The sequence below is a fragment of the Gossypium hirsutum genome, chromosome A13 (assembly GCF_007990345.1).
Source record: "Gossypium hirsutum isolate 1008001.06 chromosome A13, Gossypium_hirsutum_v2.1, whole genome shotgun sequence".
Taxonomy (NCBI): Eukaryota; Viridiplantae; Streptophyta; class Magnoliopsida; order Malvales; family Malvaceae; genus Gossypium; species Gossypium hirsutum.
Window position 1 is genome coordinate 5863964 of NC_053436.1, and position 72089 is coordinate 5936052.

Consider the following 72089-nt stretch of genomic DNA (forward strand, 5'->3'; position numbering starts at 1 on the left):
AGTATGCAAATTAGATTGAATACCTCCAATAAGTGTTTTTATTAGATTTTCAAATCTTTTATCTAATAAAACTGCTATTATAGGTATATCATTACCTTTTCTAAATAAAGCTCTAATTTTTATCATAATTATTCCTAAATGTATATATTTAACTTGAGGACATTTCTTTCTAATTCTTTTAATTTTATCTTTAGTAAATAATAGAATTTCTGTTAATCCTCCTCTAGTATCTTTAGCGACTGTATTGCCACTAATTTTTTCTATCTGTCTTTGACTCCATATCTTGAATTTAGAAATTTTATATATTTCTTCTTTAGAAATATGATTTTTATTCTATCATTTCATCAGAAAAATCTTTTTTTTCTCCAATTAAATTTCCTAATTTTATATCCTGTTGTTCAAATTTAGAAATTTTTTCTAATAATATGATAAAGATAAAAGGAAAATTAATTCTATATGAATAAATAGTCATTTGTAATAAAAAAAAACCTTTAGCTAAAAACATAAATATATTATCATGAAGAAAATATTAATTAGATCAAAAACAAAGGAAATAATAAATTACCTAAACTAAATAATATTTATGACTATTAATAAATTATTATTATCATAAATTAATAATAATAGAAATATTTTATCTTTGTATCATGGCAAGCATCATTTTGTAAATAAAACTATGTTTTTATTAATGCAATTTTTGTCCCTTTAACTTAACAACTGGGTTCATTCTGGTACTTGAACTTAGAAATTCATTTTGATCCTTGAACTTAGAAAAATATAAAAAGTTTAAGTTCAGGGACCAAAATTGATGTAGTTGCTAAATATAAGTACTAAAGTGAATATAGTTGCCAAGTTTAAGACAAAAAAATTATATTAACCCTTGTTATTATGATGTGGGTGTGTGTTTCAAATAAAAATGAAGTATCATGTTTGTAGAATTAGGAAGGAATTGCTTTGTATATCAACCAGCTCAATGCATTTTGAGTAAATTAATGACCCGCATGTTGTATCCCATAGTTATCCAAATTTTAGCAATGCTTTTGTGAACTAAACATGAGAATCAATTAGGCTTGCATTGGCATTTTTTTTATTTCAACCTTGTTCATCCTCTTCTTGTACATCCACTTCCATATTTTCAATTTATTTTGTATATTAATAGTATGGCATTAGGAGAGAAGTTTATTTTCTATTTTTAACATGGTATTTATTTCTGGCCTTCTGCCAATTGGACTTGGACTTGGACTTGGTTCATCATCATCATTCTATTTTCATTGTTTATGAATGTTGGTACTGAACACTTAGACCTATGGTGATAAGTCAGCTTTACCAATGAATCATACTAGTTAAAGAGCTTTAAGTTTTCAACACATAAAGTCTTGCAATGATCCAAGTTACCAACTTGCTTGTCTAGATTTCTTCTTCAAGCTTTATTTTCCGGGGTCCCCTCAATTGTGAACTTCAAGTCATGGAAGCCATTTTAAAGTCCCATCTTCCGTAATTAATCTCAATTAAGCTAGAGATCAATAGCTCTAAGAATTCATCTAGACATTGCAATTCAAGTTCCTATTTGTCAAAATATGTTTCATTGTATTCCTGCACTGAGTCAGACCAAAGCTTGTCTTTGATGTTATTCCTAAGAAAAAATAAAGTCCAATGAAATCATGCCAAAAAATCGAACTATGCAGGACTGACCAACCTTTCAATTTGACTCTAACCTTAAAATCTAATCCAATCAATTTCACCTCGAGTATGATTATCTAATTTATTATAAAAAGTCAATAGATCTGAACTCTAAAATGAGCCAAATATGAAATACATTAAATTTTAAATTAAGACTGAAATAATTAAACCTTAAAATAAACCCTGATCTTAAATTATATAAAAAATAATTTTGATGACTAAAACCTAGAATTTTGAATATTTTAACTTAAAATAATCTAATTTAAAACCAACTTGAGTTGTCTAATTAACAAATTCAGAATCTATTTTAATATTTGGAACTCATTCTTATCCAAGATTGCGGCCATTTTTAGTAAAAGTGAGGAACATGGTGGAATGGAGAGGCAATGTTGGAAAGGTGAGGGTGCAGACAAAGGAATTCTCTTTTTTGAAGTTTATAATCACTTGGAAAGTGGGATAAGTGATGCCCAACCCCCCCTAATTAAACAAAGCATCACTTATATGGGTTGTTCTTCCTTTTACACCAATTTATTTTATGGAGTATGTTCTAAGTCACATGGCTACAAAAGTTTCAACTAGCATCATCTCATAATTTATTCCCTTCATTTTATTACTATTTCTACTTACAATTATAACAACAATTTCAATAAGAATCACTCGATATAAGCACTAAATTGAATAGCTAATTAATTAACTGTGACTATAATAAATTTAGAGAAGAACTCACACATTTACATAAAATGAAACTCAAATCTAGGACCTCAACATTCATGCCATATCCACAATCTAACAATGGGGTTCTTTCTATTATTTATGTATTTATAATATTTGTTGTTATTACTTGGCCCTCTACATGTACTACACTCTACACCACTTATTAAACACACATATCAATTGATATATAAAAATAAAAGCATGCAAAGAATAGCATATATGTGATAACTGTATGTATCTACATTGCAGTTCTACATTCAATTTATACCCAACTATAGGTCCTTAAAAGGGGAAAAGAGTAAAGATTCATTATAATCATTTTAAGGGTTAAATGCATAAAAATACTCCAATTTTTATCGGCTTAGATTTTATATGTATTATATTTAAAACATATGTATACTTATCGTGTAATCAGTTTGGATCATATGTGTCATATAAAAAATATATTCCTCATAAATTTTAATAGCATTATTTATATTTTATTCTTTTAAAAAATGTCACATCCAAGCTATTTACGTAGTAAAGAAGGATGTGAATGTTTTGAAATTTGAAGGATCAATTTAGAATCAAAACTATAGTTTTGGTACACTTAATGCAATTAACCCTTTGAGTATAAATTGAAGAATCAAAAGAGAATTAAGTAAAAGAAAATTATATACAATCGAACAAAACACAAAGAGGGCATTTGATGTAAGCCTTGCAACCAAATGGAGGACCAATGAGAATGAAAAAATAAAAATTGAAAATTATATGATTGAAACTGCAAACACATGGTGGATCAAAAATCATTTTTTTACCATATAATATAATAATAAAATAAATAAAGGTTCTTTCCATTTGAAGGAAAACTATGGCGAGAAAAGAGAAAATGAAAATGGAAATGGGTAACTTTTTTTAAACTTTTTCCATCTTATAAAAATTAATAAAATCGTCGAAAATTTGTTGTGTAAGATAATATTTGATGCATTATCAGCGTATGAATTTCATTTATTAGCAGTAAATAATAATATAAAATATCATTGTTGAATAGAACAAAAATCGATGGAGGACTTAGAAATAAATACAAACAATTTTATTTAAACATAATTAACTCAAAAATGATTGCACATAAATATTAATACCATAAACACGAAAGTTATTAATATTTATTTACAAGTATTTCACACATTTATAATTAATTATGCAATATTATGTTATTATTCATTGACAGTGCATGGTACATCAAATATTATTCCTATCATTATACATATCTATACTATTATTTTAAAGGGTTGATTGAGTTGTAGCTTATTAATTGGATCTCAACTCAGTTGAGAAATTACAAAAAAAAAAAATCTTTATATAAAATATCAAATTTTATTATGAGGATATTTTTATTAATTTATATTTAAGTAAATTTCTAAAAAATGTAAAAAATGCATTTAAAATTAAAATATTTTAATTTTTAATATCTTAACTTTACAATTTTAACCGAAGCCTCTTTTATTTTTATATTATTTTTATAAATATATAATTTTTTCACTCACATCATGGGTGTATCATAATTTAATATATATCTACCTATTCTAATTTGAATAAGAAAATTATAATAAAACAAAAATATTTGCATAATTGTACTTAGTTTTAGTTAAGGCTTTTTTTCCCCTAAAGTTAATATTTGGCTAAAATAGGTTCTAAGTCCCTACTACCTTTTTTTTTTACATTTGGAATTTTTTTAATTTCAAAGAGTTTAGTCTCTTCGCTCATTATATTTCAAAATTCAGGTCAATTATTAATCATATTAAAGTTTTTTTTTCTTAAATCCATTGGTGTAGTATTTTTAAATTAAAAACAAAAAATCTCACTTAATAGCCATGCAAAAAAAAAATAGCGTTGTAACGATATTGAAATTAACCAAAAAAGCTTAACAATATTAACAATGACCATGTTTAAATCCGGAAATCAGGAAGACTAAAACTTGAAACATAATTTACCCTACTATTTCAAGCTAAAACTTGTGCTGCTGAGAATTCAAGGCTGTATGGGTAGCTGTTGAAATTGGAGGTTTGTACAAATATGCGTTGAAATCAAGGGAAATGGAGAATTTAAGAGGGATTGAAAATAGACATTCCATCTTTTTAAATTTTATTTAATGGGTTTTAACTTTGCTTCCAATAATCACAAGGCATTTTTCTCGTCTTTTGACTTTAATTTTTTTCAATTTAATTACTATAAATAAGATAATTGTGTAAATTAGTCATTATTATTAAAATTTTTGTTTCTTTTAACATATTGTTGATGTGACACATTAGCCAATTAAACGACTGATATGTGACAATTTTTTATTTACTTTTGACTAAAGTTTAAGAAAACCTCTCTATAATGTTTAGGGGAAAAATTGGACTAATTATAGGAAGATTCCTAAACTTTAGTCAAAAATCAAAAAAAATATTATGTGTCAGTCACTCAATGTGCTAATGTGCCACATTAGCAATCCGTTAAAAGAAAACAAAAATTTTAACGGCAATGACTAATTCACACAATTATCTTATTTATAATAACTAAATTGAGAAAAAAAATTAGAATGATCAAAATAGAATAAACCCTATTTTAGAGTGATCATGGATGTAATTTATCCTAACAGTAATGATTATATATATTTAAAAACTTGAAGTTTGTTTGCAACAATTTTCCATTTTATACCAGCAACTTCTTTTTCTCTGTTGCTTGGAAGCTCTTTTCATGTCTCTCCACTCTCAAAGGTACTCTGACTTTGGTAAATTTTGTTTGCTGTTTGTTTCTCGAGAAAGTTTATATATATATAATATTCAGTTTAGTATTAAATTTCATCTCTTTATTCTACAAAAATAGAAAAGCTAATAATTTATCAATTTTTTTGTCATTCGACTTTACAAAACTTAAAAGAAGTTTTTTCAATTATTGGTAAATACATAAATTACTTGTCTGATGCTTATTTTTGAGATAGTTGATACTTGATATATATATATATTTAGATCCAATATTGAAATTAATCTTTTAACTTTATGAAAATTTTGAAATTAATCTTTCTACTTTACTTGGTCAGAATTGAGTTCCCATACTTTAAAAAAACTAAAAAATTATACTTTAAAAAACTAAAAAATTAATCTAATAATTAGTTAATACATGAACTTGAATCGTTGATTTTTTGTTAATTTATTGTATATAAATTACTGAATTAATGATTTTTAATAGTTTATTGCATTAAACCGTTGATTGTCAGATCTGTAATTTAATGAAAAGGTCTAACAGCGTTATCCAATTAGACAAAATTCTCGACTTTCATAAAATAAGAAGATCAAATTCTATCAAATTGAAATAAATGGACTAATTTTACACTTTTCGTAAAGTAAAAAAAAAAGAATTAAACCCTTTTTCTATCAAACTTAAATCTCAATCTAATCACCATAAACATTTGGATCATGTTGTGGCTAATAATTGGTTTAAGGTTTATGAAAGTTTTGATTAACGTAATATAGATCTACAGATTGTGATTATAGCAAAAGATCTTGAACTTAGTTGTATTCCTATTTTTATTTTGAATTATTTTTGAGAAAAAAAGTTAACGACGAAATAATATATTGATGATGACCCAAAAATAGACTTTAGCTTTGAACATGATCTTTTTATATTGAGTTGCGACTTGACCAACAAGATATGATATATAAATAGTTTTACGATGTAATTGAAGTTACAGTTAAAAAAAAGTAATTTAAAGTTATTATTTCAAAAAGGATTTGTTTAAGAATTGGAGGAATATCTTTTACTCGTAAAGATTAATTTTTGGCATTAACATTATTGTTATTATAGGAGGATGTGGATTTAAGTGTGTTGAAGCGTATTATCCAATTATTTATGTGTTGGAAACAGATTATAAGTAATTTTATGTCAATTTAGTCAAAAACATTATTCAATTAAAATATAACATGTAATGCTTATTATTTTTAAACCATATAAGCAAAGTTAAAGATTCAAAAATATTAATCATCCACTTATTTTATATTATCTCCATAAAATTAAATAAATAGAAATTATTTGTTGAATTATATCACTTTTCGGACTGGTCTTCGAGCTGAATGACCCAACTCATAAACAAGTCTAGTGACAGCTCATACAACAGTTTACGTAAATATGCTTTCTAATTTCTATAAATATTTTTAAATATTTGTTGAATTTTTTTTGAATTTTTATGAGGTTATGTGAACAATGGAGAGCCATGATGATGACCCCACAAAAAATAAAAAAAAATAAATATTACTTATAAATTTTCAAATTTGTTTTTATACAATTGATGTATTAATTCACAAAAAATTTAAAAATGACCTCACATAAATTTAAAAATAACCCACCAAAGTTTTTGAAAAAGAATTATTTTGTAAAATAAATTATTTATATAAAAATAAATGAATCTCTTTCCATTAATTGAAATCTTAAAATTTCAAATTATTTGTTGAATGGGTTTATAATTATTAATTTTATATGAGATTCTTAATATCGTGAGTGGATAATAATTTTTAGAAGATGATTAATACAAACCCGAAGAAATTTACCCGAAAAAATTTAATTAACTTTTATGTACTTAAGGCATAGATATACTTAGCTTAAATGTTTAGTAGAAATGAAAATTATTGTGAAATAGATGAATAACAAGAATAACAATGTATTAGTTGTTATGACTTTTATAAATAATTAATTTTTTTTAAAAATCCTATAATTATCTCGACAGTTGAATTATTACACGAATTGTCATATCTCTACTTTTATCTAAAAACAAATTATCAAAAGAGACAAATTTGGAAGAGAGGTTGGCCTATTTAGAAATTGGATTAGGCTAAACTACAAATTTCCTAAAAAAATTGGAAATTGCTTTTGGGTAGAATTGTTGACATTTGATATAAGATTGAGGATTCATTTGTAAATGATTTCCCATTTTCATTTATACCAAAATGTTCCATTATAGGGAAGATTAAAGTCTAAGAAAATTGGTAATTTCATTAATTAACCTAACATCTTACAGAAAGATTAATAAAAACCGAAAGCCAAAACAGCCCCAGCTGAATCTCGCTTTCTCTCTCTCTTCTATTCTCCCAAATCTCACTTTACTTCTCTTCTCTGAAAACCCAGAAAGACCTGTGGGTTTCACTGTTGTTGAAACTGGAGGATCCTTCAAAAACCCTTTATGGGTTCACCTCCATTCTTCTCAAAATCGCCTAAAAATACTCTTTTTCCCAGGTTTTCAGCCATGGAAATGGAGACTCATTAACGAAAGTTTCATTCAAGGCAATGTGGAAAAGAACGTAGATTCCTTTGCAGTCTCCGACGATGGTGGCTGCATTGTCTCGTCCACCAACTCCTTCAAAGCCCACTGTTGAAGAACCACAGCAAGAAACAAATAGTACCCATCAAAAGCCTCCTCTCAAAGACAATGGCTCCGGTGTTCCGAGAAAGCCCAGAGGACGACAAGTTTCTTCAAGGTATTTGTCTTCTTCTCCTTCATCGTCTTCTTCCACTTCTTCCACTTCTTCGGCGGCCAAACCAACGGCGAGATTTCCTTCTCCTCTTATATCTCGTTCCACTAATACTATGTCGACGGGGAACAAAGCAGCTGCGAGATTCCATTCCCCGCTTGTTTCTCGTTCAACGAATGCTAGTACGACGTCGTCTTCGCTTCCTAAACGGTCTCAATCCGTCGACCGGAGGCGGCCGGGAAGTCAATTGCCGCCAGGAAATAACAATGCTAATGGCTCCACGGAATTGTCAGCTGCTACCAAGATGTTGATTACTTCAACGCGAAGTTTGTCGGTTTCGTTTCAAGGCGAGTCCTATTCGCTTCCGATCAGTAAGGCTAAGGCTCAAGTGGGTTCTACTCTGATGAGGAAAGCAACACCCGAAAGGCGTAGAGCTACTCCGGTGAGAGATCACGGGGAGAACTCGAAGCCTGCTGATCGGCAACTCTGGCCGGGCAGAACCCGGCAAGGGAATTCGGGTCCAGGTTCGGGTTCAAATCCGTTGTCTAGGAGCTTTGATTATAGTGGTGAAAGGAAGGATTTTGGATCTGGGGCAGCGCTGGCTAAGTCATTGCAACAATCAATGATGCTTGATGAGAGTAGCAGAAGGGTTTCTTTTGATGGTGGTAGTAGATTGAGTTTAGATTTGGGTAGCTCCGAGTTGTTAAAAGAAGCTAATAAGCTAAACGCAGATTCCAATTCTTTAATTGAGGCTTCTAATGAACTCACTGCATCTGATACAGATAGTATATCATCTGGGAGCACCAATTCTGGAACTGGAAGAAGTGGGAATTTGAAAGGGAAGAATGGACCCCGTAATATTGTTGTGTCTGCAAGGTTTTGGCAGGAAACTAATAGCAGGTTAAGGCGGTTGCAGGACCCGGGTTCACCTTTGTCTTCGAGCCCAGGGTCTAGAATTGGTTCACCAGCTAAGTTTAGTCAACCAAGAAGGGTTTCTTGTGACGGTGCAATGGCTTCTCCTATTAGGTATAGTATAAGACCTGCTTCTCCTAGTAAGCTTTGGACATCTTCGGCTTCGACTCCGACTCTGTCGAGGGGACTAAGTCCTGGTCGGGTTAGAAATGCAGTTGGTGGTAAAGAGATGATTGGTAATGCTGTTAATACCCCTTCGATTCTTAGCTTTTCTGTTGATATTCGGAGAGGGAAGAAGGGAGAGGATCGAATTGTTGATGCTCATACATTGAGGCTTTTTTATAACGGTTACTTGCAATGGAGATTTGCAAATGCAAGGGCGGATGCAGCTTTCATTGTACAAAAACTGAGTGCTGAGGTATGGTTATCCTGCCTTCTCATTGCTATTAATACGTTCAATGTTCTTGTATGCTTATGTGTATTTGATGAATTCTTCAACTTATTTCACGAGTTTTAGTTTGGCAAACAAGCTGAACCCAACTAGTTTATGGTAAAGGTTGCCTATAATGCAAGTGGCAGCTTAGTTCTTGCAATATGGTACTCCTTGGAGAGTATCATGTAGTCTTCTCCAATATGGTATCACATGATTTGTTTACGTGCTACTGCTACATAAATTACCTGTAGTTCCTAAGAAAAGCATGTCCATGTCCAGTTGTCCTTTTTATATTTGCTAAGAGATTAGATTTAATGACAGAAGGATCTTGAGGCAATATATTGTCATACTTCTGAATAGTAAATTCCTTGATGTGATCGATGATTGGTGAGTTGGCTCCATGCTGAAGGTAAGAGTTAGTACTCTAGGCAGCTTTGGCACAGTACTTATCGGCTCAAGATGATGCAAAATCATTGAGAAATACATACCTATGAATGTTATATATACACATACATATGTGTATGCATATACTGTTGTAAATTTGCTTAGTGGAATGTGTTGTCGACTTATTGGAAGAAGGCAAATTAAAGATATGCCTGGCGAGGAATTATTTAAATGTTTTTGGGTTCAATTAGTGTCTGTCATAAAGTGGACATGGTGCTCTTAATCTGTTCTTGGCAAGCGATAAGTGAATGACGCTGGCTGTATTTTCAGTTAAAAGGGCCTATTTAAAGATTTACTGGTAGAATAGAACTAGTGCCCTGCTTTTTAAATTCTTCAGGATGTCATCACTTCTCTGGTAACAGCCCTATATAATAAACTGGAATTTTACTAACCGTTTGCTGTAATGATCAGTTTGATATTAAAAAGAAAACAATAATCATGAGTTGATGTTTAACATGATGGTTGATAATAAATCTGGTTTGTTCACCTCTAATGTTCCTTCACTTGTATCAGAAAAATCTGTGGAATGCGTGGGTAACAACATCGGAACTGCGGCATTCTGTGACCCTGAAGAGAATAAAGTTGCTACTGCTGAGGCAAAAGTTGAAATTAACTTCCATCTTGAAAAGACAAGTAAGATTCAAAACTTCAAGTTTCTCGAAGTAGTAAACTTAATCCTTGCAGACTCTTTCATAGACAAAACTGTTTTCAACTATCTGATTATAGCTTTACCTTCATATTATCATATCATACACGTGTTTCATGTCTGTATCCATGCTTTCATTAAAAGAAAAAATGACTACATTATTAGGAATTAATATGATGAGAATGAAATCATCAATCTAGGATCTGGTCTTATAATGAGGAATTCTTTAGTTTCTTGCAATGGTCAACGGGGCTGCCTGGCCCTTAATATTTAATAATCCACTTAGATACCTGCTTTGAAGTAGTCAGAATTCACTTTATGAGTAGGTGCTCAAATAATTGGTACTAGTTAAGACACATAAAACACAGAAAAATGGAAAACTAGATGTACTATTCTTGTTGACTGTAGAGAATTGGTCAGTGTTGAGTTTTTTCAAATTTCATGCGCTTTCTGGAGTTAAGAGGAAGTCAGAAAGAAAATGAGTGAATAAGAACGCAAGGAAAGTTAGAGAAGAAAAATTGTGTACTTTATATTTCATTCCGAAAGGAAAAAGGCTGTTGGTGATTCTATAATTCGAACCTCAGTTCTTACTGCATACTTGTTAGAACAGACCTGTCCTTTCTATTCTCAGTTACAAGATGCTGGCTTTTATAGCATGAATTCTCTACATGACTAAACTTTTTTGTAATTGGTGAGTGTAGATAGCTCATTTAGAAGCATGGTCCCTCCTCGAGAGAGACCACTCTAGCTCTTTGCTAGGAGCAACTGAAGCTTTAAAGGCTAGTACTCTTCGACTTCCAATTGTTGGAAAAGCAACAGTAAGTTTCTTTCTTATTCTTTTCTTTTCCCCTATTTTCCATATACAATGTGTTGATGATTCAATTCGTGACTATATCATAGTTTAAAATGTTGTTCGTTTTCTCTTCCCTTTCTCTGTTCTCTCATAATAGGCAGATATCCAAAATCTGAAGGATGCAATCAGTTCAGCAGTTGAGATGATGCAGGCAATGGCATCTTCAATATGCTCACTGTCATCAAAGGTAAAATTCATTAATTCAATCTCATGGGCATTAGTCTTCCAAAATAAAAATCATCGAGTTGTTTTATATGGTAATTATTTGTAATAGTTCAGTTCTTTACAGGCTGGTTGTATCTTGTGGTGGCTTGATTGCGGCTCATCAATAAAAGGGCAAATCTACCTGATTATCTAAATCTTATTTGTCCCTTGCAGGTGGAGGAAATGAATTCTTTGGTAGCAGAACTTGCGAGCTTGGCTGCAAAGGAAACTGTTTTGCTTGAACATTGTAAGGATTTTTTGTCTGCATTAGCAGCCATTGAGGTAAATACGGTGTTCTGTTTTATGTTCCAAGCTTTTCTCAGCTTTCATCTGCTCATGTGGCTCATTAGAAGTCTTTTCAACAGGTTAAGGACTGTAGCTTGAGGTCACATATAATACAACTAAAGTGTGTACCTGCGACCAACAACCTGACCACACGTGTGTAGAACTGATCTTATTTGACAACTCACCCTAAACGCTAACATTACGCCCAAGCTTATGTTTCTTACAGTAGGCAGAGGCGGCACCGACAAAATCACAGCAGACTGAATATATCTAGGTTGGCTTCTCTCATTTTAGCAGTTCTAGAACCAGTTGTTGTCTTTCATGATCAAGTGGCTTATCCTCTCAACTGATTTCTCATTTCTGTATACAAGAACCCCATGATTTTTTGGTTTTTTTCCCCACTTTTTAGGTAAAAGAAAGCATTGTATATATATGTAAGTTCATCTGATAACCTATTATTATGTATTTCTTGATCTACACTGATTAATCATCTAAGAATGATATTGTTGATGCCTGTTAAATCATATACTGTCCTTTTCCATCGTCTCCAAAGTCATTGAACTGCATGCACATTGATGTGGTGTTGCATGATTCGAGTGCACAAAAACGAATCATGTTTCCTATCTGAATTGATTAAGCCTTGTTGAGGAAACAGCTATATACCCTATTCAAGAACTGTGAAGGGGGCAATTTCTGTCTAGCGGATGGAGCAAATACCATATTAGTGTTTCAGTCATGCTGGTATTTGTTTTGTTTTCCTACTTAGGCTATCTCAATCTAGGATCAGGGCGTGCCACTAGTTTCATAGAGGGCTGATAGTTTTACTTGCATAGTATCCATCAAGTGATATATTGCTGATGAGACTCAAATGTTGGTGCTTGTTCAATCAATTGGATCAACCTAACCCTTGGTTGACAGGGTTTACCATTTTCATTTCATTTTACTTGAGAAATATGCCAATCAGCCTGGCATTTACCATGTCATTTTCCTTATGAATGTCAAAGGGATACTAATCAATGACCATTGGTTTTAACTTTTTCTATGCCAAAATGAGGTGAAAGAGACACCTAGTATGGCACAAAGTAAAAGAACAAGGTTAGGCCTTAAGTTGATGTTGACCACACAAATAATGCCTTAGAGGGTGAGGGATCCACCATTGTTTTTTGAGTAATGAATATATAGAAAGAAAAGAGAAACTAGGTTTAGGAAGGTGGCTTAATTGAGCAGCAATATTTCAGCAAAGTTACATGGGGTTGAGTTTTTTATGGTGGAGCAAATATTAGTATTATGATCTTTAGCTACAACTTTTGAGGCCATATCAAAATCAAACCTTTAAAATGGGTCGATTAAGGATAAAGCCATTTCAGACATGCTCAAATAAAGATTTTGACACACTTTATTAGCTGTTTTTTTTTTCTTTAAAATTCAGTGAACTCACATATAATAATGTCCCATTATTTGATTTAATAAAGTATTAAATTGTATGGGTTTCTAGAAGGAATAAATCTCATAATTATATATGAATTTTGATTTAATATGTAATTATTTTACATGAATTTTGATTTTGTATAATTTTGTAAAATCAGTTTATGTTTATATGTTGCACAAGAAATAATTTTATTTATTCAATATAAAAATAAATAGATGTATTTATTTTTTTAAACGTGTATGATTGAATTAAAATTAAGTTTCACGTATACATTCTAACCGCAATCAAAGTTCATGTGTAAAATTACATCAAATTAAAATTTATATATACAATTGCACATTAAACTAAAGTTTATGTATTCATCTCTTTCTAGTGTTTGATATACCTAATTTGATATCAGAGGTTTCTAAGTAGAATGTAGGTTGTTCTTCTCTTTCTTCCAATTGAGAAAGCGAATCTTTCTTTTATCTGCCTTGTGCTTCCACCAAAAATTTCGGACAGCTTTAGAATTACAAACATTTATAGGGCCGTGTGGATTTGATTACTGTTAATCTCCCACCTGGTTAGAGGAATCTCCCTCTTCAATTCTGAATCTGCCTTGGATTTTGTCAAAAACAGATGGGAAAAATTTCTTTTACGACAAGAAATAAAGACTTAGGTCCATTCATCGATTCATTTTTTATTCACATTTATGTCAATTTAGGGGCAACATTCCTTTCACATTTTAACCAAGCAACTTTATTTATGCCCATTTTAATACACAATAAATTCATGAAACGATATTGCATTAATAATAAACACTTAGTCCTTAGTAAACTCCAGTGGAATGGGACTCATATACTTACGATTCTAAATGATCACATCACACATATTGCATCAATTGTGCATCCAACTAAACACACCAAACGTTTAATGACCCAATATGCACTAAAGTGCTATGGCGTAAGGCATCACATTGATGTTCCAAAGCGCACACACACTAATCCTTATAGCATGCCAATTGTATCCTAATTGTTCTACTAAACTTACTAGATCAATTTACTTATTTAATCAATTAAACATTTCAAAATTCATATAACACACCGATATCACATGATGATTCTCATGCACATATACACGTCACATACACATATTCACAGATTTTCATTTTTAAACTCTTATCGTTCTTCAATTATCAAATTCACTCTTTAAGAGCTCATAAAAAACCATTCATTAACAATTTATACACTTTTCACTTATTCACTTATCACTTAGGTGAGTTATATCACTAGTTGACATTCATACATATATATATATATAAATATGTTCAATATCCATTTCTCAACAAGGTATATATTTTAGTCATTACTTCACAATTTCTCTAGCAACATTTTACATATATTATCACTATACCTCATTCTCAATGTTCAATACAACATTTAAATTTGCATCTTATGATTCAATTTCCACAATTTATCACATCTTCACTTCACTGTATTGCATGACTAAATTTTTGCTAATTTATGACAATTAATCACATTTTATTATTATTTAAGAACACTTTTTTTTACTCAATATACTACGACATTAAAATTTTCATAACACTTTAATAGTTCTTTTTTATGTAATTAAAGTCAAAGCTTATTCCTAGCAGAATTTTCTTACTATTAATGACAAATTTCAAGCCATGGTTTTTCACATGATAATACACATAATCACTTCAACCCTTCATTTTACTAATTATTCAAACTCGTAATTATGTTATTTAACAGAAAGAAAATTCAAGTATACTTACCTAGGTAATCATTAACAAAAAACAAGGCTTCTCTCTAATCCTTCATTTTCACTTTCTCCATGCTTGGAATCCTTCTCTCCTCTTCTTTCTCTTTTTCTCCACCCAACACAAAAATATACACAAGTTATCAAAGCATGCTCATCACATTTTAAACACAACCTTAAATAAAGAAGGTGAAAATTCTGAAAAACATGTTTCTTACCCTTATCGAAACTTTCTCTCTCTAGTCAAAGTTTTCTCTTTCTAAACCATAAAACCCTAGACTTTAATGAAGAAGATGATGGCAGGAATGGGTTGATTTAAAGAGGAGATGAGAAGAATGAAAAAGAAGTTTTTTTTTCTCCTACAAGAGAGGGAGGGGCGGCAAACTAAGGTAGGGGTGTTGAAATTTTAGTTAAAATCGAATTAATCGATTGAATCGATCTAATTCAGTTAATTAATTGGTTAACCAATAGTTCAGTCGAAGGTCGGTTTAATATTTTTTAAAATTTCGATTAACGGTTAATTCGATTAAAATTTGAGTAATTAATCAAATTAACTGAACTTAATAAATAATATTATATATTACATGTATTAGACTATTACTAATTCTATTAACTCGGTTAATTTAAAAAATTCGGTCAAATAAACATTATTAATTTATTTTTTAATATGTTTTAGACTTATTTTAACCAAAAAAACCCAAAACATATAAATTTTGATTAATTCGATTAACGATCAAATTAACCGAAATATTTCAATTTGGTTAATTTTTTTAAAAAAAATCGGTTCGAGTAACGATTAAAAAATTCAATTAATTCAATTAATATTAGTTCAATTCAGTTAACCATTTGATCACTATGAAAAATCTCATCTTTCTGTTCTCATTTATCCCATTTTAAAATGAGTCGTCAAAAGTTAAAAGTCAAAAGTCAAATAATTTTTATACTCATCCAAAGGCCACAATCAAACCCAATAATTTAATATCTCATTATTATAATATTTTAAACACAATTTCATGAAAAATGATTAAAATATTTTTTTATGAAAAAATTGCACTTTAACCCTTTTATCACTTTTACATTTTTCTTATTTCCATTCACGACACTTAACAAATCAAGTTGTCCATAATTCATACTTATCATTCATAATTATTAATTATTCATGTAAAAAATTACATTTACGTCAGTTTTCAGTAAAATGGAACAATTACAAATTAGGCCCTATACTCTTCACTTTCATTCCAGTTAGTCCAATCGAGACTTCCTTTAACACTAATGTATATTTCATATAATCTTTAGTGCTGCTGATAATTCTAGGGTATATGGGTAGCTGTTGAAATGGGAGGTTTATACAAATATGCGTTGAAAACAAGGGAAATGGAGATTTTAAGAGACATTGAAAATAGACCTTCCATCTTTTTTATTTTATTTTAATTAAATGGGTTTTAACTTTGCTTCCAATAATCACAACCCATTTTTCTTGTCTTTTGACTTTAATTTTTCTTAATAACAATAATAATATATTTATATATAAATTTGGAGTTCTTTTTTTTTTTTGCAATAAATTTTCATTTGATACCATCAACTTCTTTGTTGCTTGGAAGCCTTTTTCATGTCCCTCCTCTTTCTAAGGTACTCTGTATTTGATAATTCTTATTTGCTGTTTGTTTCTCGAGAAAGTTTATATATATATATATATATATTGTTTGATATTGAATTTCATATCTTTTTACTCTATAAAAGAAGTTAAACCTCATACTTTAATTTGTCAATATTTTAACATTCCCACTTTAAAACTTTAAAATAGTGACTTTTATTTGTTTCATATTACATTTTAGTCATTTATGTTTGAAATGTTACGTTTTTAGTCACTTATGTTATTGTGTTGTAATATTTAGACACTTTAAATAATAATTTCAAACGAAAATTTTAGATTAAATTATACAATTAGTCATTATTTTTGTTGAGCAATTTAATCTTTTCTTTTATTTTTTTCTTTATTTTTCATTTTAATCTTTTCATTTATTTTTTCTTTATTTTTCATTCTCTTCTACTACTCCCTCTATTTTTCTCCCTTCTCCATTTCTTTTAACATAGTTTTTCTATGTTTTCCATTTGTTAAAACTAATCCCTATACTTTTATTTTTTTGAACAATTTAATTTTTTCTTTTTATTTCTTTATTTGTTAAAGCTAAATATCCTTGATTACATAGAAAAACTACGTTAAAATAAATGGAGAAGGGAGAAAAACATAGGAAGAAGCAAAAGAGAATAGAAAATAAAATAAAAATTAAAAGAACATAAAAGAAAAGAATTAAATTGCTCAAAACAAGAAAAATATAGGGACCAATTGTATAATTTAATCTAAAATTTTTATTTGAAATGATGATTTAATGTGTCACGTACCATTTCAAATATAAATGACTAAAATGTAACCTGAAGCAAACAAAAGTAACTATTTTAATAGTTTATCCTTAATCTAATTATCGATAAAATATGAATTTAAATTGCTGATTTTCATTATTTGTTTTTATATAAATTGTCGAATTGAAAATGTTTAATTCATTACATATAGATTGTTGAACTATTAATTTTTAGATAAATGATTTAATGATAAGATTTAACAAGATTACCGAATTGAACAAACATCTTACCTTTTATAAGGAATGATGATCAGAATATAATAAATTGAAATAGAATGACATAGAATTATGAAATTTGATATTGAAACCCTTTTTCCTTCCCTACAAAATATGGAACTTAGATCTCAATCTAATCTCAATAAACATTTGAACCTCATCATTGGTTTAGGGTTTGTGAAAGTTTAATTTAACGTAAAATAGATCGAGAGATTGTGATTGTAGCAAAAGATCTTAATCTTAGTTGTAAAGATTTTATTCTCATTTTATTTTGAGATTTTTGTGATAACTTTTTTAATTTAAATATATAAATGTTAATATAAAATATATTTTTAAAAAATATATATATTTTATTTTTCAAGATATAGCGAGCCCGGTAAATAATCTTTTGCATTCTATTGGTTAGTAGATGAATCAAAAATTAGGAATGAGTTAAAAAAAATTTGATTTGAAAAGATGATGTATACTTGTACTTGAAGTTGTAGGATAATTTAAAAAACAAACAAACTTGTATCCTTTTGCAGGACATTGTGCATTAGTACTTGTGTATTAGGTCAAAGAGTAAACTAGTCTTTCATTTAAAAATTTATTTACTTTTTTTTTGTTAAGTGCTGACGTTGCTTATAGAGCATTTAGACAGTGACACTTGGTGTGTTATGTATACCTCATGTTGATATGGAGGGATTAATTCAAGCAAAATGGATGGAATTTTAGACGTGAAGGGATTAATTCAAGCAACTAGATAGTAATACGCCATCACTTAATAATAGAAATTGAAGCGATTTTTAATAGAATAATCAACTTGCTCTTTGATATAATATACATGCCTAATTTGTATATTTTTTAGTAAAGAAGGCAAAATGCAATTTAACTTTCAATACAAATGTCTCCATAATGCTTTTATCGTCCTTCATCCTTTATCTAATGTCAATAATTTTAACCAATAACTAGGAGGCACATGCTACGGGAATTGATTGCATCTTATCTGTTCTACACAAAAAATGGATAAATCATTCTCTATACATTAAATCAAAGAATAAATTAATCATTTTATTATATATGTAATTATCTAGTTATTCGTTATACCAATTTTTAACTGCAAAAATAGAATTCTAGAGGGACTACTTTGCTGAAGAAAACAAAATATAAAATCTAACTCCATGATGAGTTAATCAAATGAGAAGACATTTGTGAATGAATTTGCATATCATTTACACCATAATGTACCATTATAGAGAAGATTAAAGTCTAAGAAAATTGGTAATTTAATTAATTAACCTAACGTCTTACAAAAGATTCATAAAAGCCCAAAGCCAAAAATAGCCCCGGCTGAATCTCTCTCTCTCTCTTTCTTCTCTGCTATTCTCCCAAATCTCACCACACCCACCCTTCTCTTCTCTGAAAACCCGGAAATAGCCTCTGTGTGTTTCACAACTTTAACTATTGTTGAAGTAAAAATGGAGAATCCTTCAAAAACCCTTTATGGGTTCACTGCCATTCTCCTCAAAATTGCCTAAAAATCCTCTTTTCCCCCAGGTTTTCAGCCATGGAAATGGTGACTCATTAACGGAAGTTTCTTTCAAGGCAATGTGGAAAACAACGTAGATTCCTTTGCAGTCTCTGATGATGGTGGCTGCATTGTCTCGTCCACCAACTCCTTCGCGCCCCACTGTTGAACCACAGCAAGAAACAAATAGTACCCATCAAAAGCCCCCTCTCAAAGACAATGGCTCCACTGTTACGAGAAAGCCCAGAGGACGACAAGTTTCTTCAAGGTATTTGTCTCCTTCTCCTTCATCGTCTTCTTCCACTTCTACTTCATCGGCGGTCAAACCAATGGCGAGATTTCCTTCGCCTCTTATATCTCGTTCCACTAATACTATGTCGACCGGGAACAAAGCAGCTGCGAGATTCCATTCCCCCCTTGTTTCTCGTTCAACGAATGCTAGTACGACGTCGTCTTCGCTTCCTAAACGGTCTCAATCCGTCGACCGGAGGCGGCCGGGGAGTCAATTGCCGCCAGGAAATAACAATGCTAATGGCTCCACGGAATTGTCAGCTGCTACCAAGATGTTGATTACTTCAACGCGAAGTTTGTCGGTTTCGTTTCAAGGCGAGTCCTATTCGCTTCCGATCAGTAAGGCTAAGGCTCAAGTGGGTTCTACTCTGATAAGGAAAGCAACACCCGAAAGGCGTAGAGCTGCGGTGAGAGATCACGGGGAGAACTCGAAACCTACGGATCAGCAACTCTGGCCGGCCAGAAACCGGAAAGGGAATTCCGGTCCGGGTTCGGGTTCAAACCTGTTGTCTAGGAGCTTTGATTATAGTGGTGAAAGGAAGGATTTTGGATCGGGGGCAGTGCTGGCTAAGTCACTGCAACAATCAATGATGCTTGATGAGAGTAGCAGAAGGGTTTCTTTTGATGGTAGTAGATTGAGTTTGGATTTGGGTAGCTCCGAGTTGTTAAAAGAAGCTAGTAAGCTAAACCCAGATTCCAATTCTTTAATTGAGGCTTCTAATGAACTCAATGCATCTGATACAGATAGTATGTCATCTGGGAGCACCAATTCTGGAACTGGAAGAAGTGGGAATTTGAAAGGGAAGAATGGACCCCGTAATATTGTTGTGTCTGCAAGGTTTTGGCAGGAAACTAATAGCCGGTTAAGGCGGTTGCAGGACCCATGTTCACCTTTGTCTTCGAGTCCGGGTTCTAGAATTGGTTCACCAGCTAAGTTTAGTCAACCAAAAAGGGTTTCTTGTGATGGTGCAGTGGCTTCTCCTATTAGGGGTAGTATAAGACCTGCTTCTCCTAGTAAGCTTTGGACATCTTCGGCTTCATCTCCTACTCCATCGAGGGGACTAAGTCCTGGTCGGGTTAGAAATGCAGTTGGTGGTAAAGAGATGATTGGTAATGCTGTTAATACCCCTTCAATTCTTAGCTTTTCCGTTGATATTCGGAGAGGAAAGAAGGGAGAGGATCTAATTTTCGATGCTCATACATTGAGGCTTTTTTATAACGGTTACTTGCAATGGAGATTTGCAAATGCAAGGGCAGATGCAACTTTCATAGTGCAAAATCTGAGCGCTGAGGTATGGTTATCCTCCCTTTCCTTCGCATTGCTCTTAATATGTTCAAAGTTCATGTATGCTTATGTGTATTTGATGAATTCTAAAACTTATTTCACCAGTATTAGTTTGGAAAACAAGCTGAACCCAACTAGTTTATGGTAAAGGTTGCCAATAATGCAAGTGGCTGCACAGTCCTCGCATTATGGTACCCTTTGGAGAGTATCGTGTAGTCTTCTCCAATATGTCATCACATAATTTGTTTATGTGCTACATGAATTACCCTTAGTTCCTGAGAAAAGCATGCCAGTTGTCCTTTTTATATTTGCTAAGAGATTAGATTTAGTGACAGAAGGATCTTAAGGCAATATATTGTCATACTTTTGAATAGTAAAATCCTTGATGTGATCGATGATTGGTGAGTTGGCTCCATGCTGAAGGTAAGAGTTAGTACTCTAGGCAGCTTTGGCACAGTACTTATTGGCTCAAGATGATGCAAAATCATTGAGAAATACATACTTACGAATATTATTGAGCAGCTTCTTTTCCCATATACCATTCTTTTACTAGAGTATTAAGTGATAAACTATAATTGCTTAAACTTCCCTGAGTAACATTTTGAATTCTCGTTGTTACTGAGAGGCTGAAGATGTAGACATTTTATCACATTGGGTAAGATAAGGTTGCTCTTTGGGAAGTTTCCATCGTCCATAATGGACATTGCATAGTCATTAGGTTGGATTCCAATAGCTAATTTTACTCTGGCCTTATTGTCATTGTGTCGCTTCCCCAATGGTCCTTGTTTCTGTAAGTTTAGAGGCAAAGAAAGGTTAATTATCTAAAAGAACTGAAAACCTATTCTGAGTATTTCAGTTGTTATATGGGGTCAACATGAAGTGAGTGTTTAGTAGTAAATGATCATAAAACTGTATGAATTTGATATGTGATGTCAAAGTAGATGAATTGTGGCTGATCTTGTGTGTCCATTTAGTCTAAATTCTGATCTTATAAAGAGATTTTCAAGCTCTTTCCATCTCTCTCTCTCTCTCTATATATATATATATATTCCATCTATATATGTATATACTGTTGTAAATTTGCTTAGTGGAATGTGTAGTGGACTTATTGGGAAAAGGCAAAATTACAGTTATGCCTGGTGAGGAATTATTTGGATGTTTTTGGGTTCCATTAGTGTCTGTTGTAAATTGGACATGGTGCTCTTAATCTGTTCTTGGCAAGAGATAAGTGAATGATGCTGCCTTTATATCTGTTAAAAAGGCCTATTCAAAGATTAACTGGTAGAATAGAACTAGAGCCCCGCTTCTAATATTCTTCAGGATGTCATCACTTCTCTGGTAACAGCGATCAATGTTGGGTCAAAATTGGTCTGCTGGGTTGCTTTATGATAAACCGAAATTTTATGAACTGATTGGTGTGATTATCAGTTTGATCTAAAAAAGAAAATAATAATCGTGAGTTGAGGTTTAACTTGATAGTCGAAGTCTGGTTCTAATGTTCCTTCTTTTGTATCAGAAAAATCTGTGGAATGCATGGGTAACAACATCAGAACTACGGCATTCTGTGACCCTCAAGAGAGTAAAGTTACTGCTGCTGAAGCAAAAGTTGAAATTGACTTCCATCCTGAAAAGACAAGTAAGATTCAAAACTTCAAGTTTCTCAAAGTATTGAACCAAATCCGTGTAACTCATTCATACAACTGTTTTCAACTATCTGATTATGGTTTTAGCTTTGTATTTATCAATTCATAGCCATGCTTTCATAGACAACATTGTTAGGAATTAATATGATGAGAATGAAATCATCAAACTCGTTCATAGACAACTGTTTTCAACTATCTGATTATGGTTTTAGCTTCGTATTTATTAAATCATATCCATGCTTTCATAGACAACATTGTTAGGAATTAGTATGATGAGAATGAAACCATCAAACCAGGACCTGGTCTTATAATGAGGAATTCTTTAGTTTCTAGCAATGGTAACGGGGCTGCCTGGCTTTTAATATTTAATAATCCGCTTAGATACCTGCTTGGAAGTAGTCAGAATCCACTTGCATCATTAAAATGAGTAGGTGCTTAAAAATTGGTACTAATTAAGACATAAAACACCGAAAAATGGAAAACTAGATGTACTGTTCTTGTCTGCTGTGAAGAATGGTTAGTGTTTGATTTATTTGCAAATTCCGTGCACCTTCTGGAGTTAGAAGGAAGTCAGAAAGAAAATGAGCAAATAAGAACCCAAGGAAAGTCGAGAAGAGAAAACTTTTGTACTGTTGTATTTCATTCCTGAAAGAAAAAAGGCGGTTGGTGATTTGATACTTTGAAATTTACTTCTTACTGCATGCTAGTTAGAACAGACCTATCCTTTACATTCTCAGTTACAAGATGCTGGCTTTTATAGCATGAGCACGCTTCATGACTAAATTTTTTTAATAATTGGTGAGTGTAGATAGCTCATTTAGAAGCATGGGCCCTCTTGGAGAGAGACCACTCTAGCTCTTTGCTAGGAGCAACTGAAGCTTTGAAGGCTAGTACTCTTCGACTTCCAATTGTTGGAAAAGCAACAGTAAGTTTCTTCATTTCTCTTTTCCCCTATTTTCCATATACGATGTGTCAATGATTCGATTAATGAGTATTAATGTAGTTTAAAATAGTTTGTTTCTCTTCCCTTTCTCTGTTCTCTCATAATAGGCAGACATCCAAAATCTGAAGGATGCTATCAGTTCAGCAGTTGAGATGATGCAGGCAATGGCATCTTCAATATGCTCGCTGTCATCTAAGGTGAAATTCATTAATTCAATCTTGTGGGATTAGTCTTCCAAAATAAAGACCATTGAGTTGTTTTTTATGTGGTAATTATTTGTAATAGTTGAGTTCTTTACAAACCAGTTGTATCTTGTGAAGACTTCGTAATAACTCTATAGCGAGCTTTTCATTGACATCAGATAAAAAAAATAAGCTCTATAGCAAGCTTTTCATTGACATTAGATAAACTGATTATAGCTGCCGAGAACGGAAACTGCAGTTAAAAGATAAGGCTCTTCATTCACATTGGGTAGGTTCTCTGAAATGAGAGATTATAGGACTCAACCATAAGTGAGAGTCTCGAGGTTAGATAGGCAATGGAAATATATATTACCATCTGTCAGTGCGCTTTACAAGCAGTGCGCTCTCCAATTTGGAGGCTTCTTTTATGGGAAAGAGAAGAAAACTGCTTACTGAAAGGTAATGCTAAAAAGGAATAGTTAGTAGAAAAAACCTTTGCAGCTGATTGTATTCTTTGCCTTGCTTTTTCCATCTAGAACTTGGATCAGACATTTTTGTCACAAGGGACTATTATTGCCGATCCTGAGATATTTAGTAATTTCCATTAATAAACAAATTATTTGTGTTTGTCCTGAACTTGCTCTTTGAAAAGGGCAAATCTACCCTAATTATCTATATCTCTCATTTGCCCCTTGCAGGTGGAGGAAATGAATTCTTTGGTGGCTGAACTTGCGAGCTTGGCTGCAAAGGAAACAGTTTTGCTTGAACATTGTAAGGATTTTTTGTCCGCGTTAGCAGCCATTCAGGTAAATCTGGTGTTTTTGTTTTATGTTCCAAGCTTTTCTCAGCTTTCATCTGCTCATGTGGCTAAGTCTTTTCAACAGGTTAAGGACTGTAGTTTGAGGTCACATATAATACAACTAAATCGTGTACCCACGACCAACAACCTGACCACACGTGTTTAGAACTGATCTTATTTGACAACTCACCCTAAATGCTAACATTACACCCAAGCTCGTGTTCGTACATTAGGTGAAGGCGGCACCAGACAAAATCACAGCAGTCTCAATATATCTTGGTTTGGCTTCTCATTTTAGGCAGTTCCAGAACCAGTTGTTATCTTTCATGATCAAGTGGCTTTTCCTCTCAACTGATTTCTCATTTCTGTACACAGAACCCCCTGATTTTTTGGTTTTTTTTTTCCCCTCTTTTTTTTAGGTAAAAGAAAGCATTGTATATATAAATATGTAAGTTCATCTGATAACCTATTATCATGTATTTCTTGGCCTACACTAATTAATCATCTAAGCATGATCTTGTTGATGCTTGTTAAATTATACTGTCTTTTTCCATTGTCTCAAAAACTTCATTGAACTGCATTGCATACACATTGATGTTGTGTTGCATGATTTGAGTGCATGGAAACGAATTGTGTTTCCTATTTGAATCGATTAAGCCTTGTTGATCAAACAGCTATATATATGCCCCATTCAAGATGGTGGAGGGGACAAATTTTCCATTCAAGATTTGTTACATTGGGGCAAAGTCTGTCTATAGGATGGAGCAAATACTATATTAGTGTTTCAGTGATGCTGGTATTTGTTTTGTTTTCCTACTGATAGGCTTATCTCATCTAAGTCAGGGCATGTCACCAGTAGTTTTATAGAAGATTGAAAGTTGTATTTACAGATTATCCATCATATGAGATTGTTGATGAGAGACTTTAATGTTGGTGTTTGCCTAATCATTTACAACATGCCAATTAATTTTATTTAAATGTCAAAAAAAAAATGTCAAAAGGGATTCCTGACCAGGACCATTGGTTTTAAACTTTTTCTTCGGCTTCAGTCATGCAATGCCAAAAGGGGGGTAAAAGAGACACCTACGATGGTCCAAAGTAAAAGAACATGGGCCTTAGAGGGTAAAGGATCCCCCATTTTTTTGAGTGCCTCTTCCAGGGAATGAATATATAGGAAGGTGGCTTAAATAGGCAACAATACTTTACCGAAGGTTACGGAGTCGAAGCAAATATTTGTATTGGAATCTTTGGTTTTGACATACTCTGTTAGCAATTTTTCTAAATTAATGTCGTTTGGTTTGGTTTATCCAATTTGGTATAGTTGTTGTAGTCTCTTTCTCATTTAAGAGCGGACATACCTAAATTTAGAAAATCCCGATCGCTTCAATATTTCTCCAATGAATCAAGGTAAATTTTTATTATTGTCTCTTGATTTACTTAGAACCTCAAACATTTGTGAGAGATGGCATCTAATAGATTTGAAGCTCCGTATTTACTCAACATATAAGCCTTCAAAATGGAGAGTTAAAAATATAAATTAAATAAATGAGAGCATTGAAGCAACTTGCATGAATGACCCTCAAAAGTTCATTATAGGGTAACCATTTTTTCCCCTTAATACTGTAATGTTTTTCATCATAGTTTTAGTTCATGACTATATATGCTTTCATTTTGCTAAAATTAACATAAAACTAGTTTTCAATTTTAGTAAAATGCCCCCCAAAAAAGAACCCACCAAAAAAAAGGCAGCTACTATGTTTTTTTCCTTTCATTTCTACTTTAAGAAACCGAATGCCTTCTATTTCTGGATGGTGTTGATTTGGCTTCTTCGGGATTGGCAGAACCGAGACTCTCTGATGAATCCGAACCGCTGTTTTCACCTTGGGCTCCTTTGCTTGACCATATCTTTGAAAATATCCTCTTGGATTTCAATAAACCTTTCATTTTACAAATGGCAACTTTGTCGACACTGTTCCTACTATCTCCGCCGTTTCTCTCACTCCCCCCAATGCTGTTGCTCATCCTCAAGGCAGCTATTTCGCCTTTCAGGGCCTTGAGTTCCTCGGCTGTGGCCACTGCATCCCAATCTTCCTCCGGGTGGGTTGCTGCTGACCTTGAGCTCCCATGAGATCCAATATTTAGATCCTTCAGGCCTCTAGGCAAGTCAGGACTGCTACTTCCTGATGAAGCAGTAGCCCTTACCTGCTCGAAAAACAGAACCTGCACAACGACACGCAATGGGAGTCTCTCATTTTGCACAGCGTGCATACATGCATCGACTGATAGTTTCTTGCAATCCATTAATTTGCATATTCTTTTCCTCTCACTCTTGCTGATCCCTGGGTGCTCCTGCATTGAAGCCGAGTGGATTTTAAGTCAACAGAATCGGTTTGTAAGTACATCGACAAAAATAGAGTTTGGCAAGATTCTCACCTTAAGGTACATGTCAATGGCTCGGTAAAGCCCATCGTGAGAAGGCCGAGAGATGCAAGACACCATTTCAGCTAGGTCTACAAACTTCGACAAGGGTAAGTTGGGATCCTTTGCAATTTCAGCAAGATATGCATCGATCAATTTTGCCACCATCAGCTTGGAAGCATCGGTTAGGATTCCAGGTCTTCGTATTTCCTGGACCTCGTTGTCTTCCGACTCGAATTCAGCATTCTGATCCTGCATCAGAAACTCTTTCACTATTTTCTGTACCGTATCAACATCGTACACTACATCTTCCCCGTCTGCAGCTCGTATCGAAAGATCATTTACGGAAGCCTCCTCAAGTTGCTGCCCTATTCGCCTCACGAGCTGCTCCCGGGCCATTTCTCCCAAGTCAACAATGATGGCTGCTTTCAATAACTTCAGCAAGAAACTACAAGATACACTTCCTTTCTCAGCGGGCAACAGCCAGACAATAGTATCAACTGTTGATCTATACTTTATGACATCCCCGGAACGGATCACGCCCTTACTGAAACCAGGCAACCTTCTGTAAGAATAAGCTTTCAAAGCTTCTCCAATCACTTCATGAGATAGTATTCCTTTGGTTTTAATATTCATTATGACACGCTTATATAGATCAATTTCAAGTTCACACAAATCCTCAACCCACCAGTCCTTTGGCACAGGTCGGTTTCTGAAACCATTACAGTTCAGATCATTCCCATTTTCCTCTGGGACCTTCCTCCGGTTATAAGTGTAGGACCAATCAACCTTGGAAACATCAATGCAAGCCTTGGTAGCTATAGCATCGATGCAGAGACCAACCACCTTCAATTCCTCGGATAATGGTAACATAGATTTCGAGGTCTGAAGAACAATGATCGAATCCTTCCAGCTATGGAAGATGCTGGAGTTGAGGAAGACATCGATCTTGTAAACTAGGTTCCCTTTTTCGATGGTCTCATGCATTCCTAAGTACTCAGCTGCACATCTAGCAGCGACAACATTGTAAGCATTGAGGGTGACAGTCATGCCGTAACAAAATTTGGCACATATCTCAAAGGCAACTGGGCCTCCGGGAATGTCAGAAATCTGAATTTCATCATTGTTTTCTTCATTACCACTTGCAACCAACTTTTGTAAGTATGCACTTTTCGACAGAAGAGGAAACTGCATATAAGTTCACAAAGATATAAGTTCGGATTGCTTGTAAGATACAATGGAAATATGGAAAGCATTCTAGTAAGGAAATTACGCTTGAAGAGAATGCTCGACCATAGACAGAAGTTCATGAAAACCGGAAGAAAATGCTTACCTTGTGCAGATAAAACTTAACATCCCCTACAGTGACAGTGATGTCAGTTGCCAGCTCACTTGCCACGTACCTGACATGCAGATATAAGCTTAAAACATCAGAACTTCGAAAAATTCACACAGGTTGGACAAAGACAACATTATATCAAACACCAGTCCATGGTACAGTTATCTATTTAAGAATAAGTGAATTACATTCACATTAAGCAACGAAATGAATACACATTATATCTGCGTTGCTGTGATGTATAGGCCACAAAGTGACAAGTTACGAGATGTATTTAACTAATGACGGTTTTAAGGAACCAGATCTACAGCTGTAGAACATGTAACAAATAGCTAAGGAAACTAGTAGTATAAGTAATGTCAACTCATTACCGCATTCAAATAGTACATCGAGAAATCTAGTTCAAATTTCTTCATGGCAAGATCAGTGCACTTAAAAGGTGAAATTTCGGTCAAAATTTAACTGGATGTTGGGATTAAGTTATCTTTGGACCTCATCCTACATTCTCGAGGTTGTTATCAAACAAATTCAGGGTTGAACTCATACACGGCGATAGGAAAGAATATGGTTATAAAGAATCGAAAAGAGTAGGATTCCCCCTATCTTCATAAGCAGAAGTTCAAACTACCTATCATTGGATCTCAAGGATCGTGAATTTGAAATCGTTAATATTTGTGCCACACACGGAGTTAGAATAACCCGAGTATGTAAAAGGCCGAAAAGTATAACACATACACAAGGAACCATAAAAGATTTAACCAGAAAAAAAGAAAAGGATATATCAAAAGTTAAAAAGAAAGAAGATTAGTCAGTCTTCACTCACGAGCAGCAACGTATGCGGCGCTAAGAGGAACGTAACAAAATCAATGGCCTATAAAAGCTGCAAATCACATAAACCATTCTACGGTATACTGTAAATGGTCATTTAGAAAAAAGGACCACAATTTCACATAGCCACGAAAAGATTCCTAGTTTATGCATAAACCAAAGAGGCAACGTTACCGGAATTTGGAGTATGCAGTTGAAATGAACAAATGAAGGCAAGAGATAATCACTTGATGGTCTTATGAAAGAATGGATTGAACTATGTGGACATAGTTTTATTTTTCTCAACAAATGATAAATTGTGAATAAGGTTCCAAGAGATCTCACCTCGCATTGTTCCCATCACTCTGAATCGTATCTGGCTTCGATCCAAGCTTCATGAACTTCATATTGACACACAAAAAGAACCCCTTCCCCTCTGCAAACCTCAAAAACTGTACTCTCAGCTACTTGATCAGATCACAAGAAAATCAAATACCAATGGAACATAACACCAACTCGAGGAAAAGTTGCCAAAACTGGTAACCGATACCCCCAACTGTGAGGACCGAGTTTTCTGAATTCAAACAGCTTTCTGTGGTTCAATGAGACTAAAGAACTATCTAAGGGAAAGGAAAGGGATATATGCTACGAAAGCATATGACGGAATCTCAACAGCAATCGAGGCAGGGAGGGTCTGAATAAGATGGGGTTTTTTCTGAGTAACAATTTAAGAAAAGGTTCTCTTGAATGGCAAGAGAGGCATGGAAGAGGTTGTTGTTTCCTATGTTGATGGCAAAGCCCACCGAGTGCGGGAGAACTCGGCCAGCTTAGGGGACATAAACAACAGACTCTTTACACTAAAATAATGCCCAAAACCAGAGACTATCACAAGCACCAATCTGACTTCACCTCTACTCCCCCACACACTAATTTTTTAAAGCATATAAAAGATTCATATCATCAAGACCTTTTAAGGTCCTTTAAAGCTTCAAGTTCCAAACTTGGCATATACAAATCAAATATCTATATCCATCCACCCATCCATACATCCATCCATACATACATGTGTATATATATATATTGCTTTTACCGTTGAAGTCTGAAATCCTGCAATGGAAAACAGCATCTTGGAATCAGTTGAAGAAACCACCAAAACGGTAGACAACAAGCATCTATCTATCTTTATTTTTATTTTATGTTATTTTTTATTCAAAGAATGGGGAATCAATGAAAAAGGATAACAAAAAGATTATAAAAGTAATATAGTAATGAACAATCAAACATCAACTAACCAACAAATTAACAACAATATCATTCACAAATTGGAACTGAAATCTGAGGAATCTACCAGAATATATATAATCACAAAAATCTAATAAAAAAATCAAAATTCCAACATTCAAGATCAGATTTTTACAGCATCGGAAACCGGGAAAATGCCCACAATCAAAAAGATTTTTCAGAATGACAAAACAAATGCAGAAATTACCAAGAAATTTACACCATCATTGAGGAGAATTAAGTAGAAAAACTCAAAAAAAAAGTTACCAAATTTACACAATAAACCCACCAAAAAAAACCAAACTTTCAAGTACCCATTAGTTTTAGACAAAAATCCAAAACTTGTTGGCAAATGTGTTTTTTTTTTATCTGGGTTTTATGTGTAGTGGCAAACACTATAACTTTTCCCTTCAATTACACAAACCAAGAAACAAAAACTTTAACTTTGATGCTTTGGGTATTTTTTTTTCCTCTTTTATGAAGATTGGTGAAGAAAGTAGATTCAGCTTCATTGGGTTATTGGGAGAAAAAGGGGTATAAGCATTAAAACAGTCGACATATAAGCTGAGTTAAGCACGCCAAAGGCTGACAACGCGGCTTTCTTGCTTTGCCACCTTCTTTTTTACTAAATGCCTTCTCTTTACTTGTATCCTAATTAACCTTTCATTCTCCGTCTTTTGCTGTATTCAACAACTGTTTCCTCAGAAAGTAATGATGATAATAATAATGATGGAGAGTTTTTATTGGAATTTCATGATTTTCTTACCATAACAAATGACAATGACAAGGAAAAAGAAAAACAATGTCTCTGTCCAAAATCAAGTTACATTGTTCCTTTCATTGTGGTGAAATCATGACTGTCCAGTGAGGGTAAAGAAATTCTTTTTCCCTTCCATTTTGTTTTTTTAGTTGGGTGAGTTTTTTGGAATATTGTCAATGTAGACAACAAATCAAAGAGTTTATTCCTGTTTATATGTAATATGATTTTAGATTTAATGGAGAGAAGAGGGTTCACGAGCCGGGTCAAGTTCCGAGCAGGCTAAGTTGATTTTAAATTCGATCCTGTCTGAAATATAAATATAAAATTTTACTTAAATTTACTCATATTTATGAATAATTAACTTAAATTTATTTTAAATTAATTTATATTATTTTTTAAAAAATTTTAAAAATATATTTATTTTTTAATATTTAATATATTTATTTATTATAATTTTATATAGTCATTTTAATTTTTTTAATTTTTATATTATAATAGTATTATACATTATTATAGATTTAATTTTGATATGCTATAAATTACATAATATATAAAAATATCATAATATAAAACATTATTGAAAAATGGGTTGGTCCAAACTAGGCTTGGGCCTTAAATGTTCAAGCCCGAGCCCGACCTGTACTCTAAGCCGTCCTAATTATTTGTTCAAACCCTCTCAAATTTTAAACGAGCCTAAACAAATAACTCGACTCATAAATAGGTCTAATTGAGACACGGTATACTTATCAACACCAGAAGATCTTATTAAAAAAATATATCAATGTGTAATATTCAAGTAAACTAGCTTTAGCTAGCCATAAACATATTTAAGAATCCAACTATTTGTCCAAACCCGAAGGTTAATTTGAAAGGATTTATATAAAAATATTATATTCGAAAAATGAGCTTGGGTAAAGAAAATTAGGTCCATTTAGAAAATGAGTTGGACTCGGATTTAGACTTTCCAAACTAAGCTCAACTCATGTTCTAAGTTTGTAATATATTATATTATGTTATTTTTATATATTATGTAATTTATAGCACATAAAAATTAAATATTTAATAATATATAAGGCTATTATGTAAGCATTAAAAAAATTAAGTGCCTATATATGAAATTTTAATAAATGAAAAAAATAAAAAATTTAAATATTATATAAGTATATAAACAAAAAATAAAAATGGGTTGACCAAAATGAGTTTCAATTAACCATTTATAAATATGGATGAGTTTGGTCAAAATTTTAGACTCATATTTTTAAATGGGCCAAGCTTAAGCAAATATAAAATGTGTTAATATCATATTCAAGTCCAACTCGACTTATTAACACCTCTAGCTAGCGACAGTTACTTCAATAAAGCATGGGATAAATCTCAAAATTATATTTGAACTTTGATTCAATGTACAATGTCATACATAAACTTTAATTTTGCATAATTTTATGCATTAAATTTTGATTTAATTCGAATTTCACTAAACTACTAACCCAATTATCAATATAGCATCATTTTATATTTACGTATTACATATTGCATATACAAATATTTTATTTATCCAATATAAAAATAAATTAATATATTTATTTCTTTAAATCTATACAATTAAATCAAAATTAAAATTTTATATATACATATTTAAATCATATTTTAAATTTTTTATATAATTACATTAAATCAAAATTAGTATATAGTAACAAACCTTAAATTATGAAATAAAATTCTAATTGCAGAGTATAAAAGGCTATCAATTATTACATCCAAATATGATATTAGCTATTATTGTTAGAGTAGCTTCATAGGTATATACTTTTTTTTATTGGTGAAATAATATCTTTTATTTTATTTTTATTTAAATAATCTCGTTATAGGTTTCGATTATATTTATTTTTTTTGACATAATATTTAAAACTACCCATAGCCTCTCATTAATCCATAAATAGAAAGATAATACGTTTCAACGCACTCAAATTTTCATCCTCTTATACTGATAACAATATTCATACCAATTTGACTGAGACTCAATCGAATTTTATTTTTAATTTGCTTAATAAATACACATCCAACTTTTGATATGATGGTATCATATTGTAGATCAGATAATAATATTTCCCCGACCAAAATCAACAAAGAAGGCAGCATTGTTGAGTATAAAATTGGAGTAAAAGAACATTTCATATTCCTCATCTCAACACTTCCCTATGAAAGTGTTACATTTCTTTCACATTTCACACCACATTTTGAGGCTTTCCTTCTTTCCCTTTAACTTGGAATTAGACTAAATTTGGTAATTAGGTTCACTTTAATATTTATATTTTTTAATCTATTTTAGGATTTGAATTTATCAAGTAAGTTCATCTTAATCCTTAAACTTGATGAATATAAAAAATTTGATGATTTAGCACTTTGAGATTGTATCACATCATCGAAAAATCAAAATTGACCTAATTGAATACAGGTACTAAAATGGACTAAATTGTTAAATTTGGGGACTAAAAGTTATATTAACCCTTATAAGTTAGTAAAGATCATGAGAGGTATCTATCTCAAAATCCCACACATGTTGCTGACTGTATCACACTGTATGTGTATATATAATATGAACCCTACTGCTACATCATCTCATCTCATATATATATATTTGAGGATTTCTTAACAAACACTTGATTCCTTGTCTACTATTTTAATTCAACCAAATCTTAAAAGTCAAGGAGAAGGTTTCCTTGGGCAGATATTTTCACCACAAGTCATTGTGTGATTGGGGGAATAAAATTGAAATCAAGTCAAATTGAGGTTAAACAGTGGCAAATTCGAGTTTTACTTGAAACTTGTAGTTCGATGCTGAATTCAAACTTAATCAAGTTTCATTTTCTTGACTCGAGATATAATTGAACTTATTGAATTTTAACACTTAACTCGAATTAAATTAAAGTTTTAATAATATTTAAAAATTATTTTAAAACATATATTAAAAAAATAATTGAACTCGTGAATTATTCAAATTAGATAGTTAATTGTTCTAATTCAATTGAATCAAATTCAATTTTATTTTTTAAAATTAAATTCGAATAGTTTATGAATACAAATATCTGGTTTACAACCTGGTGTTGATATAAAATAGGGTCCTATCTGCCTAATTTTGAGCATAAAATATCTCAAAGGGAATAAAAATGTGTAGCTTAGGGTCATATGCTAGTTGTGGAAAAAAGAGGTCCCCAGCCTCTCTAACTTTGACCCACCACATGCTTTAGCAAGTTTGTTTGATTTGCTTGCCCATATTTGCCAAACCCCACCTTTCCTTCTAGATTCATTGCTACATGGATTAACACAGTGCCCAAGCTAGAACTTTTTTTAAAAATGTTATAATTAAATTATAAAATTTTAAATGGTTAAATTAATTTAAAATTATACAATTTTTAAAATAATTTAATTATAAGGTCCAATTTGATTTTAGGAAATAGAGATTATTTTCGTTTTTAATTTTTTTAAAAAAATAATAAACACTACGGAAAATATGTTCAAAATTAATTTTTGGAAAATGAAAACATGTAAAATTATAAAATAATAATAAGTCGTTTTTATTGTTTTCACTAAAAATGTTTTGCAAAATTGAAAAAGCTTAGAACAAAGTCTTTTAACTTTAATTTTAATTAATGAATTGTGCTTACTTCAAACCCAATTAAATGTAAAAATATTGTTTTCAACAATGTTTAAATATCAAAATCTTTTACCCTGTTTCAAATCCCTATAAATGTAGTAATTTTTATTTTATTTCTCATGTTTCTGTTATAAGAAAATAGTGCATCAAACATGTTTCCATATTTTCATTACTAAAAACAAAATTGTATTTTTATTTAACAAATGTTCTTTTAAATTTTTCTAAAAATAAAAAAAAAGTTTTAAGTAACCAGCTTAAATTTCTCAGTTTTGAGGGCAATAATTTTTGCTCACCCTTAAAATAGATGATGCTTTGGTTGAAATTATAAAATTGAACCTTTAAATTCATGGTATCTTAGGCTCAAACTTTGTTTTTGTGTGAATGCTTTTTTCTAAACTTATTTCAGTTTTAAATTGGGTTTTATAAATTTTATATAAAAAAATTAAAAAATAAAAATACCCTTATAATAATATTTATTACTATATAAAGAGAACGAAAATTTTAATCTTTACTTATGATACCAACTCATCAAATGCTAAATACTCTTTTAGATGAGCCGTGGCTATAATGCAATAAAATCTTTTATCTCATAACTATAATAATTAATCTCATCACCACCGTTATTTTTAATCTTACCGACCTCAAGCTAAACAAATATATGAACACACTCATTTGTCAAAATTTCAACATAAATTAAAGATAAGTGGAAGACAATTTGGGTTAATTATATTGAATAAAAAAAGGGATTGGGCATGGGATCTTATGGGAGACAAAGGAAATAGAAAACATAAACATTGTGATCTAAAGATACTGCTAATACAATAATCATACAACTCATTACTGTACTATACGTTATGAATAAATAAATAAATAATAGTGAATAGATCACTTGGTCTACGTTTAACGCAAATGCACATCACATGCACGTCTTAAAATCTAGGGTTAATATACCATTTGACACCTATATTTAGTTTTAATATTTAATTTAGTATTTAAATATATTTTTTTTATCCCAATTAAATATTTATGTTGAAATCGAACCTTTGAATATTAAAGTTAAATTTATATATTAACTGATATATTAACCCTAAAAGTTAGGCTCAATTTGCTTAGTTTTACCGTATCAAGACTCATACCTCCCATATGATCAGTCTACTATGTTTTTCGGCATGTATCATGCCATATGTCACATGCATCGATCCATCCTACAGTGTCTTTGATATTTATATTTTGATTATTGAGTAGGACTCAAAAAAGTTGGTTTGTGATCAGTTGAATCACATTAAACTATTCTTTTTCTCTTTTGATGTAATTGCGTCTCCATCTTTTTGTGTAGCCAAATCATGATACTTGGTTAAAGATAGTTTAATTAGATAAATGATGTACATAATTATTATCCGCGGTCCATTAAATATAAATTCATATATAATTTTGTACCTTGTTAGAGGATTAAATGATGATGTGTCGTTAAAAATGGATTAATATTGTTAAGTAAATTTACGTTGATTATTAGGTTTAAAGTTTGAATTAATTTTGTAAAGATTTATATCAATCATTTTAATTAATATGGTTGACATAATTTCTTTTAATCAGATATTATTTTATGAGTCTTTCTCACACATTATTTATAGTTCATTTTTAATTATTTAATGATATTTTTATGTCATTGACACATAATTTTGGTATTTTTTACCCTAAATCTCGTACTCTAAACCTTGAACTTGAGTTTAGGGTTTGAAGTTTGGGATTTAGGGTTTAAGATTTGAGGCTCGGGGTTTAAGGTTAGGTTATAGTTTCAAGTTCGAGCTTCGTGGTAAAGAAATTATCAAAATTATGCGTCAATGACGTGATATATTTTTTCATAGACCCTTCTCACCACATCATCTATGTCCCTGTCCAATTATTTAATGATATTTCAACAAATTTTTTCATGTCATTCACACATAATTTTGGTAATTTTTTTATCATGAACCCAAACTCAAAAACCTCAAATCCTAAATCTTAAATTTGAGTTTAGGGTTCGAGATTTAATATTTAGGATTTGAGGTTCAAGGTCAAGTTAGAGTTCGAAGTTCGAGGTTTGGGGTAAAAAATTATCAAAATTATATGTCAATGACATGAAAAAAATTACTAAAATGTCATTAAATAATTAGAAAAAGATCATGAATGATGTGGTGGGAAAGATCCATAAAATAATTTCTCTACAAATTAATATTCATCGTTTTTGAGAAATTCCGAAGAGGTGTAGATATGCTTTTAAAGAAGACCAACTTTATTCCTTATTTAAAGGATATTTGATATGGGAAACATTTAAGGGATTATGAAGATCTGGTTTTATCCTTTCGAACTGGTTTGAAGTAATCGCTTACAGTCTATGTATTGAAGCATTTGCTAGTGAAACAAGTTGCAACTCATTATGACAACTAGTTTTACTATAAGACCAGTGATTTTTGGTTGACACTTTTTTACTTGATTGTATGAAGTAAATCTTATGATCTTACACAGTTAATTGAAAGGAGATATTATTCACAATAAGGGAACTAATATATGGGATTATGATCATCTTTCCATAAGGAGATATAAATAGTTATCATATTATATGTATCTCAAATATATCTAAGCCATAATAGTGGTTGATGTGGGATGAAATTTTAGAGATTTATTCTGATTAAACTAATTCATTGAATATATATGAAATCGAGGGTGTACTTATTTGTTCATTGAGAGGAATTTTTTGTAGTGCGAATTCTTGTATAATTAAATTGTCTTATCAATTTATATAGGAGTTAGGCTACAATATTTGAGAATGTGGTTGGGGTTAAATCATCTCTTGCAACGTGAAGATTATAGTGAGTTGCTGTTTAGGCAAATCTTCTGAATGTAGGATTGGATCTAAACTATATAAATAATCTCTTGCGTTTATTGATCCTGTTTTAAGTTGTTTCGTGAGTCGCAACTCAACAAATAACTAAGTTAGCAACTTCAACATTTGCATGATTCACTGATAGTTTATATGGTGTCAATGCATCAAATGTGAAGCTATTTGGATTAGTTTTATGATCCATTTGACAATATATAATTTTATAAACTATAAGTGAACCAAATGATACTGTGTCGTCACTTGTTTTTCCTTTTAAGGTAAAGAAAATTCATTGCAAAGACAACAGTATAAAAATTCATTGCATGCCCTCGACGTTCTCATCAATCTCACTTCCTATGTTAATATTGAACCAGTGAGGGTCATGATATAAACATCTTCCTTGGCCAATTTATGGACAACCTCGTTAGCTTCCCTATTAATGTATGTACATATGATTTCTAAAAATCAGAATGGAGTCAATAATACCTATTAGAAAAGTCGGTGTTGAATCAAGATTTTTAATTCAATTGACGAAATTCTTTCCTACAAAATAATTTAAAAATTTTTCTTTTGTCCAAGAACCGTTGTTGTTTACAACTATTGTCATTGATAAACATTTATATATTATTTTATATACTTATAGTCATTGTACAAAAATTCTAGAAAATGAATGGGAATTTGGATGTAAAACAACACGTCCTAATACTTATAAAAAAACATAAAAAGAAAAATAGAAAATATAAATTTCTTAGGTGAAAACCAGGAAATAAAAAATATACTGGTAATAATAAGAAAAAGAAAAAAATTGTTAGAAAAAAAACTTCTAAAAAATCTAAAAAACAGATATGTAAATGTTTTATTTGTGATGAAGAATGCCATATAGCACCAAACTGTCCTAATAAAGGAAAAAGTGCTAAAAAGATGATTAAAAGTCTTGAAGAACAAGATTTAGAAATTTGTTATGAAGTTACAAACTAACACAAGTGCGGAAGATAGTTATTTTATTAAAAGTAAAAGGAAGATTTTACAAAGAGAGAGTGTTTACAAAGAGAGGATACTGAAAGTAAAAGAAAATATTTCTAAGCTATTTTTCGATGCCTCGTTTAGGCTCTTTACATTGCTATTTATAGTAAAATTTCTAAACTCTATTTGATTTTTCTTCAATCCCGTACAGTGTTTCTGATAAGGATGAATTTATTATTGCCTCCACGTATGTTGTCAGTTGTCTTTGTCATATCTTCGTTCGTACATGGATGCCTTGAATTTTTGTTTACCGCCAATCTTGAAAATCAGCTTGAAAGTCTTCTTGACTTTCCACGTGGTCTTTGTTTTGTCTTTATCCTTCTTGGATGTTGTCCAGATTCCATGTTTCTATTTCATCCAGGTGTAAAGATTCTGGTGATAGTCTTGGTGAATTCCAAGTCTCCCACGTGTTCTTGATTTCTTCAATTATTTCTGAAGGAAAATCGTCTATTTCCATATCTGCTATTTTCTTTAGCAGTTGTATGGATTCTTCATCTCTTGATTTCTGAATCATGCCGTTTTTATCAGCTACTATTCTTCTTCCATCGGTATATAATTTGTATGTTTGATCTTGAAGTACATGTTGAGCTGTTGACATTAAATCAATTCCAGATTGGATTTAAAAATATTTTGGATTATTTTAACACTTGTCAATGGTTTTGGTCAAGTGTTTTTTTATCTTCTTTGGCTGCTGATAAATAAGGACTATCAAACATTCGTTGAATAATCCATATTTGATATGGTTGATAGAATCGCTCTTTTTCAGCAATTCCAATAAGACTACTTATTTGGATATAAAAATAGTAATAAAAATCATCTTAATATTCTAAAAGTGACAATATAGCTTTTATAATAGCAGGAAAATCTTTTAATAAGTGAAAAAAAAAGTTTTGTACTACAATTTCTCTAACGAAACCCCATTCAATACTGTTTATATCAAATGGTTCATGATCTAATCTGAATTTTATAGTAGGAATTTCTTCCCCTATATCATTTAGATAAAAATATGATTGTAAAAAATATTCAGAAAAGACTTTTTTATATTGAGTCTGCTGGTTGCAGATAATTTTATTGATTTTTTCAAAAATTTCTGTTGATAGTATTTTCCTAGCTTTATTATATAAACATATTCTAAACATTTTATTCATAATGGGACTATTTGTTCCTTTATGAATAAAGTATTGAAATATATCAATAAGATTATTTATCTATTTGATATTTGTATACTCTATTTCGAGTTCTTGCCAATCTCTGTATAAAACAGCTTTTAATAATAATTCATGTGCTTCATTTTCTTTAGTTGTTTTTTTTCAACTAGAAATTGTGAAAACTTTGTAAGAGCTCGTCTAAAATTTGCTCTTTGTTCTAAAATATGGGTTTTCCATATTTCATTAATATATTTATAAATTTCACTTGGTAATCCTGGATTATAAAAATCTTTTATTTCTGGAATTTGTTGTTGTTTCAACAAATTTTCTGCTCCTTTTATAACTTCAGAATAACTGGCTTGATATGCTGAATTCGGATCTTGAGACCAAGGAGATTGAATTATTCTTTTTGAAGGGTATTCGTTTACCATTCTTGATGCATATGATGAAGGAGATCCAGTTGGTTGTCTTACCATTGGATAAGGAACATAATATCCTTGATTAGGATAGAATCCTGTTAATATAGGAGTAAATCCCTGATTGGGAGTTAATCCTTGATTGGGAGTAAATCCTTGATTAGGATTTATCTGCTTTCCATTGTTGGGTTTTTTATGGACAGTAGTCCATTCCCCGACTTGTTCTAGAGGTTTTTTACCTCTATCCATGGGGTCTGCTAAGATAATCAGCAATAATATTATTAGTACCTTTGACATATAAAACTTCAAAATTGAAACTACATAAATCATTGTACCATCTAATTCTTCTTGGTACACTTTCTAGACTATTATTAGTCAGAAATTGTTTGACTGCCTGGTTGTCAGTTTTTATAATAAAATTTTCAGATGCTAAATATATGAGAAAGGTTTTTATTGCCTTTTTAATAGCTAATAATTCTTTTTCATATATAGCATAATTAACTTCATTTGATTTAAATTTTCCAGAACTATATCCACATATTAGTTCTTCGTTTTTTTGCTGTTTTAGCTTTTAAAATACATCCCCAATAATTTTCTGATGCATCGGTTTCTAAAATTAATCATCACCTTGTTTTGGTAAATAGACTTTTGGGGTATAATTTATTTCTGATTTTATATTTTTAATAATTTCTGAGTCTTATTTAGACCAGCTAAAAGTTTTATCCTTTTTTAATTTTTCATTTGTTGAATAATAGTAGTAGATTGTATTTCTTCCATTCTAGTATTTCTAGAATTTCTACTAGGTTCAGTAGGGAAAATAGGTATTTAAACTGTTTTCATACCTATTGGTGTTGTCGAATTTGTACTAATATTATATTCTTCTTCCTCTATTTGAGAACTAGAAGGTAAAACTAAATTATCATTTGTATTTGTTATAGCATTATTTTTAAAATATAGTCTATCTCCAGATGACATATATTCTATAGTACTTACAGGTTTTGAAGTACTAGTACCACTTATTCTATCTATCATCCAATCTTTTGGTATTGACAGATCTTTTAGATGTAGTAATTTTGGTTGTATCTCTGTAGTAAATTTATTGGGTTCAAATAACTCAATTATTTTATTATTAATTTCTACTTCTGCCATGTTGGTATATTCATTAATAGAAGTCCAACTTATTGCTAGATCTTCTGCTAAATCACTTATTTCACAAAAATAAATAAAATTGTAACCTGGATGTTTTATTTTTGATACTATTTTATATTCTTTAGACCAACTCTGATACCAATTACAAACTAACACAAGTGCGGAAGATAGTTATTTTATTAAAAGTAAAAGGAAGATTTTACAAAGAGAGAGTGTTTACAAAGAGAGAATACTGAAAGTAAAAGAAAAGATTTCTAAGCTATTTTTTGATGCCTTGTTTAGGCTCTTTACATTGCTATTTATAGTAAAATTTCTAAACTCTATTTGATTTTTCTTCAATCCCGCACAGTGTTTCTGATAAGGATGAATTTATTATTGCCTCCACGTATGTTGTCAGTTGTCTTTGTCATATCTTCGTTTGTACATGGATGCCTTGAATTTTTGTTTACCACCAATCTTGAAAATCAGCTTGAAAGTCTTCTTAACTTTCCACGTGGTCTTTGTTTTGTCTTAATCCTTCTTGGATGTTGTCCAGGTTCCATGTTTCTATTTCATCCAGGTGTAAAGATTCTGGTGATAGTCTTGGTGAATTCCAAGTCTCCCACGTGTTCTTGATTTCTTCAATTATTTCTGAAGGAAAATCTTCTATTTCCATATCTGCTATTTTCTTTAGCAGATGTATGGTTTCTTCATCTCTTGATTTCTGAATCATGCTGTTTTTATCAGCTACTATTCTTCTTCTATCGGTAGATAATTTGTATGTTTGATCTTGAAGTACATGTCGAGCTGTTGACATTAAATCAATTCCGGCTTGGATTTGAAAATATTTTGGATTATTGTAACACTTGTCAATGGTTTTGGTCAAGTGTTTTTTATCATCTAAACCATTAACAGCCTTTAGTGCACCTAATGGTCATTATCAATGGAGAGTAATGCCATTTGGGTTATGTAATGCACCTCAAATCTTCCAAAGATGGATGGATTTTATATTTAATAAATATAAAAAATTTTGTGTAGTTTATATAGACGATATATTAATATTTTCAGAAACACTGGAAAAACATAGAAAACATTTAAATATTATCTCTCAAGAATTCATAAAACATGGAATTATTTTGAGCCCTAAGAAAATAGAATTAGAAAAAACAAAAATAGAATTTTTAGGTTTAAATCTATCGGCTGATGGTCTTAAACTACAAGATCATATTATAGTAAAAATAAAAGAATTTCCAGAAGAAATTAAAAACCAAAAACAACTTCAACAATTTTTAGGAATAGTTAATTATGGAAGAAACTTCTTTCCTAACTTATCCCAAAAATTAGGTGATTTATATGAAAAATTAAAAAAGATAAAACTTTTAGCTGGTCTAAATAAGACTCAGAAATTATTAAAAATATAAAATCAGAAATAAATTATACCCCAAAAGTCTATTTACCAAAACAATGTGATAGATTAATTTTAGAAACCGATGCATCAGAAAATTATTGGGGATGTATTTTAAAAGCTAAAACAACAAAAAACGAAGAACTAATATGTGGATATAGTTCTGGAAAATTTAAATCAAATGAAGCTAATTATGCTATATATGAAAAAGAATTATTAGCTATTAAAAAGGCAATAAAAACCTTTCTCATATATTTAGCATCTGAAAATTTTATTATAAAAACTGACAACCAGGCAGTCAAACAATTTCTGACTAATAATAGTCTAGAAAGTGTACCAAGAAGAATTAGATGGTACAATGATTTATGGAGTTTGAATTTTGAAGTTTTATATGTCAAAGGTACTAATAATATTATTGCTGATTATCTTAGCAGGCCCCATGGATAGAGGCAAAAAACCTCTAGAACAAGTCGGGGAATGGACTACTGTCCATAAAAAACCCAACAAAGGAAAGCAGATAAATCCTAATCAAGGATTTACTCCCAATCAAGGATTGACTCCCAATCAGGGATTTTCTCCTATATTAACAGGATTCTATCCTAATCAAGGATATTATGTTCCTTATCCAATGGTAAGACAACCAACTGGATCTCCTTCATCATATGCATCAAGAATGGTAAACGAATACCCTTCAAAAAGAATAATTCAATCTCCTTGGTCTCAAGATCCGAATTCAGCATATCAAGCCAGTTATTCTGAAGTTATAAAAGGAGCAGAAAATTTGTTGAAACAACAATAAATTCCAGAAATAAAAGATTTTTATAATCCAGGATTACCAAGTGAAATTTATAAATATATTAATGAAATATGAAAAACCCATATTTTAGAACAAAGAGCAAATTTTAGACAAGCTCTTACAAAGTTTTCACAATTTCTAGTTGAAAAAAAACAACTAAAGAAAATAAAGCACATGAATTATTATTAAAAGTTGTTTTATACAGAGATTGGCAAGAACTCGAAATAGAGTATACAAATATCAATGAGATAAATAATCTTATTGATATATTTCAATACTTTATTCATAAAGGAACAAATAGTCCCATTATGAATAAAATGTTTAGAATATGTTGATATAATAAAGCTAGGAAAATACTACCAGCAGAAATTTTTGAAAAAATCAATAAAATTATCTGCAACCAGCAGACTCAATATAAAAAAGTCTTTTCTGAATACTTTTTACAATCATATGTTTAGCTAAATGATATAGGGGAAGAAATTCCTACTATAAAATTCAGATTAGATTATGAACTATTTCAAGGAGACGTTTTACAATTCTTAAGACATTGGGAAGAATCAGAAGTAGGAAAAGTCCAAAAAGGACAACTAATTAATGGTTTTAAATGTTAATATCCTTGTAATACCTTTTTGTCTACTATTAATAGAAATAAAAACCTATATTTGATCTTCTACTAATACATTTAATAGTTTATAGAAATTACTGCATTTATAGGTATATCAAAATACATTTTATTATAGCACCAAACTGTCCTAATAAAGGAAAAAGTGTTAAATAGATGATTAAAAGTCTTGAAGAACAAGATTTAGAAATTTGTTATGAAGAGGAAATAAATCCTGAAGAAATATTATATGAGTTAATATCAGAAACAGAGTCTGATTCAGATAAAGAAGAATATATATTTATGTTTAATGTAGGAAGTAGTTCTAAAAATCAATTAGAACTAGAAAGTGTACCAAGAAGAATTAGATGGTACAATGATTTATGTAGTTTCAATTTTGAAGTTTTATATGTCAAAGGTACTAATAATATTATTGTTGATTATCTTAGCAGGCCTTATGGATAGAGGTAAAAAACCTCTAGAACAAGTCGGGAAATGGACTACTGTCCATAAAAAACCCACTAATAATATTATTGCTGATTATCTTAGCAGGCCTTATGGATAGAGGTAAAAAAACTCTAGAACAAGTCGGGGAATGGACTACTGTCCATAAAAAACCCAACAAAGGAAAGCAGATAAATCCTAATCAAGGATTTACTCCCAATCAAGGATTGACTCCCAATCAGGGATTTACTCCTATATTAACAGGATTCTATCCTAATCAAGGATATTATGTTCCTTATCCAATGGTATAGAAATTACTGCATTTATAGGTATATCAAAATATTTGAAAATATTTTGGATTATTGTAACACTTGTCAATGGTTTTGGTCAAGTGTTTTTTATCTTCTTTGGCTGCTGATAAATAAGGACTATCAAACATTCGTTGAATAATCCATATTTGATATGGTTGATAGAATCGCTCTTTTTCAGCAATTCCAATAAGACTACTTATTTGGATATAAAAATAGTAATAAAAATCATCTTGATATACTAAAAGTGACAATATAACTTTTATAATAGCAGGACAATCTTTTAATAAGTGAAAAGAAAAGTTTTGTACTACAATTCCTCTAACGAAACCCCATTCAATACTGTTTATATCAAATGGTTCATGATCTAATCTGAATTTTATAGTAGGAATTTCTTCCCCTATATCATTTAGATAAACATATGATTGTAAAAAGTATTCAGAAAATACTTTTTTATATTGAGTCTGCTGGTTGCAGATAATTTTATTGATTTTTTCAAAATTTCTGCTGGTAGTATTTTCCTAGCTTTATTATATAAACATATTCTAAACATTTTATTCATAATGGGACTATTTGTTCCTTTATGAATAAAGTATTGAAATATATCAATAAGATTATTTATCTATTTGATATTTGTATACTCTATTTCGAGTTCTTGCCAATCTCTGTATAAAACAGCTTTTAATAATAATTCATGTGCTTCATTTTCTTTAGTTGTTTTTTTTCAACTAGAAATTGTGAAAACTTTGTAAGAGCTCGTCTAAAATTTGCTCTTTGCTCTAAAATATGGGTTTTCCATATTTCATTAATATATTTATAAATTTCACTTGGTAATCCTGGATTATAAAAATCTTTTATTTCTGGAATTTGTTGTTGTTTCAACAAATTTTCTGCTCCTTTTATAACTTCAGAATAACTGGCTTGATATGCTGAATTCGGATCTTGAGACCAAGGAGATTGAATTATTCTTTTTGAAGGGTATTCGTTTACCATTCTTGATGCATATGATGAAGGAGATCCAGTTGGTTGTCTTACCATTGGATAAGGAACATAATATCCTTGATTAGGATAGAATCCTGTTAATATACGAGTAAATCCCTGATTGGGAGTCAATCCTTGATTGGGAGTAAATCCTTGATTAGGATTTATCTACTTTCCTTTGTTGGGTTTTTTATGGACAGTAGTCCATTCCCCAACTTGTTCTAGAGATTTTTTACCTCTATCCATAAGGCCTGCTAAGATAATCAAGGATAGTAACTTGAGGGTACTATAGAATATATTTTCATAAACTACCCCCACCATGGGATGAGATATGTATAAAAAAATATGTCTTATTTAGATAAACATAGTAAAGAATCAGAAATAGTAAAAGAAAATATAGATTCTATAGGAAATAGAATTAATTTTGCAAGAGAAAGAATAACTATACATTGTCTACAAACTAAAGCGGCTAAACAAGTAAAAAATAAATTAACTTATAGTCATTGTACAAAAATTCTAGAAAATGAATGGGAATTTGGATGTAAAACAACACGTCCTAATACTTATAAAAACATAAAAAGAAAAATAGAAAATATAAATTTATTAGGTGGAAACCAGGAAATAAAAAATATACTGATAATAAGAAAAAGAAAAAATTTGTTAGAAAAAAAACTTCTAAAAAATCTAAAAAAGTCTTTTCTGAATACTTTTTACAATCATATGTTTATCTAAATGATATAGGGGAGGAAATTCCTACTATAAAATTCAGATTAGATCATGAACCATTTGATATAAACAGTATTAAATAGGGTTTCGTTAGAGAAATTGTAGTACAAAACTTTTCTTTTCACTTATTAAAAGATTTTCCTGCTATTATAAAAGCTATATTGTCACTTTTAGTATATCAAGATGATTTTTATTACTATTTTTATATCCAAATAAGTAGTCTTATTGGAATTGCTGAAAAAGAGCGATTCTATCAACCATATCAAATATGGATTATTCAACGAATGTTTGATAGTCCTTATTTATCAGCAGCCAAAGAAGATAAAAAACACTTGACCAAAACCATTGACAAGTGTTACAATAATCCAAAATATTTTCAAATCCAAGCCGGAATTGATTTAATGTCAACAGCTCGACATGTACTTCAAGATCAAACATACAAATTATCTACCGATGGAAGAAGAATAGTAGCTGATAAAAACAGCATGATTCAGAAATCAAGAGATGAAGAATCCATACAACTGCTAAAGAAAATAGCAGATATGGAAATAGACGATTTTCCTTCAGAAATAATTGAAGAAATCAAGAACACGTGGGAGACTTGGAATTCACCAAGACTATCACCAGAATCTTTACACCTGGATGAAATAGAAACATGGAACCTGGACAACATCTAAGAAGGATAAAGACAAAACAAAGACCACGTGGAAAGTCAAGAAGACTTTCAAGCTGATTTTCAAGATTGGCGGTAAACAAAAATTCAAGGCATCCATGTACGAACGAAGATATGACAAAGACAACTGACAACATACGTGGAGGCAATAATAAATTCATCCTTATTAGAAACACTGTGCGGGATTGAAGAAAAATCAAATAGAGTTTAGAAATTTTACTATAAATAGCAATGTAAATAGCCTAAACAAGACATCGAAAAATAGCTTAGAAATCTTTTCTTTTACTTTCAGTATTCTCTCTTTGTAAACACTCTCTCTTTGTAAAATCTTCATTTTACTTTTAATAAAATAACTATCTTCCGCACTTGTGTTAGTTTGTAATTGGTATCAGAGGCCCCCGGAGTTACGATTCTTGGAGAAATTCATATCATAATACTCATTGTAAGTTCTTATCTTTAATTTACAATCCAGTTAATTTCGTGGTTATTTATCTTGAAACCCATATATCTGTTATTTTGTCTAACTTTTGCCTTTTTAAGTCTAGGTGAGAGACGATAGGCCTTGTGTGTTAAGACAAAATAATATAACAGACGGTTTTAGGTACCAAAGATAAGTAATATGGAAGAGACAGATTGTTTATATAAAGATAAAACCTGCAATCATATTATGCATATAGATTCTAAACAAGAAAATAATATTTCGGTCCTTAGTAAAGGATTTAATAGTTTAATGGACATAAACTCTATATATTATAATAAAATATATAATAAAGTCAGTAATATAGAAGAAAAAGTAAATTACATGGGAGATATTAAAGAATTAGATTTGAACAATAAATCTAAAGAAATTTTATCAGAAGTCAATAATAAATTAGATCAGGTTATTAATAATAATAATATGGAATCAGATATAGATTTAGGTTCCTTATATTATGGTAATAGTAATATAATTTTAAGATGAAGAAGAACAAACTTTTTCAGAAGAGTCATCTTCTACTATTAATAGAAATAAAAAATTTGAAAAACAGAAAAGAAAAAATATTACTCAACAAAAATATGATTTCCAATCTTATAAAGAATTAATAGAACATTGGAAAGTCAAATTTACTAAAAGTACAGATAAAAATGAAAGAATAGAATACTTAAAATTAATAGACAAACTTTATGAAAAACATAAAGATCTATTTACTCAGTTTAATTATCACTATATATTAAATTATGATACTACAGAAAGTAGTAGTTCTAGTAATTCTAATAATCAAGAAGATTTAAATGTAACTAGTTATAAATCCGATGAAGAAAATACTTCAATAGATGAGGATGAAAATATAGAAGTCCCCGAACCTATTGATACTGATCAAACAGATCCTTATGGTAAAAGAAAATTAGAATCAGATATTCAAAAAGATGATTATCTGAGAGCTTTAAATAAAGACTTTGAGACAGTTGAAAATACAACAAGAATTTTTGGTAATCAAACCGAAAATATAGCTACTAATGAAGTTAAAACTGAATATACAGGCGAATCTTCTAATCAACAACCAAGTCAAACTATATCTATACCACATAGGATAGATGATTTAAATAAAAAAAATGTGGCTCAAGGAGGAATATATTTAGAATATTTGTTAATCCTTTAAAAAGATCTTTAGGAGTACCTATTTGATTAATTAGTTGTCCTTTTTGGACTTTTCCTACTCTGATTCTTCCCAACGTCTTAAGAATTGTAAAACGTCTCCTTGAAAAGTTCCTACAAAATAATTTAAAAAATTTTCTTTTGTCTAAGAACCGTTGTTGTTTACAACTATTGTCATTGACTGTGCCCAATCATCTATGGTTTTTTCATAGTCTGATATTGAAATATTAGTCAAATCTAAATATATTCCTCCTTGAGCCACATTTCTTTTATTTAAATCATCTATCCTATGTGGTATAGGTATAGTTTGACTTGGTTGTTGATTAGAAGATTCGCCTGTATATTCAGTTTTAACTTCATTAGTAGCTATATTTTCGGTTTGATTACCAAAAATTCTTGTTGTATTTTCAACTGTCTCAAAGTCTTTATTTAAAGCTCTCAGATAATCATCTTTTTGAATATCTGATTCTAATTTTCTTTTACCATAAGGATCTGTTTGATCAGTATCCATAGGTTCGGGGACTTCTATATTTTCATCCTCATCTATTGAAGTATTTTCTTCATCGGATTTATAACTAGTTACATTTAAATCTTCTTGATTATCAGAATTACTAGAACTACTACTTTCTGTAGTATCATAATTTAACATATAGTGATAATTAAACTGAGTAAATAGATCTTTATGTTTTTCATAAAGTTCTTCTATTAATTTTAAGTATTCTATTCTTTCATTTTTATCTGTACTTTTAGTAAATTTGACTTTCCAATGTTCTATTAATTCTTTATAAGATTGGAAATCATATTTTTGTTGAGTAATATTTTTTCTTTTCTGTTTTTCAGATTTTTTATTTCTATTAATAGTAGAAGATGACTCCTCTGAAGAAGTTTCTTCTTCTTCATCTTAAAATTATATTACTATTACCATAATATAAGGAACCTAAATCTATATCTGATTCCATATTATTATTATTAATAACCTGATCTAATTTATTATTGACTTCTGATAAAATTTCTTTAGATTTATTGTTCAAATCTAATTCTTTAATATCTCCCATGTAATTTACTTTTTCTTCTATATTACTGACTTTATTATATATTTTATTATAATATATAGAGGTTATGTCCATTAAACTATTAAATCCTTTACTAAGGGCTGAAATATTATTTTCTTGTTTAGAATCTATATGCATAATATGATTGCAGGTTTTATGTTTATATAAACAATCTGTCTCTTCCATGTTACTTATCTTTGGTACCTAAAACCGTCTGTTATATTATTTTGTCGTAACACACAAGGCCTATCGTCTCTCACCTAGACTTAAAAAGGCAAAAGTTAGACAAAATAACAGATATATGGGTTTCAAGATAAATAACCACGAAATTAACTGGATTGTAAATTAAAGATAAGAACTTACAATGAGTATTATGATATGAATTTCTCCAAGAATCGTAACTCCGGGGGCCTCTGATACCAATTACAAACTAACACAAGTGCGGAAAATAGTTATTTTATTAAAAGTAAAAGGAAGATTTTACAAAGAGAGAGTGTTTACAAAGAGAGAATACTAAAAGTAAAAGAAAATATTTCTAAGCTATTTTTCGATGCCTTGTTTAGGCTCTTTTACATTGCTATTTATAGTAAAATTTCTAAACTCTATTTGATTTTTCTTCAATCCCGCACAGTGTTTCTGATAAGGATGAATTTATTATTGCCTCCACGTATGTTGTCAGTTGTCTTTGTCATATCTTCGTTCGTACATGGATGCCTTGAATTTTTGTTTACCGCCAATCTTGAAAATCAGCTTGAAAGTCTTCTTGACTTTCCACGTGGTCTTTGTTTTGTCTTTATCCTTCTTGGATGTTGTCCAGGTTCCATGTTTCTATTTCATCCAGGTGTAAAGATTCTGGTGATAGTCTTGGTGAATTCCAAGTCTCCCACGTGTTCTTGATTTCTTCAATTATTTCTGAAGGAAAATCTTCTATTTCCATATCTGCTATTTTCTTTAGCAGTTGTATGGATTCTTCATCTCTTGATTTCTGAATCATGCTGTTTTTATCAGCTACTATTCTTCTTCCATCGGTAGATAATTTGTATGTTTGATCTTGAAGTACATGTCGAGCTGTTGACATTAAATCAATTCCGGCTTGGATTTGAAAATATTTTGGATTATTGTAACACTTGTCAATGGTTTTGGTCAAGTGTTTTTTATCTTCTTTGGCTGCTGATAAATAAGGACTATCAAACATTCGTTGAATAATCCATATTTGATATGGTTGATAGAATCGCTCTTTTTCAGCAATTCTAATAAGACTACTTATTTGGATATAAAAATAGTAATAAAAATCATCTTGATATACTAAAAGTGACAATATAGCTTTTATAATAGCAGGAAAATCTTTTAATAAGTGAAAAGAAAAGTTTTGTACTACAATTTCTCTAACGAAACCTCATTCAATACTATTTATATCAAATGGTTCATGATCTAATCTGAATTTTATAGTAGGAATTTCTTCCCCTATATCATTTAGATAAACATATGATTGTAAAAAGTATTCAGAAAAGACTTTTTTAGATTTTTTAGAAGTTTTTTTTCTAATAATTTTTTTCTTTTTCTTATTATTACCAATATATTTCTTATTTCCTGGTTTCCACCTAATAAATTTATATTTTCTATTTTTTTTTATGTTTTTTATAAGTATTAGGACGTGTTGTTTTACATCCAAATTCCCATTCATTTTCTAGAATTTTTGTACAATGACTATAAGTTAATTTATTTTTTACTTGTTTAGCCGCTTTAGTTTGTAGACAATGTATAGTTATTCTTTCTCTTGCAAAATTAATTCTATTTCCTATAGAATCTATATTTTCTTTTGCTATTCCTGATTCTTTACTATGTTTATCTAAATAAGACACATATTTTTTTATACATATCTCATCCCATGGTGAGGGTAGTTTATGAAAATATATTCTATAGTACCCTCAAGTTACTGTCCTTGATTATCTTAGCAGGCCTTATGGATAGAGGTAAAAAACCTCTAGAACAAGTCGAGGAATGGACTACTGTCCATAAAAAATCCAACAAAGGAAAGCAGATAAATCCTAATCAAGGATTCACTCCCAATCAGGGATTTACTCCTATATTAACAGGATTCTATCCTAATCAAGGATATTATGTTCCTTATCCAATGGTAAGACAACCAACTGGATCTCCTTCATCATATGCATCAAGAATGGTAAACGAATACCCTTCAAAAAGAATAATTCAATCTCCTTGGTCTCAAGATCCGAATTCAGCATATCAAGCCAGTTATTCTGAAGTTATAAAAGGAGCAGAAAATTTGTTGAAACAACAACAAATTCCAGAAATAAAAGATTTTTATAATCCAAGATTACCAAGTGAAATTTATAAATATATTAATGATATATGGAAAACCCATATTTTAGAACAAAGAGCAAATTTTAGACGAGCTCTTACAAAGTTTTCACAATTTCTAGTTGAAAAAAAACAACTAAAGAAAATGAAGCACATGAATTATTATTAAAAGCTGTTTTATACAGAGATTGGCAAGAACTCGAAATAGAGTATACAAATATCAATGAGATAAATAATCTTATTGATATATTTTAATACTTTATTCATAAAGGAACAAATAGTCCCATTATGAATAAAATGTTTAGAATATGTTTATATAATAAAGCTAGGAAAATACTACCAGCAGAAATTTTTGAAAAAATCAATAAAATTATCTGCAACCAGCAGACTCAATGTAAAAAAGTCTTTTCTGAATACTTTTTACAATCATATGTTTACCTAAATGATATAGGGGAAGAAATTCCTACTATAAAATTCAGATTAGATCATGAACCATTTGATATAAACAGTATTGAATGGGGTTTCGTTAGAGAAATTGTAGTACAAAACTTTTCTTTTCACTTATTAAAAGATTTTCCTGCTATTATAAAAGCTATATTGTCACTTTTAGTATATCAAGATGATTTTTATTACTATTTTTATATCCAAATAAGTAGTCTTATTGGAATTGCTGAAAAAGAGTGATTCTATCAACCATATCAAATATGGATTATTCAACGAATATTTGATAGTCCTTATTTATCAGCAGCCAAAGAAGATAAAAAACACTTGACCAAAACCATTGACAAGTGTTACAATAATCCAAAATATTTTCAAATATTTTGATATACCTATAAATGCAGTAATTTCTATACCATTGGATAAGGAACATAATATCCTTGATTAGGATAAAATCCTGTTAATATAGGAGTAAATCCTTGATTGGGAGTCAATCCTTGATTGGGAGTAAATCCTTGATTAGGATTTATCTGCTTTCCTTTGTTGGGTTTTTTATGGATAGTAGTTCATTCCTCGACTTGTTCTAGAAGTTTTTTACCTCTATCCACAAGGCCTGCTAAGATAATCAGCAATAATATTATTAGTGGGTTTTTTATGGACAGTAGTCCATTCCCCGACTTGTTCTAGAGGTTTTTTACCTCTATCCATAAGGCCTGCTAAGATAATCAGCAATAATATTATTAGTACCTTTGACATATAAAACTTCAAAATTGAAACTACATAAATCATTGTACCATCTAATTCTTCTTGGTACACTTTCTAGTTCTAATTGATTTTTAGAACTACTTCCTACATTAAACATAAATATATATTCTTCTTTATCTGAATCAAACTCTGTTTCTGATATTAACTCATATAATATTTCTTCAGAATTTATTTCCTCTTCATAACAAATTTCTAAATCTTGTTCTTCAAGACTTTTAATCATCTTTTTAACACTTTTTCCTTTATTAGGACAGTTTGGTGCTATAATAAAATATATTTTGATATACCTATAAATGCAGTAATTTCTATAAACTATTAAATGTATTAGTAGAAGATCAAATATAGGTTTTTATTTCTATTAATAGTAGACAAAAAGGTATTACAAGGATATTAACATTTAAAACCATTAATTAGTTGTCCTTTTTGGACTTTTCCTACTTCTGATTCTTCCCAACGTCTTAAGAATGGTAAAACGTCTCCTTGAAATGGTTCATGATCTAATCTGAATTTTATAGTAGGAATTTCTTCCCCTATATCATTTAGATAAACATATGATTGTAAAAAGTATTCAGAAAATACTTTTTTATATTGAGTCTGCTGGTTGCAGATAATTTTATTGGTTTTTTCAAAAATTTCTGCTGGTAGTATTTTCCTAGCTTTATTATATAAACATATTCTAAACATTTTATTCATAATGGGACTATTTGTTCCTTTATGAATAAAGTATTGAAATATATCAATAAGATTATTTATCTCATTGATATTTGTATACTCTATTTCGAGTTCTTGCCAATCTCTGTATAAAACAGCTTTTAATAATAATTCATGTGCTTCATTTTCTTTAGTTGTTTTTTCAACTAGAAATTGTGAAAACTTTGTAAGAGCTCGTCTAAAATTTGCTCTTTGTTCTAAAATATGGGTTTTCCATATTTCATTAATATATTTATAAATTTCACTTGGTAATCCTGGATTATAAAAATCTTTTATTTCTGGAATTGATTGTTGTTTCAACAAATTTTCTGCTCCTTTTATAACTTCAGAATAACTGGCTTGATATGCTGAATTCGGATCTTGAGACCAAGGAGATTGAATTATTCTTTTTGAAGGGTATTTGTTTACCATTCTTGATGCATATGATGAAGGAGATCCAGTTGGTTGTCTTACCATTGGATAAGGAACATAATATCCTTGATTAGGATAGAATTCTGTTAATATAGGAGTAAATCCTTGATTAGGATTTATCTGCTTTCCTTTGTTGGGTTTTTTATGGACAGTAGTCCGTTCCCCGACTTGTTCTAGAGGTTTTTTACCTCTATCCATATGGCCTGCTAAGATAATCAGTAATAATATTATTAGTACCTTTGACATATAAAACTTCAAAATTGAAACTACATAAATCATTGTACCATCTAATTCTTCTTGGTACACTTTCTAGACTATTATTAGTCAGAAATTGTTTGACTACCTGGTTGTCAGTTTTTATAATAAAATTTTCAGATGCTAAATTATCAGTTTTTATAATAAAACCCATATTTTAGAACAAATAGCAAATTTTAGACGAGCTCTTACAAAGTTTTCACAATTTCTAGTTGAAAAAAAACAACTAAAGAAAATGAAGCACATGAATTATTATTAAAAGCTGTTTTATACAGAGATTGGCAAGAACTCGAAATAGAGTATACAAATATCAATGAGATAAATAATCTTATTGATATATTTTAATACTTTATTCATAAAGGAACAAATAGTCCCATTATGAATAAAATGTTTAGAATATGTTTATATGAACAAAACTACATAAACAGTATTGAATGGGGTTTCGTTAGAGAAATTGTAGTACAAAACTTTTCTTTTCACTTATTAAAAGATTTTCCTGCTATTATAAAAGCTATATTGTCACTTTTAGTATATCAAGATGATTTTTATTACTATTTTTATATCCAAATAAGTAGTCTTATTGGAATTGCTGAAAAAGAGCGATTCTATCAACCATATCAAATATGGATTATTCAACGAATGTTTGATAGTCCTTATTTATCAGCAGCCAAAGAAGATAAAAAACACTTGACCAAAACCATTGACAAGTGTTACAATAATCCAAAATATTTTCAAATCCAAGCCGAAATTGATTTAATGTCAACAGCTCGATATGTACTTCAAGATCAAACATACAAATTATCTACCGATGGAAGAAGAATAGTAGCTGATAAAAACAGCATGATTCAGAAATCAAGAGATGAAGAATCCATACAACTGCTAAAGAAAATAGCAGATATGAAAATAGACGATTTTCCTTCAGAAATAATTGAAGAAATCAAGAACACGTGGGAGACTTGGAATTCACCAAGACTATCACCAGAATCTTTACACCTGGATGAAATAGAAACATGGAACCTGGACAACATCTAAGAAGGATAAAGACAAAACAAAGACCACGTGGAAAGTCAAGAAGACTATTTGATTTAATGATGAGTTTATACGAGTTGAACCATCTTGATTCAGCTAATAAAATAACAACTTTAATTGTGTGATAGATTTATCAATAATGGGATCAGATTTATCTAAGGGTGTTTAATTGGTTAATCGAACCGAACTAGTATTAATCGAATTACTCGAATTTTTTAAACCCTTAACCGTTAATTGAACCAAATTTTTTTCAAAAAAAATTTAACCAAACCAAACTATTTCGATTAATTCGGTCGGTTAGTCGAATTAACCAAAATTTTTATGTTTTTGTTTTTTTGTTAAAACAAATATAAAACATATCAAAAAATTAATTTGGTAATGTTCACTTAACCAAATTAACCAAAATTAACCGAATTGGTAATATAGAATATTGGTTTCGATTAATTCAGTTAATTACCCGATTTCAAATCGAATTAATCGATAATCGAAATTTTAAAAAATTATTAACCGACTGATTAATCAAATTAATTTGGTTCGATCGGTTAATTCGATTCTAATTGAATTTGAACACCCCTAATTTCAATAATAACTCTTAAAAAAAATCACCATTCTTGTTGCAAAGGATGACACCAATGCCTACACCCATTTGATTTGAATTTATATATGATGCACTTACAATGTACATTTTTACACTTCATCAATGAATGACATTAAAATGAATTAATTGAATTTACTTTTAAAAGAACTTATGATGATGTGGCATCATGCGATTCATTGGTTCGTTGATAACATATATAGAATTATATACTATAGTCCATTAAGTATAATTTTTTTTTTCATCATATATAATTTTTAGTCTCAAACCCAATGTAATTTGTGCACATACTAAATATAAAATCAAAAAATAAAACTTATTTATTTATAATAAGTCTATATCAATAATTTTATTTTTTATTTAAATAAAATATTTATTTATTCTTCTATGCCCATTTGTTGTATATTTTAGTTTAATGTAATTTGAGGATACCATAAGTATAAACCAAAAAATAAATCATATATATTTATATGGCTATATTAATAAATTGAATTTTTTATTTCTTGTATATTCAATTATTTCATTTTTTTCATTATATTTATTGTAATTATGTTATTTTCTTTTTCTTTTTCTTTTTTTAATTTTCTATATTTTTTTACAAAAAGTTCAAAGCTTTCTATCTAGAATTATCCATAATCCCTCCCCAACACATAAATAGAAGTATACTACGTCTCAACGCACTCGAATTCACGTCCTCTTCCATTGACAATAATACACATGCCAATCGAATTAATACTCAATCAACCTTTGAGTTTTTTTTTTCTAAATCTTAAGCATAAAAAATTCTTGAATTTGATAATTCACGTATTATATCCAATATCCTATTTATGTTTACATTTTAATACATTAATAATTAATATTAGATAAATTTCAAGATATTTATTTTTTATACAAATATATTTTTTTCATATCTTATCATATTTTTATAAATAACCTTTTTCTTGATCTGAATCTCTCGATATTCGATAATTACATTAAATTTCGATTAATTTTGGACTCGAGTACTATCACTAAATAAGAAAACAAAGGTGTAAATAATATTGGTAAAGAAAGGTCCTACACCCAAAAAGAAGCACTAAAATTTGGTAGTTTGGCATGCTAATAAAGTTGAATGGCCAAATAGCCTAAACAATGGTCTTTTGCCTTTTTGCTTTTGACAAAAGTGCAATTCTAATTAAATGGAAATGATGATTAATTAGTGTTCTTTCCTATCTTTCTTTTAACTAACCAACAACCTTATCACTTTGTTTACCCCAATTTTATATATACTTTCTTCATCTCTTTCAAAGTGTGTGGTCAACACTCCAATTTTTTTCCTTTATTTAAGATAATTAGGCATTTGAGTTTTTAATATTTATAATCAGATATGTTATAACAATATAATTAAACATCGAGGCATATAAATATTAAATTCGAGTTTTGTGTATTGTAAAAACTTTATACTACGTTCAAAAGTTTAATCAGAACCCAGTATACTTATCCAATAACAAAAGATGTCTCAACATCATTTTTACCTAAACTCACAATTCATAAAATTTAATTTAATAATTGATGGTATTGAAAAAGAAAAAGTGGAAAACCAAGACTTGACAATGAGAGAAGGGACCCAAGTTTTAGATTTTTTTGTTCAAGTAGACATGATTTTCCTCATCAAAGTTTCACAATCATTTTTTGAATCTCTTTATTCAATGGGACATAAAATATTGCATGGTATGACATTGTTTATCACTATTTCTAACTTTTTAGGTGGTCCAAATGCTACACATCTTTAGGGTTGAGAAAAAAAATAGAGAAGACGTATTCGAATGGTCATATTTAATTTAATTTCGGATTTTAAATATTATTTGATTAATATTTTTTCAAAGGAGTTTAGAATAATAAGTACAACTACAAATAATATATGCTATAATAATTATAACTAAAATTAGATTAATATAAAAGCAGAATTGAATTTAAAATGGAATATATTCAAACTTAGATATAAAATATCAAGATAAGATCCACACATGATTACTGTTTAAATGTATTCATTATTCAATATATTTTATCGCTTCATAAATTTAAAAAGCAAATCAAACCAAGCTTTATTTTTATTTAATTTATAATTACTTTTTAATTTTTATAATAGAAAAACTATGTATTCAAATTAGTGAACATAATTTTAAAATAGTACATAAATTTTTTAAGTAACATTTGCAAATCAAACTTTGATTTTTTTTAAAAAATATTCAATTAGATTTCAATATAGTTTTTTTTAGAAATAAAATATCACCATCTTTTTCTCTTTTACTTTTTGTTAATCCCTTTTAATCTCATTTTTTTATTGTTCTAATAAATTCTTATTAATTTTGTTATATTATACGTCGATAATGGCAGTAGGAATGATCGCAAAGCAATAAGAAAGGAAAATAAAAACACGTAGATTTTAAGTGAAACCCTTTCGAGAGAAAGTCACAGACAAAGGAAGAGAAATTCACTAATATTGAAAAACAACAATACAAGAGGTTTTCAACTATATTTTGTTTTAAGGGTTAAACAACCATTTTATAATCAATGTCTAATAGAAGAAGTATATTCCTATACAGATTCAACTTGTGCGGCAAGGTCCATACTCGGTTCTTCGCCCCTACAGATCCCCAAGTTTGCCTCTCTATTTTATTTATTTAACAAGTGAGTTGTATCTCAAATTTTTCAAGCCGAATAAAAAATGATTCAAACTACACAGCTCCAACAATTTTCATTAAAAATAGATTAGATCTCATCATCAAATGTTTAAAATTAATCAATAATTACAGAGCCCAATCCATCAATAGGCTTTCCCAGTGTATAGTTGACCCAAAAATCAGGCTTTTCTTATTTAAAGATTTTGGGCCTCTAATATGCCTTTTGCGACACTACCCTTGCAAGCCCCACCATAGTTTGATTAATTAGTCCTCAAAAACAAATTGCTATTAAACATGTTTAAGGTTGGATTACTTTTGGTTTAAAAAGTTTGGAGTATTTTTTGGAGAGAAAGTTTAGATAAAAATATTATACTCAAAAATTAAGTTTAAACAAAAAAAATTTTCGAACTCCTTTAAAATATGAATTGGATTTGTACTCCTATAATCAAGGCCCAAGTTAGGCGAAGCCATTTCTCAATTTTGTAATATATGATTTTTTATATATTATGTAATGGATTTGTACTCCTATAATCAAGGCCCAAGTTAGGCGAAGCCATTTCTCAATTTTGTAATATATGATTTTTTATATATTATGTAATTTATATTACATGAAAATTATATTTATAATAAATTAATGTACCTATTAAAACACATGTTATGCTAATAAATTGTTTGTGTCGAAACTATTTTTTTGAATCGACTTTTATTTTAAAAAATAAAAAAGTAGAAGTCACCACTAATCTTTTTTTATGAGGTGTGATCGGGTCACCTCGTAATTTAATCATTTTAATAAGGGGTTTAATTTATTAAAACAACGATTTTTTGGTCTATGAACTTCGAGAAATGAGTTCGGGAGTCAGTTACGCTCGAGGACGGATTAGCACCCTCGTAACGCCCAAAATTGGTACCTAGTTGATTAATTAATGTCTTAATATCGAAAATTGAAAACTTTAAAAGAGTTTAAAATACGATCCCTCTTTGTTTTAATATCATGTTTACTTAAAAAATCTTAAATAAATCGAAAAGTATGTTAAAGACCCTCTCATCTCGAGGCAACAAAATGTCACATCCCGTAAGTTAGGACACGACACTTCAATTTTTTGAGAATGAATTTGCCTTTATTTTTTATTTGAAATCTCACGTGTTTTAATTTTAAAAGGATATTAGGTTATTTAGACCCAACGAGAAAAATCAAAACCCCATAAGTTAGGGCACGGCTTTCTCGAGTTTCTAAATACAGAACATTACTTTATTTTGAAAATTTTGAATAATAACAAGTGTAATATTTAAACGATGTGTATTTTTTATTTGGATACAATACATCAATGGACGGACATATTTATACTTAATGTATGGTAGTGATACATGAAAAAATATAAAATGACTATATTGATAGAATATTGGAATGATAAATAATAAGTAAATAAATAAATACTATAACAATAATAGTATAACCTTAGTAATAATATTATTAACAATCAGATCATAGTAATAATAAATAAAAAATTTAAAATAAATAAGAACATGGAAGATACATGTTAAAAAATAAATGACATGAAAATACCAAAAATAATAAAAGAAATAATGAAGTAATACCAAAAATATGTTAAAAATAAGATATATTGAAAAATTCAACTTTCAACGTTTAAATTTTTTTATCAATTTGGTCTTTTTTTTAGTTAAATTTGATTATCAACTTTTTAAAAAAAGTAAAATGATTTTTTAAATGAAAATGATGACTAAAACATTGATGATGTTGGTGTGGAAACCAATGTGACGGTTAAAGTGTACTTCATGCTAACATGACACTATTTATTTTATATGTCATGTCAAAAAATATTTTAAAAATTACAAAATTCAAAATTCAAAAAAATATAAAAAAAACCATAAGAATTCAAAAATATTAGCATGAAGTATACATAGATTGTTATACGGGTTGCAATATTTAAAATATAGCGTTTTAGTCAGTATTTCCATTAAAAACAATATTTCAACTCTTTTTTAAAAGGTTGTTGGTCAAATTTAACTCAGAAAACAATAAAGTCCAAGTTGACAAAAATTATAAACATCAAAGACTAAATTTGTCATTATGTCAAAACATAGTATGTGCTCTTTTTTAACACAATGCTTAGAATTACCCATAATCCCTCCCCAATCTATAAATAGGAGGATAATGTATTTCTGCACACTCGAATCTATGTCTTCCTGCATTGACAACAATACTTATACTAATTGAGTTAAGACTCAATCGACAAAAATTAATGAGTACTTAAAAGCTTAATAAAAGTTTAACATTTTATTAATAAATAACATAAGAATATACAATTTGAAACTACTAATTTTCAGCACTAATAAAAGAAATAAAATTTTCATGGAATAATCATGTTTATAAAGTTATTACAACAATGATTGGAAGAAAAAATCGATCCCATGCTTTGGCTCTCACCCACAATCCCCCCCCCAAAAAAAAACCAAACTAAAGCTTTAATTAAGAAAGAGAATAAATACCATCAAGCCCAAAAAAAACTTGGAAAAAATGCCATAAATAAATGGTCAAATTCAGCTACTAAACCCTATACTTTGTGTATATTATGGATTTAGCTTTTGTATTTTAATCTGGTCATTTTTAATCCTTGTACTTTTAGAATTTGAAAACTCTAATCTTGGCTAAATGGTAACTATTAAATCCATTAAGTTAAATCTTGTTATTTTAAAAATTTGATGCGTAAAACATTTTATCACACGTGTAATGCTATGTTGATTTGTAATTTTCATATATTACTCACAAAATATCAGTTAATAGATTTAATCATTGTCATTTGCATTAAGATTGAAATTTCAAAATTTTAAAAATATAGCTACTAAGAATGATCTAATTAGAAAATATGGACTAAATCTATAACTTCACGGATAATACAAAACTAATAGCATAAATTAACCAAACATATTTAATTGTAACCATTTGGTTTAAGACTAAAATTTTGAAATATGAAAAGTACAAAAATTTTGAAATATGAAAAGTACAGGAACTGAAATTGATCAAATTAAAGTATAAGTACTAAATCTACAATTTACACAAAGTACAAGGTTTAATAGCAGAATTTACCAATAAATAGATCCAATAGCCTCAAACTGGCCAAAGAAGCCTACACCGACCATCATTGAACTTTGACTAGCCGTGAAGCAATGACAGAAGAAGGTACGCGACGAATCCCTAGATCTGTTAAGCTCCGATTAGCAATGAACCAATGTGGCAAGGGCACCAACCAACCAAAGTACCGGGGTTGCGGGTAGAGAAACCAAGGGACTAGCCAACGCTAACTATAGACCCCCACAAGGCGGTTGGAAAAAAAAGCCTCGCAAAATGATGACCAAATGGTTGAAGAGGGGGAAGGGGGCAAATTCAAACCTTATTATGCTTTTTAAGGGAGGGTGACTTCTTCAAGAGAAGTCTTTGAACTCTTGGCAAAGATGGGGGACAAAACCCTAATACGGGAGCAATACTTTCAATTGTTGGGAGACCGGACAATTACTTGGTGGACTACACTTTAATACTTCTCCCAAAGGAGTCCTCCTCAACAATGCTGAAAGATGAAAGAAATAAAAGTAAAATAAACAATTAAATTAAAAAGAAAAGCCTCTCAAAACGACAACTATAAGGTCAAAGAAGAGAAAGGGGGAGGGAACGAAATTATATTTATATCGAAAGATGAAAGAAAAGAAAGAAAAAAACTGCTAAACAAAAAAGAAATAGCACTACTTGTATCTTTATAGATGGATTTTGTGTATAGGAATAATACACGGTAAGTGAGTTTCATATATAATCAATAGAGCTGATCATGGGCTGGGCGGCCCGGCCCGGCCCGAAGGCCCACCCGAAAAATGGGAGGGTTTGGGTAAAAATATAGGCCCGAAAAATGGGCTTGGGCAAAAAAACGAAGCCCGTTTAGAAAACGAGCCGGGCCTCGGGTAAGATTTTTTGGCCCGAGCCCGGCCCGGCCCGGCCCGAATTATATATTAACATATATTTTTTATTTAAATTTTAATTATTTTAAAATTTTAATATAACTATTTTTTATTATATTATTAATTTGTGTATTGTTTTAAGAATTGTTTTAGTATTATTTTTATTTGTTTTAATATTTGTTTTTATGTTTTTAAATATATTTGATTTATTATATTTTAGAATTTTTTTATTTAATGAAATAAAAAAAATTAATATGGGCTGGGCTCAAGCTTCGTAATTTTATTTCGGGCCGGGCTTGGGCAAAATTTTAGGCCCATATTTTGGGCCGGGCTTAGTAGACTGGCCTAAAAATTTGTATTGGCCCGGCCCGGCCCATGATCACCTCTAATAATCAATGAATAGTAACATAACACTTCATTATTAGGTAAAATAAATAGTAAGTTTGAGCGTCATCAATAAATAAATATTATTAACTTTATTTAAATATAATTAGATGTTAATTATAATTATTATATTTTTCTCGAGTTTCAAGTTTATGGTTTAGGGTTTATATCAGATTTCGAGTTTGAGTTTAGGATTTATGGTTTATATCGAGTTTTAGGTTTGAGTTTCATATTTTAGATTTAAGATTTATGTTCAAATAAAGTTCTTAGTATTTATTTACAAGGCCACTATTTTTCTTTATTTCACTAGTGATGAGGTGTCATATTATTATTCATAGATAATGCATGAGTTGAGGGTGCATCAAATATTCACCCATGTATAAACTAAATTAACAAGTAAATAATGATAATAACTATTAGTGAAAATATTAAGAATAAGCTCAAAATTCTAATATTAGTCCCATACTACACGTAAGTTGTGGATTTGATCTTTGTGCTTTAATTAGGCCATTTTAAGAACTTGTATTTTTTTTATTTTTGAATTTTAATCTTGACTTAAATTATAGGCGTTAAATTAGTTAAATTAAATTATGCTCTTTCCTAAATCTTATATAGTAAACATATTAGCATATAAATAGTCCAACTTGCTATGTCCATATAATATTTACAAAAACAAAAAAGTCACACTATTTTAATTAATGGATTTAACGATTACCTTCTGAGTTAAGACTAAAATTTCAAAAATTAAAAAGTATAAAGACTATGAATGATCAAATTAGAGAACAAAGAACAAATCCACAACTTAAGCATAGTTTTCATCTACAGTTTGGGTCAAGACTAAAATTTTAAAATTTAAAAAGTACAAGTATTAGAATTGACCAAATTAAGATATAATGACTAAATCCACAATTTATATATAGTACATGGACTACGTAACATCCCTAACCTGTATTCGTCGTTGAATTAGGATTATAAAGCATTACTGTACAAATGAAACATTTAAACATACATTTCATTCATTAACATAAACATATTAAAACTCAATCATTCACATTCATATCGTCCCTAAATCGAGCCTTCGAGGCCCTAATTATACCTTAGAAACAATTTGGGACCAATTTAAAAACATTTAGAAAGTTTAAGAAAAAGTTACAAAATTTTGACTACAGGGGTTACACGATCGTTTGGTCAGGCCATGTGCCTCACATGGCTGAGACACACGCCTGTGTCTCAAGCCGTGTAACCTTCGAACTAGGGACACGCAGTCGTGTCCCAGCCCGTGCCCTCACTAGTGTAACTTTTTGAGCAAGGTCACATAGCCGTGTCACACGCCCGTGTGATAGGCCGTGTAACTCACTGACTTGAATGCAAATGAACCAACAGGGGACACACGCCCGTGTCTCAAGCTATGTAGACTAAAATCTACCTATAAACACCATTTCGAATCTATTACATGCATAATCATTCAGCCTATTTTAGCACACTTTAAAAAGGACCTTAAACAACATCAACACACAATTAAACATGCACAAAAGCATATCAAAACAAACATCTTAAGTGTCTAACCAATGTGCCTTCATTGACACCAAATTTAATTCATCCATCAACAACCAATATACCATTCATAAGTACCTCAAATAACGTTCAAACATTCAAATATTTGAATATGATAAATGCATAACCTATATTAATCATTCCCAACGAAATTATCAACCAAAAATATGAATAAGTTTTTCTTCATTTACTAATCAAGCATCTCAAGTATAATACCAAAATGACCAATTCAATAAAGCAAACACTAAGTTAAAGTATTTCATAACAACTCCAAACATGTATTTACAATCATTTAGAACTTATAAGACTATATTCTCTAGGATTTACTAAACAAAATGACATCATCTTAATATTGACATTTTAAGTACATGCCAAGAGTCAAGAAGAAATACATCACCAACTTATGAGTACGGGATTTGTCGTGGATGTTGAGACGTAGACCAACCATAATTCCTAACCTGTAGTCAAATAAAAAAAATTCAAGCAGTAAGCAACTATTGATCTCAATAGAACTCACTTTCAACTATTAACCAGAAATTTACATTTCACAACATATAAGTCATCTCATGAATTTAGTTATCTTACCAAAATTTATAATCCAACAAATGGCATACGGTGCCTAACGGTTAGATCGTGAATAAGGTTTTGCGCCTAGCGCTTGTCGTTTAACTTGACAAGATCTTCGTGTGCCTAGTGTAGAAGCCCAAATTTGCTGGCATAGTAAAAATAATAACCCAATCACAAATGGGCCCAAAAATTAAAAACCTAGCCCAAACAACATTAACATTTTCAGCAGAAATGAGTAAAAGAAACCCTAGGAGCCGCATGCCTCGGGTGGCCTCCTCGTCTGCCACCCCCAGCCACCAGGCACCTTCATCGCACGCCTCTGCCATCGCCTGTACCAACGCGTCTGACACCTGCAAAACGAGTAACACGCAACAACAAAAGAAACAAACAGCAAACAGACAAAAAATAGAAATTAAGAAGTTGTTTAGATTGGCTATAAAGCCAAAAATGAAAGACTTGTAATCGGCTTCTTCTCTTGGACAAATCTGGAGAAATAAAAGAAAGAAACAAAGTTTTAAGGATTCTCTTTATTTTCAATCTTTCTATATTCTTTTACCATTATTTTTTTATTATTGTTTTTTTATTTTTGATAAACGAAAATAAAAGGAGGAAAGAAATACCTGGGGCGCCCTTGGCCGTGTCGTCGGAGCCCTCTCCGTCGCCGAAATCGGCTCTAAAGGCGGGGCCAAAAGGTTCTTTCTCTCGGTATTCAGGCTAAGCAAGCTCGGCCTCTGAACAGGATCTGAAATGGGGCTCGAAGTAGCCCCTATGTGCAGCGACGGCCACCGTCCAAGGCGATCACGACGGTGCATGGCAATGGCCTTGTTGGCCGGATCTGGAAAGGCTGAGAGGGAGAGACCCTTGGCTCTCTGTTTTTTCTTTCTAAAAGTAAAGGAGAGGACTTTTTTGTTTTTTTTTTGTTTTTTTGTTGTTTATAGAAGCTAAAGCGGCGCCATTTGAGGGAGGGACCCGCGCCTCTTTGCCCTAATGGGTAATTTTCACATTTGGTCCCTCCATCTGGCGCTGAGGTGCAATTTGACCTTTTTATTATTTCCGATTTTGGCCATATAATTTGGCGCCTATTCCAACCTAGTCCTGCGCAAAACGATGCGCATAAGGGAAGGGGAATTTTCACAATCGGTCCCTTGATTTTGAGCACGTTTCATTTCAGTCATCGGCGATCCCTTTTTATTTATTTACAGTTTGGACCCCCGGATTTTGATTTGATTTTAATTTCATCCTTTAGTTCATTTAATTATTTTTTTTTAGAAAAGGGGAGTTCCTCTATTATTTATTTTAAGTTATATATATATTTATTATTTACCTAATATCTTTCTTTTATTTGTATTATTTGATTTAAGTCATTATATATGCACATACATATTCTTTTTATAATTTATATACATGTACATATTCTTTATTTATTTTAAATATATATTTTTTATATTTCATATTTTCTACATGCATATGTATATACTTATATATTTACATATTTTAATTCATATATTTATAAATGTATGTACATACTTACGTTATTTTATTTTTATAACATACATATTTATATTTTTTTTTGTCTTTATGTAATATATATACACACATGCGCATGTTATTTATATATATGTAATTATATTTTCATATTTTATAATTCTTATACATACACATATATATACGTATAGACATACATATTTTCATTATATATATACCTACATAGTTTTTTTTGTATTTTAAATTTTTTAAAATTCATACATACATTTTTAAAATTTTTATAATTTTATTCATTTCTTTATTATTATTATTGTTTTACTTTATGTTTATTTATTTATTTATGTGTCCATTATTATTTTAAAAAATATTTCAGTTTTTTTATTTTGTTTATTTACTTGTTATTGTATATAATTGATTTTTTTATATATTTATTTTTGTTATTTTTGCTCGTATTATTTTTACTCGCATTATCGTAATTGTTATTCCGTCACATCAACTTTTACCCAAATTCGTAAAAAAGGGAAAATTTTGGAAATAAAGGTAATACTCGATACTTGGGATCTTCGAGAGAATTGGGCCCTAACGTGCTGGGTTCTAATTTTCTGTTCAATCTAAATACTCGAGAATGCTCTTTAATAAAAAACATAAATAAAAACTCATTATCGGGATTTCAATATGTTGTGTCCTAACGCATTGGATATGACACGTGGTTTTCTCGATATGAGGATTTTTCGAAAGTAAAGGCAATATTTCGTATTTAGAAAATTCGAGAAATCGTGCCCTAACTTACTGAGCTTCGATTTTTCTCGTTGATTCTAAGTAATCGAATATCCTTTTAAAATTAAAATAAATGATGTTTAAATAAAAAAATGAAAGGCAAGCTTACTCTAAAAATACGAGGTGTCGTGTCCTAACTTACTGGATGTAACATCTTGTTACTTCGAGATAAGAAGGCATTTTCCATTTTGATTTATTTGAGTATTTTTAAAATAACACGATATAAGGAGGGATCATATTTTTAAAGTTCTTTTCGAGTTTCTAATTTTCGATATTAAGACACTAACTAATCAACTAGGTACCAATTTTGGGCGTTACGAGGGTGCTAATCCTTCCTCGTACGTAACCGACTCCCGAACCCGTTTTCTAAATTTCGTAGACCAAACTCATTGTTTTAATAAAATCAAATTGTTTATTAAAAACAACTGCTTTTAAAGGTGACCCGATCACACCTCATCAAAAAAGATTGGTGGCGACTCCCACTTTCGTTTTCATTTTTCAAAACCCAAGTCGACCCCGTTTTTCAAAAAAATGGTGTCAACAGCTTGGCGACTCCACTGGGGACGATAAGAGAGTCAAGCCACGTGTTGATTATTTCTTGTCTTTTTGTTGAAAGTGGGAAATTCGATTTAAATTTACGATCCTCTCATTGCATCTCTTTTGTTTTGAGTTATATTTTTTTTCCTGTATTTTATTTTATACCTCTGCACATTGCATTGCATGACCGCTGGTCATACCCTTTTAAGTGGGAGTGAGAAACTACGCCTTCGTGAGGTTTTCACCTCCGCATGGGATAGTGAATCGCTTCCGGGATACATCCGTACCTATGTCTTCGTGAGATTTTCATCTCCGCATGGCCATAGGGAAATGTATTCCCCTGAACTGAACTCGGTCCATATGAGCCTATAATGGGTGAGGATCGAGGAATCTGCTGGTTCAGGTACCCTTACTTTAGAACCAAACCTCATGTAGTGAACCTTAGGAGCCCACCCTAGGTAGAACCACTTCGAACCCCTAGTATTCGCCCAAATAGGTGTTCTATTTATTCTTGCTTGCTTTTGCTTGGTACTAACCTGTTTTCTTTTTGTTATGATTGCATTGCATTTTCATCATAAAAAGAGGTGTTGATTCACGTTCAGTTGTTAAATAGAGAGCTTGTCATAAGGAAATGGGTTTCTTGATAAAGTGGATAATAATACGGTTGTCCGAATGTGGTCCAAGAAAACGTGATAAGAGAATGATGATAGTTTAATGCAGGACCACACAACCATTGCTCCGTGGCCCGAGAATTTAATGTGACAAGGATTATTCGAGAGCCGCTGAACTTTCTTAAAAGAGAAGCCAACGAGCACCATGAGGTTTTGTGAGCAACGAGTCACGGCCCGGATTGAGTAAAAAGGAGATATAAGATACTTCCCTTTTGAAGAGTTCGTGAGACTTATCTTAACGCTCGAACGAAGAAAATGATCGAATGTCTCCGCATATGAGGGCAAAGCCGTATATGTATCCGCTTTATGTAAAGAGATTTGTTTTCTAGTAAAGTTGTTCTAATAGAATTGAATCAAGAATCAATGTCTCTTTTTGCATTCATACATCTGCATTACATTTCATTGCACGTATCTCTTCATTCATTAACATTACATTTCATTACATACAATAAATTTCCTAAAATCTAAAAATACGCGTTCATGCATCAACATTACATTTCATTGCATACAATAAATTTCCTAAAATCCAAAAGTACGTCGAGTTTAGAACTCTAGTACAAAACCAGATGGATTGGAATTCATTGAATATATCGATGGCTCGAAAGGTGAAGATGTGTATGCCTTTGAAAAAGAACTAAAAAATAAAAAAACCTATCTTGAATTTGTTTCTACATCCCTAGAGGCGTTTTAAACAACTGGACCGTGGAGGAGATTCTTGTAATTTTTAGGACCATTTCAGAGTAATATTTGGAACGCTCTTATTGTTCTAAGCCTGAGAGCAATAGAAAATCCTTTTGTGAAAAGGCACATGTCCACTATTCTTTATTTCAACGAAATGCATCTTTGTGTCTTGTTTTGGCAAATATTCTTTTGTTCCTTCCAATTCATTCATACTCATACCACCAGGTAATTACCCTTTGATTCGTTAGCTCTTTGAGACTTCCTTCGTCCCTAGAATAGGTCCCCAGATATCAATGATATGAGCGACACTGCTATTGACTCTGAACTTTCTTTCAAGCAAGATATGTGTCTAGAGGATCCTCAAGACTTCGAAGATGATCAAGACTGTAGTTTATCTCCTGATTTGTTAAGGATGGTAAGGCAAGTCAAAAAATAGATCCAACCTTACGAAAAAATTCAGTGGGGAATTGTGAGCTTCGGAGAAGAGAAAAAGGTGAAGATTAGAGCCTGTATCACTGCAGAGACAAAGCGAGACGTCATTGAGTTACTCTAAGAATTCAAAGATGTTTTTAGACAAGTGGATGCTCTTGAGGTTAAGAAGATCTTGGACGAGGAACACGTGCTAATGGTTTTGCAATGGCCAAGCAAATCATGAGATTTGGGTACTGCTGGCCCACCATGGAAGGGGATTGCACCAGTTATACCAAGAAACGCCACAAGTGCCAAATTTACAGAGACAAGATTTATGTGATTCCTTTATCTCTTCATGTTATGAATTTTCCATGGACTTTCTCTATGAGGGGCATGGATGTTATTTGGGCCGACCTCGCCAAAAGCTTCTGGCGGTCATCGATCTATCTTTGTGTTCGTCGATTACTTCATCAAGTGGGTAGAGGTTGTTTCATATGCCAATATCATAAAGTCGACACTCGGCAAATTTCTTGAAGAATCATATGTCAATATGAAATGCCAAAAAGGATCATATTAGACAATGCATTGAATTTGAACAACTGCACGACATCAGAAGTTTGCAGTCTGTTCAAGATTAACACCATGCCGCCCAAAATGAACAGTTCAGTGGAGGCAAAAAAAAAAGAGACAAAAAAAGGACAAAAAAAGTAAAAAAACGAGAAAATAAAAAACCAAATAAAAGAAAAACCTCTACTTGAGCAACTCAGTTCTCACTAGTATATGGAATAGAGGTAGTTTTACCTATCAAAGTTGATATTTCTACCCTTCAAGTCTTGTCAGAGCTGAATCTGGATGAAGCAAATCCAAACCCGATATGATCAGTTAAATTTGATTGAAGAGGAAAGATTCAAGGTTATCCGTCTTGGTCAAAAGTACCAAAAATAAAATACGCGAGCTCACCAAAAAGTTCGCCCCAGAGACCTGATATCGAAGAATATTCTTGCCATACAAAAAGACTTCAGAAGAAAATGGATGCCGAACTGGAAAGGACCTTATATGGAAGGCCTTATCTGAAAAAGCGTTGATATTGACAGGATGGATGGCAAGAACCTGCCTAATCTCGAGAATTCTGATTCAAGAAATAAATACTTCACTTAAAAAATGAAAAGAGAAATGAAAAAATGAAAAAAGAAAAGAAAAAGAAAAAGAAAAAGGAGAGGCCAAGGTGAAAACCCGCAAAGGGCGCCTTGAGACCAAAGGGTTTTGAATTGAAAACCCATGAATGGGCAGTTCAAACTTTGTTCAAAGGTGGGGCATGCGGTAGTCTTGCCCTTTCTGAATTAATAAGAAGGAGAGATGCTACATCTTGGGGCATCAACAAAGCCTTCTAGGACTTCTAAACACATATCAAGTTCAAAAGGGTCCTTAAGAAGTTTGGGGCAGAGAAGCTTATGCTACGATATCTGGGGCACCTATTCCCATTTTATTCATTTTTTGTATTTTTGACAAAATACATCATCTTGATTAATTTATTCTCATTTTGTATTCTAGCAAAATTTGCTATCCTGATTAATGTGTTCATTTAGAGCTTTGCTCTCAACAAATTTTCATCTTATCAATTGTGATAATATTTTCCATCTTATTCATCTCGTGTCTCAGCAAAATTTGCTATCTTGATTGATTTGTTTGTTTAGAGCTTTGCTCTCAACAAAATTTCATTTTGTCCATTTTGATAATCTTTTTCAAGCATTTTTCATTGAAATAACGATTAATGGACTGACAATACACATGCAGAAGGAGTTCTGCATATTACTCTGAAAGTTTCTAAATAATACGAGGACCTGAAACAGGACTATTGTTTAGAACTAACCAAACCTAAGGGTTGGAAACATTTGAGAAATGATAGTCTAAATAGCGTCTATTTCTTTGGGTTTTCTGTCAAACTAGCTGAATAAGAAGGCATCAGTGATAGAACCTTGATGAACAATGAGGAATGACAACCTAAGCATTAAAAATGGATCATTCTCATTACATTCTACAAATATAATACATACACATCTAGTTAGGAGCATTTGATTCATTCTGATCATGTCATCCTAAACACTAGGCATAAATAGGTCCATGAAATGGATTTTGCAGGTCATGTTCCCCAGAGAACAGATCAAAGAAACAAATCCTATACCCCTGAAGTTACAGTGGGATGGATTGAAGTCATTAAAGCAGATCTTGTCTTCATGTATTGGCGTGAAGTAGATCAAAGATAACAGGTCCGGTTTTCCT

General features: G+C 30.6%; 3 protein-coding genes across 5 annotated transcripts; 2 read left to right on the top strand and 1 right to left on the bottom strand.

Moving 5' to 3' along the window:
* Nucleotides 1-7423: 7423 nt before the first annotated feature.
* LOC107894317 (QWRF motif-containing protein 2) lies at nucleotides 7424-12181 on the top strand. Of its 2 annotated transcripts, XM_016819602.2 has the most exons (6): nucleotides 7429-9210; nucleotides 10183-10302; nucleotides 11017-11133; nucleotides 11266-11355; nucleotides 11547-11654; nucleotides 11738-12181. In XM_016819602.2, exons 1-6 carry the CDS (start codon nucleotides 7735-7737, stop codon nucleotides 11816-11818), a joined length of 1992 nt encoding a protein of 663 aa, XP_016675091.1. In that variant the 5' UTR covers nucleotides 7429-7734; the 3' UTR covers nucleotides 11819-12181. The 2 variants fall into 2 exon arrangements, with proteins under 2 accessions (XP_016675092.1, XP_016675091.1); XM_016819603.2 differs by lacking the exon at nucleotides 11738-12181 and having other exon boundaries at nucleotides 7424-9210; nucleotides 11458-11584.
* Nucleotides 12182-18756: 6575 nt separating this feature from the next.
* On the top strand, nucleotides 18757-24665 carry LOC107894318 (QWRF motif-containing protein 2). Its single transcript, XM_016819604.2, has 6 exons — nucleotides 18757-20570; nucleotides 22080-22199; nucleotides 23015-23131; nucleotides 23257-23346; nucleotides 24030-24137; nucleotides 24216-24665. The coding sequence occupies exons 1-6, from the start codon at nucleotides 19104-19106 to the stop codon at nucleotides 24294-24296; spliced, it is 1983 nt and encodes a 660-aa protein (XP_016675093.1). The 5' UTR covers nucleotides 18757-19103; the 3' UTR covers nucleotides 24297-24665.
* A 1029-nt stretch (nucleotides 24666-25694) lies between these two features.
* LOC107894319 (BTB/POZ domain-containing protein NPY2) lies at nucleotides 25695-30910 on the bottom strand. Of its 2 annotated transcripts, XM_041084621.1 has the most exons (6): nucleotides 30265-30668; nucleotides 29758-29801; nucleotides 29040-29130; nucleotides 27882-27951; nucleotides 26564-27736; nucleotides 25695-26479 (listed from the first exon to the last, which is right to left on the bottom strand). In XM_041084621.1, the coding sequence occupies exons 3-6, from the start codon at nucleotides 29099-29101 to the stop codon at nucleotides 25910-25912; spliced, it is 1875 nt and encodes a 624-aa protein (XP_040940555.1). In that variant the 5' UTR covers nucleotides 29102-29130; nucleotides 29758-29801; nucleotides 30265-30668; the 3' UTR covers nucleotides 25695-25909. The 2 variants fall into 2 exon arrangements, with proteins under 2 accessions (XP_040940555.1, XP_040940554.1); XM_041084620.1 differs by having other exon boundaries at nucleotides 29040-30910.
* Nucleotides 30911-72089: the final 41179 nt, after the last annotated feature.

What these genes read in the sequence shown, in the direction of transcription:
- LOC107894317 (XM_016819602.2), top strand. Translation starts at nt 7,735, where the DNA reads ATGGTGGCTGCATTGTCTCGTCCACCAACTCCTTCAAAGCCCACTGTT. An exon ending in CAATTGTTGGAAAAGCAACA is followed by an intron (nt 11,134 to 11,265) that starts GTAAGTTTCTTT and finishes CTCTCATAATAG; the next exon opens with GCAGATATCCAAAATCTGAA. An exon ending in TATGCTCACTGTCATCAAAG is followed by an intron (nt 11,356 to 11,546) that starts GTAAAATTCATT and finishes TGTCCCTTGCAG; the next exon opens with GTGGAGGAAATGAATTCTTT.
- LOC107894318 (XM_016819604.2), top strand. Translation starts at nt 19,104, where the DNA reads ATGATGGTGGCTGCATTGTCTCGTCCACCAACTCCTTCGCGCCCCACT. An exon ending in CTTCCATCCTGAAAAGACAA is followed by an intron (nt 22,200 to 23,014) that starts GTAAGATTCAAA and finishes TGGTGAGTGTAG; the next exon opens with ATAGCTCATTTAGAAGCATG. An exon ending in CCGCGTTAGCAGCCATTCAG is followed by an intron (nt 24,138 to 24,215) that starts GTAAATCTGGTG and finishes TCTTTTCAACAG; the next exon opens with GTTAAGGACTGTAGTTTGAG.
- LOC107894319 (XM_041084620.1), bottom strand. Translation starts at nt 29,101, where the DNA reads ATGAAGTTCATGAAGCTTGGATCGAAGCCAGATACGATTCAGAGTGAT. An exon ending in TTAAGTTTTATCTGCACAAG is followed by an intron (nt 27,737 to 27,881) that starts GTAAGCATTTTC and finishes ACTTATATGCAG; the next exon opens with TTTCCTCTTCTGTCGAAAAG. An exon ending in CCATTGACATGTACCTTAAG is followed by an intron (nt 26,480 to 26,563) that starts GTGAGAATCTTG and finishes GCTTCAATGCAG; the next exon opens with GAGCACCCAGGGATCAGCAA.